The following is a 71,729-nucleotide window of genomic DNA, read 5'->3' as shown; positions in this document are numbered from 1 at the left end:
TAGAGAGGAGGAGGAGAGAAGGGATGAGGGAGGAGGAGGAGAGAAGGGACGAGGGAGGAGGAGGAGAGAGGCACGAGGGAGGAGGAGGAGAGAGGGAAGAGGTAGGAGGAGGAGAGAAGGAATTAGGGAGGAGGAGAGAAGGTGCGAGGGAAGAGAGGGGCATGAAGAGGGGGAAAGGGAGGGAGGTGGAGGAATGGAAAGGAGGAGAGTAGGAGAGGTGGAACAGAACCCATTAGTGCCAGACTAGACGTGTCAAGCAAACACTCTGGCTTCTGTTTATCATCCTACCCAAACTCCCTTAAACTCCCTAGAGTCAATATTTGTCTTAATAGTAATCCTTAAGAGTCTATTGACTCAACTGTGCATCAACCTAACTAACATAATAATCCATCGCATCTGCCGATGTAGGCCTTCTGCATCTGAGTTGGAAAGTGACAGAGCAACAGCGATGTTTGTCAGACCAGGAGACATCCCGAAAATTGGTGTTCTCGCTAAAATGTCTGTAGCGACCGAACGGTTTGTGCTACAAACTAATATGACCCCACTATGGAAAGCTGAGACTCTCACAAACACAATGTTGTTTAGTGCTACGACCCCAACAAGTGTCACAGGACTCATTTGAAGGTAACCCGATACCGAGACAAAAAATGTATTGAAGTGAATAGGGCATTTCCACTTAAAGCTATACAAGTCATTCCAAAGTTTTAAAAATATATAAAAATCCAGATCTTTCTTGTATCTCTTAGATAGGACAGACACTTCAAAACATACTTCCTTTTGATTAATTTTTTGTCCATCTGTTTTCCATCAATGAATCTGTTATTCAATGTGGTAATATCTAGAACTTAAAACCCTTTGAAGAACCCTTTTTGGTTCCAGGTAGAACCCTTTTGGATCCAGGTAGAACTCTTTTGGGTTCCATGTAGAACCCTTTTCTGAGCGGGTTTTACATGGAACTCAAAAGGGTTCTACCTGGAACCTAAAGGGTTCTACCTGGAACAAAAAAGGGTTCTCCTATAGGGACAGCCGAAGAACCCTTTTGGAACCCTTTTTTTCTAAAAGTGTGGACTCTACATGGTTTAAACATACACACATCTTACCCAAACTCCCTTAAACACACACACATTGACACAAACTCCTTTAATTAAACATACACACATTGACCCAAACTCCCTTCAACATTGCACGTAGGCATACATTGCAGCACACACACACACAAAGCAGATTCCTCCTCATGAGACAAACTATTGCCAAATATTTCATTGCCAGGGTATTATAGTATGTATAAATAACTGAAAAATGTCTGCCTGCCTGCCTACCTGCCTGCTTATGTGTCACTGTCCGTGTCCGTGTGTTTGTGTGTTAATACATAATGTTTGTGTGCACGTGTGTGCATGCACGCTTATCCTTGTGCTCATGCTTGGCCTAAGACCAGAGTTGACCAGCAGATACATTTATTGATCTTGTAAGAGTTTCATGTTTCCATTTCCGATGCGTAGCGTTGCTTGAAATCTGATCTGAAAACAGAGTAGCATGTTCTACATCAAGAGTAAAATTTACAAGATTATATATCAGCAATACTAGATTGATGATTCAAACATCTACCCCGTTGATTAATTTATGGGCAACTTAGGACCTCACAAAGATTGGAGGAGAGGAGAGTTGATGTTCCTGACTGCGGCATCTCCACCAGCTGTTTCCCTGCACCCCTATCCACACTTCCCTCCCCTCATCTCCTCATCCCCTCATCCCCTCATCCCCTCATCTCCTCATCCCCTCATTCCCTCATCTCCTCATCCCCTCATCCCCTCATCTCCTCATCCCCTCATCCCCTCATCTCCTCATCTCCTCATCCCCTCATCTCCTCATCCCCTCATCCCCTCATCTCCTCATCTCCTCATCTCCTCATTACATTTACATTTACGTCATTTAGCAGACGCTCTTATCCAGTGCGACTTACAAAATTGGTGCATTCACCTTATCATCCCCTCATCTCCTCATCTCCTCATCCCCTCATCTCCTCATCTCCTCATCTCGCCCATCTCCTCACAATGAAACCAATACCAAACAATAGGAAGTGCCTCTCGTTTACTAGACTCCAATCAAAGCCGTCATTATTCCCATGTCATAATTTTTACAGGAAATAGAAACTCAAAATATGCCAGCTGTGTGCAGTCGACAGGTGACAGGCGGCAGGCGACAGGAGGCAGGCGACAGGCAGCAGGAGACAGGCGACAGGAGACAGGCGGCAGGAGACAGGAGACAGGCAGCAGGTGACAGGCGACAGGAGACAGGCGGCAGGAGACAGGAGACAGGCAGCAGGAGACAGGCGACAGGAGACAAGCGACAGGAGACAGTAGACAGGCGGCAGGAGACAGGCGAGACAGGAGACAGGCAGCAGGAGACAGGCGACAGGAGACAGGCGGCAGGAGACAGGTGGCAGGAGACAGGCGGCAGGAGACAGGCGACAGGCGGCAGGAGACAGGCAGCAGGAGACAGGCGACTGGAGACAGAAGACAGAAGACAGGCAGCAGGAGACAGGCGACTGGAGACAGGAGGCAGGCGACAGGAGACAGGTCGACAGGCGACAGGCGGCAGGAGACAGGCGACAGGAGACAGGCAGCAGGAGACAGGCGGCAGGAGACAGGCGACAGGAGACAGGCGGCAGGAGACAGGCGGCAGGAGACAGGCGACAGGAGACAGGCGGCAGTAGACAGGCAGCAGGAGACAGGCGACTGGAAACAGGCGGCAGGAGACAGGAGACAGGCGATAGGAGACAGGAGACAGGCGGCAGGAGACAGGAGAGAGGCGGCAGGAGACAGGAGACCAGCGGCAGGAGACAGGCGGCAGAAGACAGGAGACAGGCGGCAGGAGACAGGCGACAGGAGACAGGTGGCAGGAGACAGGAGACAGGGGGCAGGAGACAGGCGACAGTAGACAGGAGACAGTAGACAGGAGACAGTAGACAGGCAACAGTAGACAGTAGACAGGTGAAAGGAGACAGTCGACAGGAGACAGGTGGCAGGAGACAGGAGACAGGCGGCAGGAGACAGGCGGCAGGAGACAGGCGACAGTAGACAGGAGACAGTAGACAGGCAACAGTAGACAGTAGACAGGCAAAAGGAGACAGGCGACAGGAGACAGGTGGCAGGAGACAGGAGACAGGTGGCAGGAGACAGGAGACAGGCGACAGGAGACAGGCGACAGGAGACAGGAGACAGTAGACAGTTGACAGGCGACAGGAAACAGGAGACAGTAGACAGGAGACAGGCGACAGGAGACAGGCGACAGGAGACAGGAGACAGTAGACAGTTGACAGGCGACAGGAAACAGGCGACAGGAGACAGGCGGCAGGAGACAGGCGACAGGAGACAGGCGACAGTAGACAGGAGACAGGCGGCAGGAGACAGGCGGCAGGAGACAGGCGACAGTAGACAGGAGACAGAAGACAGTAGACAGGAGAGAGTAGACAGGAGACAGTAGACAGGCGGCAGGAGACAGGCGGCAGGAGACAGGCGGCAGGAGACAGGCGGCAGGAGACAGGCGACAGTAGACAGGAGACAGGCGACAGGAGACAGGCGACAGTAGACAGGAGACAGTAGACAGGAGACAGTAGACAGGAGACAGGCGACAGGAGACAGGCGACAGTAGACAGGAGACAGGAGACAGTAGACAGGAGACAGGCGACAGGAGACAGGCGACAATAGACAGGAGACAGTAGACAGGCGACAGGAGACAGGCGACAGTAGACAGGCAAAAGGAGTCGGCGACAGGAAACAGGCGACAGGAGACAGTCTGCAGGAGACAGGCGACAGGAGACAGGCGATAGTAGACAGGAGACAGGCGGCAGGAGACAGGCGGCAGGAGACAGGCAACAGTAGACAGGAGACAGGCGACAGGAGACAGGCGACAGGAGACAGGCGACAGTAGACAGGAGACAGTAGACATGAGACAGTAGACAGGCGACAGTAGACAGGCGACAGTAGACAGTAGACAGTAGACAGGCGACAGGAGACAGGCGACAAGAGAGAGTAGACAGGAGACAGTAGACAGGCGGCAGGAGACAGGCAACAGGAGACAGGCAGCAGGAGACAGGAGAGAGGCGGCAGGAGACAGGCGGCAGGAGACAGGCGGCAGGAGACAGGCGACAGTAGACAGTAGACAGGAGACAGTAGACAGGAGACAGGCGACAGTAGACAGGCGACAGTAGACAGGCGACAGTAGAAAGGAGACAGGTGGCAGGAGACAGGCGGCAGGAGACAGGCGGCAGGAGACAGGCGGCAGGAGACAGGTGACAGTAGACAGGCGACAGTAGACAGGAGACAGGCGGCAGGAGACAGGCGGCAGGAGACAGGCGGCAGGGGACAGGCAGCAGGAGACAGAAGACAGGCAGCAGGAGACAGGCGACTGGAGGCAGGCGACAGGCAACAGGAGACAGGTCAACAGGCGGCAGGAGACAGGCAACAGGAGACAGGCGGCAGGAGACAGGCGACAGGATACAGGCGGTAGGAGACAGGCGGCAAGAGACAGGCGACAGGAGACAGGCGGCAGGAGACAGGCGGCAGGAGACGGGCAGCAGGAGACAGGCGACTGGAAACAGGCGGCAGGAGACAGGAGACAGGCAATAGAAGACAGGAGCCAGGCGACAGGAGACAGGCGGCAGAAGACAGGAGACAGGCGGCAGGAGACAGGCAGCAGGAGACAGGTGGCAGGAGACAGGAGGCAGTAGACAGGAGACAGTAGACAGGCGACAGTAGACAGGCGACAAAAGACAGGAGACAGTAGACAGGAGACAGTAGACAGTAGACAGGCGAAAGGAGACAGGCGACAGTAGACAGGAGAGAGTAGACAGGAGCCAGTAGACAGGCGGCAGGAGACAGGCGACAGGTAAAAGGAGACAGGCGACAGGAGACAGGCGACAGGAGACAGCAGACAGGCGGCAGGAGACAGGTGGCAGGAGACAGGCGACAGTAGACAGGAGACAGGTGACAGTAGACAGGAGACAGTAAACAGGCGACAGGAGACAGGCGACAGGTAAAAGGAGACAGGCGACAGGAGACAGGCGACAGGAGACAGGAGACAGGCGGCAGGAGACAGGCGGCAGGAGACAGGCGACAGTAGACAGGAGACAGGTGACAGTAGACAGGAGACAGTAAACAGGCGACAGGAGACAGGCGACAGGTAAAAGGAGACAGGCGACAGGAGACAGGCGACAGGAGACAGTAGACAGGAGACAGGCGGCAGTAGATAGGAGACAGTAGACAGGAGACAGTAGACAGGCAACAGTAGACAGTAGACAGGTGAAAGGAGACAGTCGACAGGAGACAGGTGGCAGGAGACAGGAGACAGGCGGCAGGAGACAGGCGGCAGGAGACAGGCGACAGTAGACAGGAGACAGTAGACAGGCAACAGTAGACAGTAGACAGGCGAAAGGAGACAGGCGACAGGAGACAGGTGGCAGGAGACAGGAGACAGGTGGCAGGAGACAGGAGACAGGCGACAGGAGACAGGCGACAGGAGACACGAGACAGTAGACAGTTGACAGGCGACAGGAAACAGGAGACAGTAGACAGGAGACAGGCGACAGGAGACAGGCGACAGAGACAGGAGACAGTAGACAGTTGACAGGCGACAGGAAACAGGCGACAGGAGACAGGCGGCAGGAGACAGGCGACAGGAGACAGGCGACAGTAGACAGGAGACAGGCGGCAGGAGACAGGCGGCAGGAGACAGGCGACAGTAGACAGGAGACAGAAGACAGTAGACAGGAGAGAGTAGACAGGAGACAGTAGACAGGCGGCAGGAGACAGGCGACAGGAGACAGGCGGCAGGAGACAGGCGGCAGGAGACAGGCGGCAGGAGACAGGCGGCAGGAGACAGGCGACAGTAGACAGGAGACAGGCGACAGGAGACAGGCGACAGTAGACAGGAGACAGTAGACAGGAGACAGTAGACAGGAGACAGGCGACAGGAGACAGGCGACAGTAGACAGGAGACAGTAGACAGGCGACAGGAGACAGGCGACAGTAGACAGGCAAAAGGAGTCGGCGACAGGAAACAGGCAACAGGAGACAGTCGGCAGGAGACAGGCGACAGGAGACAGGCGATAGTAGACAGGAGACAGGCGGCAGGAGACAGGCGGCAGGAGACAGGCGACAGTAGACAGGAGACAGGCGACAGGAGACAGGCGACAGGAGACAGGCGACAGGAGACAGGAGACAGTAGACAGGAGACAGGCGACAGGAGACAGGCGACAGGAGACAGGAGACAGGCGACAGGAGACAGGCGACAGGAGACAGGAGACAGGAGACAGGAGACAGGAGATAGGAGACAGTAGACAGGAGAGTGTAGACAGGAGACAGGAGACAGTCGTGGGGGTATTCTTATTTTTATTTTCTCCAGTTTTCTAATAGAAGCACGTGTCAAAAGGAGAGTAGGAGGCATAGACCCAGCATCACCCATCGCCACAATGTTGCTGTCTGAGAGGAAAAAAAGACCCACATTCTCTCTGGGGTTATTATTGTGCGCGACGTGATAAAGGGACCCCCGTGGTTCGCAAGCCTGATTCCACGATGGTTCCCATCCTGAACTGGGTGCATTGTATCCTCCGCGAGCAGTTATTCACAGTGTAGCCCCTTCAGTTCTGCATCTGTAAGACCTCTGCTCGGATTACAGCATAAATGGGGATCCAGGTGAAGCCTAACGTTTTCCAGATGTTGCCATAATGTCACAGGGAGGTTAGCGCAACATTGAGTGTTGTTGTTCGTTCTAAAGGGCAACTAGAACACAGGGAGGGTTACACACACAGACCCTTTATTTACCACTCACTTGCCAAGCCGCAACATAACACAATGTCTGCTGATGAATAATAGTAATTATAGGCCACACATAAAAAGTTGGTGGGTGGTGGAGGCCATTAAAGCTTACCGTATGCTTCCCAGTCGAAACAGTCCGTGCATATATTATGACGACATTTTGTGACGTTTCTGTTTGTTTCTGTGTTCGACAGCATTCGGCTGTTTTTTTTTCGGCTGTTCGAATACACAAAAATTTTTCTTTAGGCTTGTCGAAGTTTAGTAACCAAAGTCTACGCCCCTTCGTCGGTAATTGGTCAACAGTAGAGATTCTTCATTTAAGTGTTTGTTGTCATTCAACAACAGACGACTAGTTTTCAGGCAAATGTTTTCACTTGAGAAATACTGCACCAAACATTTTAGTGAGATGTAAAATTGCGTGACTAAGACCTCCATCAAAATGAATTACAGATTTCTTGAGTTAGTTTTCTTGAGACTATTTCGCTGCAAGAAGGACAATATTGCCGCTTTTTTCTCATTTTTCAAGCGAAGGTATTTTAAGGGAGTATGCGAGCACTGACGTTCACTTCGCCTAGCCAAGTTCTGCTAGGAGCAAACTGAACCTACTGTATGTATGCGGATGCCTTTACACGAGGGATGCCATACACAAGGTACCTAGTTCGATTCCCAACCCTAAACTTAACCAACCATATTTCTTACCTAAACATAACCCAACCTTAACCAATCGCCCTCAAGGCAGAGCTGCCCATAGAACAAGGTGGAATAAGGAAAACTCAAATATGCTGTGTTGATTTCTGCTAGTTAATTTCAAACCTCTTTTATCTACTTTTTATGAAGATAATTTGAAAGACTGCAGCAAAGACAATATCATCCCAGCCTGTTCAGCGTTTGCCCTTTGACCTTTCCTTCACTAACCCACTAGCATTAACATGAGTTACGATGATGGATGAACATTCAGTGTAAATTAATAGTTGTAGTTAAGTGGTTGTGAGGAGGCCTATCTTGTCATGTCTTTATTTTCATTATTTCTCTTTCTCTCTCTCTCCTTTTGTCTCTCTGTCTGTCTCTTTCTCTCTCTCCTTTTGTCTCTCTGTCTCTGTCTCTTTGTTTCTCTCTCCTTTTGTCTCTCTGTCTCTGTCTCTTTGTCTCTCTCTGTCTCTAGTTGCTCTCTCTCTCTGTCTCTCTCTCTCTCTCCTTTTGTCTCTCTGTCTCTCTCTTTGTCTCTCTCTGTCTCTAGTTGCTCTCTCTCCTTTTGTCTCTCTGTCTCTTTGTCTCTCTCTGTCTCTAGTTGCTCTCTCTCTCTGTCTTTCTGTCTCTCTCTCTTTGTCTCTCTCTCTCTTTCTTTGTCTCGCTCTGTCTCGGGTCTCTCTCTCTTTGTCTCTCTGTCTCTCTTTCTTTGTCTCGCTCTGTCTCTGGTCTCTCTCTCTTTGTCTTTGGTCTCTCTCTTTTTCTTTCTCTGTCTCTCTCTCTTTGTCTCTCTCTCTTTGTCTCACTCTGTCGCTCTCTCTGGTCGCTCTCTCTCTCTCTTTTTGTCTCTCTTTCTCTGTCTGTCTCTGTCTCTCTCTCTCTTTGTTTCTCTCTCTCTTTGTCTCTCTGTCTCTCTTTCTTTGTCTCGCTCTGTCTCTGGTCTCTCTCTTTGTCTCGCTCTGTCTCTGGTCTCTCTCTCTTTGTCTTTGGTCTCTCTCTCTTTGTCTTTCTCTGTCTCTCTCTCTTTGTCTCTCTCTCTTTGTCTCACTCTGTCGCTCTCTCTGGTCGCTCTCTCTCTCTCTCTATCTTTGTTTCTCTCTCTCTTTGTCTCTCTCTTTGTCTCTCTCTGTCTTGGTCTATCTCTCTCTTTGTCTATCTCTGTCTCTCTCTCTCTCTCTTTGTCTCTCTCTCTCTCTCTCTCTCTTTGTCTCTCTCTGTCTCTCTCTCTTTGTCTCTCTTTGTCTCTCTGTCTAGCTCTCTTTGTCTCTCTTTGTCTCTCTCTGTCTCTCTCTCTTTGTCTCTCTCTCTTTGTCTCACTCTGTTGCTCTCTCTTTGTCTCACTCACTCTGTCTCTCTCTCTCTCTCTCTCTCTCTCTCTCTCTCTTGTCTCACTCTGTCTCTCTCTCTGTCTCTCTCCTGTCTCACTCTGTCTTTCTCTCTTTGTCTCACTCTGTCTCTCTCTCTTTGTCTCACGCTGTATCTCTCTCTTTGTCTCTCTCTGTCTTGGTCTCGCTCTGTCTCTGTCTCTCTCTCTTTGTCTCTCTCTGTCTCTCTCTCTCTTTGTCTCTCTTTGTCTCTCTCTCTTTGTCTCACCCTGTCTCTCTCTATTTGTCTCTCTCTGTCTCTCTCTTTGTCTCTCTTTGTTTCTCTCTCTTTGTCTCACTCTGTCTCTCTCTCTTTGTCTCACTTTGTCTCTCTCTCGCTTTGTCTCTCTCTGTCTCTCTCTCTTTGTCTTTCTTGGTCTCTCTCTCTTTGTCTCACTCTGTCTCTCTCTCTTTGTCTCTCTCTGTCTTGGTCTCTCTCTCTTTGTCTCGCTCTGTCTCTGTCTCTCTCTCTTTGTCTCTCTCTGTCTCTAGTTGCTCTCTCTCTCTCTGTCTTTCTCTCTCTCTCCTTTTGTCTCTCTGTCGCTGTCTCTTTGTCTCTCTCTGTCTCTAGTTGCTCTCTCTCTCTGTCTTTCTCTCTCTCTCCTTTTGTCTCTCTGTGTCTGTCTCTTTGTCTCTCTCTGTCTCTAGTTGCTCTCTCTCTCCTTTTGTCTCTCTGTCTCTGTCTCTTTGTCTCTCTCTGTCTCTCGTTGCTCTCTCTCTCTGTCTTTCTGTCTCTCACTCTTTGTCTCTCTCTCTCTTTCTTTGTCTCGCTCTGTCTCTGGTCTCTCTCTCTTTGTCTCTCGGTCTCTCTTTCTTTGTCTCGCTCTGTCTCTGGTCTCTCTCTCTTTGTCTTCGGTCTCTCTCTCTTTGTCGTTCTCTGTCTCTCTCTCTTTGTCTCTCTCTCTTTGTCTCACTCTGTCGCTCTCTCTGGTCGCTCTCTCTCTCTCTCTTTGTCTCTCTTTCTCTGTCTGTCTGTCTCTGTCTCTGTCTCTCTCTCTTTGTTTCTCTCTCTCTTTGTCTCTCTCTTTGTCTCTCTCTCTTTGTCTCTCTCTGTCTTGGTCTCTCTCTCTTTGTCTCTCTCTGTCTCTCTCTCTTTGTCTCTCTTTGTCTCTCTCTCTTTGTCTCTCTTTGTCTCTCTCTCTTTGTCTCTCTTTGTCTCTCTTTGTCTCTCTGTCTAGCTCTCTTTGTCTCTCTTTGTCTCTCTCTGTCGCTCTCTCTTTGTCTCACTCTGTCGCTCTCTCTTTGTCTCACTCTGTCTCTCTCTCTCTCTCTTTGTCTCACTCTGTCTCTCTCTCTGTCTCTCTCCTGTCTCACTCTGTCTCTCTCTCTTTGTCTCACTCTGTCTCTCTCTCTCTTTGTCTCTCTCTGTCTTGGTCTCGCTCTGTCTCTGTCTCTCTCTCTTTGTCTCTCTCTGTCTCTCTCTCTCTTTGTCTCTCTTTGTCTCTCTCTATTTGTCTCACTCTGTCTCTCTCTATTTGTCTCACTCTGTCTCTCTCTATTTGCCTCTATCTGTCTCTCTCTTTGTCTCTCTTTGTTTCTCTCTCTTTGTCTCACTCTGTCTCTCTCTCTTTGTCTCACTTTGTCTCTCTCTCTTTGTCTCTCTCGCTTTGTCTCTCTCTGTCTCTCTCTTTGTCTCTCTTGGTCTCTCTCTCTTTGTCTCACTCTGTCTCTCTCTCTTTGTCTCTCTCTGTCTTGGTCTCGCTCTGTCTCTGTCTCTCTCTCTTTGTCTCTCTCTGTCTCTCTCTCTCTTTGTCTCTCTTTGTCTCTCTCTCTTTGTCTCACTCTGTCTCTCTCTCTGTCTCTCTCTCTCTCTTTGTCTCTGTTTCTCTCTCTTTGTCTCACTCTGTCTCTCTCTCTTTGTCTCATTTTGTCTCTCTCTCTTTGTCCCTCTCGCTTTGTCTCTCTCTGTCTCTCTCTCTTTGTCTTTCTTGGTCTCTCTCTATTTGTCTCACTCTGTCTCTCTCTCTTTGTCTCTCTCTGTCTTGGTCTCTCTCTCTTTGTCTCGCTCTGTCTCTGTCTCTCTCTCTTTGTCTCTCTCTGTCTCTCTCTCTTTGTCTCTATCTCTTTGTCTCTCTGTCTCTCTCTGTCTCTCTCTCTTTGTCTCTCTTTGTCTCTCTCTGTCTCTCTTTCTTTGTCTCGCTCTGTCTCTGGTCTCTCTCTCTCTTTGTCTTTGTCTGTCTCTGGTCGCTCTCTCTCTCTCTCTTTGTCTCTCTTTCTCTGTCTGTCTGTCTGTCTCTGTCTCTCCCTCTTTGTCTTTCTCTGTCTCGGTCTCTCTCTCTTTGTCTCTCTCTCTCTCTTTGTCTCTGTCTTGGTCTTTCTTTCTTTATTTGTCTCACTCTGTCGCTCTATCTTTGTCTCTCTCTTTGTCTCTCTCTCTTTGTCTCTCTCTTTGTCTCTCTCTCTTTGTCTCTCTCTTTGTCTCTCTCTCTTTGTCTCTCTCTTTGTCTCTCTCTCTTTGTCTCTCTCTCTTTGTATCTCTCTGTCTCTCTCTCTTTGTCTCTCTCTGTCTCTCTTTCTTTGTCTCGCTCTGTCTCTGGTCTCTCTCTCTTTGTCTTTGTCTCTGGTCGCTCTCTCTCTCTCTCTTTGTCTCTCTTTCTCTGTCTGTCTGTCTGTCTCTGTCTCTCTCTCTTTGTCTCTCTCTGTCTCGATCTCTCTCTCTTTGTCTCTCTCTCTTTGTCTCTATCTTGGTCTTTCTTTCTTTCTTTGTCTCTCTCTGTCTCTCTCTCTCTTTGTCTCTCTGTCTCTGTCTCTCTCTCTTTGTCTCTCTCTGTCTCTCTCTTTGTCTCTCTTTGTCTCTCTCTCTTTGTCTCTCACTGTCTCTGTCTCTCTCTTTGTCTCTCTCTGTCTCTCTCTCTTTGTCTCACTCTGTCTCTCTCTTTGTCTCTCTCTGTCTTGGTCTCTCTCTCTTTGTCTCTCGCTTTCTCTGTCTCGCTCTCTTTGTCTCTCTATCTCAGTCTCTCTCACTTTGTCTCTCTCTGTCTCTGTCTCTCTCTCTTTGTCTCTCTCTGTCTCTCTCTCTTTGTATCTCTGTCTCTGTCTCTGTCTCTTTGTCTCTCTCTGTCTCTCTCTCTTTGTCTCTCTCTCTTTGTCTCACTTTGTCTCGCTGTCTTTGTCTCACTCTGTCGCTCTCTCTTTGTCTCTCTATGTCTCTCCCTTTGTCTCTCTCTCTTTGTCTCTCTCTCTCTGTCTCTCTCTTTGTCTCTCTGTCTCTCTCTGTCTCTCTCTCTTTCTCTCTCTTTGTCTCTCTGTCTCTCTCTCTTTGTCTCTCTCTCTTTGTCTCTCTCTGTCTCGGTCTCTCTTTGTCTCTCTCTGTCTCTGTCTTTCTCTCTTTGTCTCTCTCTGTCTCGGTCTCTCTTTGTCTCTCTCTGTCTCTCTCTCTTTGTCTCTCTCTGTCTCGGTCTCTCTCTTTCTCTGTCTCTCTCTCTTTGTCTCTCTCTGTCTCGGTCTCTCTTTGTCTCTCTCTGTCTCTGTCTCTCTCTGTCTCGGTCTCTCTCTCTTTGTCTCTCTCCGTCTCTCTCTCTTTGTCTCTCTCTGTCTCGGTCTCTCTCTCTCTTTGTCTCTCTCTGTCTCGGTCTCTCTCTCTTTGTCTCGCTCTGTCTCTCTCTCTTTGTCTCTCTCCGTCTCTCTCTCTTTGTCTCTCTCTGTCTCGGTCTCTCTCTCTTTGTTTCTCTCTCTTTGTCTCTCTCTGTCTCGGTCTCTCGCTCTGTCTCTCTCTCTTTGTCTCTCTCTCTCTCTCTCTGTCTCTCTCTCTTTGTCTCTCTCTCTGTCTCTCTCTCTGTCTCTCTCTTTGTCTCGTCTCTCTCTCTTTGTCTCGCTCTCTTTGTCTCTCTCTCTCTGTCTCTCTCTCTTTGTCTCTCTCTGTCTCTGGTCTCTCTCTCTTTTTCTCTCTACCTGATTGTCCGTCATTATCTCTCAAGCCAGTAGCCATTATGCAGACCATCATTAACTGGATGCGTTGACACAGGTGAGGTGAGCACCTCTGGAGTTATTTAACAGCCATTAGAGGGTCGTCGGGAGGGGGATAAACACACACAAGCAGATAGCCAGACACACACACAAACGCATGCACACACAGACACACACACAGATACACACACAATTGTTAACAACTCTCTCTTATATCTCGTTTATAACCATTGGCACATGGCACATGCCCAAGTGTCACTGCAAATTTAAATGTGTTTACAATGGACTCTGATTACACTTTTAGAAAAAAAGGTGCTATCTAGAACCTAAAATGGTTATTTGGCTGTCCCCAAAGGAGAACCGTTTGCAGAACCCTTTTTGGTACTACGTAGAACCCTTTTGGGTTCCATGTAGAACCCTCTGTGGAAAGGATTCTACATGGAACCAAAAAGGGTTCTACCTGGAACCAAAAAGGGTTCTCCTATGGGGACAGCCGAAGAACCCTTTTGGAACCCTTATTTCTAAGAGTGTAGGTATAGACACACCCAATTCACACTCATACACACTTCGATCACAAACAAACAGGGACGGCTTGTTCAATAGGGCGATATGGGCGACGCACTGCCAAACGGGAAAAGGAAGGGATTTTTTTTCTAATCAATTATATCACGGCAACAGCAGTTATCAGTGTTCACGTCTGATCTGCCAGCCACTAAATGTCAAATCAGGCTAAAGTCGTGCTTCAAATGGCCCCGCCCGTTTTTGGGGCGATTTCAGTCAAGTTGAAAATCGCCCAGAAGTCTCTCATAGCCTGTCATGTAAAATCTATTTTTTTCACATTTCAAAGCTTTCAATACATTCTCTATGGGTGTCTGTGGGCTTGCACTTACGCGCTTTCGTCATACGTGACGTAACGTTGAACGTAACTAAGACAATGGCGGCTAGAAGCGTCTCTGTTGCGACCTGCAGTGCGGCGTTATTTTATGTTTTTAATTTGTAGACTTAGTTTACAAACATTCTGCCAACCATGGATTTCCAGTGGTTGGTTTTGGACTGATCTTGTTGATCGTGTACATACCCGCTACGAACGGACTAAATAATGAAAACGCTGCTGGCAGCTGAATCCCAATACAGCTGGGAGACTTGGCTGGATGAGTCCCGGACAGAGAAGTGGAGCCGGCCACCTTCACCCTGGTCAGAGCGGACCGCGATCCTGGTAAGAGAGCGACTCTGTACCCGACATTGAACTGCTTTCTGTGTCATTGCGACCTTACTATCAATTCAATTCAATTTAAGGGCTTTATTGGCATGGGAAACGTGTGTTAACATTGCCAAAGCAAGGGAAGTAGATAGTAAACAAAAGTGAAATAAACAATAAATATTAACAGTAAACATTACACTCAGAAGTTTCAAAAGAATAAAGACATTTCAAATGTCATATTATGTATATATACAGTGTTGTTACAATGTGCAAATAGTTAAAGTACAAATGGGAAAATAAATAAACATAAATATGGGTTGTATTTACAATGGTGTTTGTTCTTCACTGGTTGCCCTTTTCTTGTGGCAACAGGTCACAAATCTTGCAGCTGTGATGGCACACTGTGGTTTTTCACCCAGTAGATAAGGGAGTTTATCAAAATTGGGTTTGTTTTCGAATTCTTTGTGGATCGCTGTAATCTGAGGGAAATATGTGTCTCTAATATGGTCATACATTTGGCAGGAGGTTAGGAAGTGCAGCTCAGTTTCCACCTCATTTTGTGGGCAGTGTGCACATAGCCTGTCTTCTCTTGAGAGCCAGGTCTGCCTACGGCGGCCTTTCTCAATAGCAAGGCTATGGTCACTGAGTCTGTACATAGTCAAAGCTTTCATTAAGTTTGGGTCAGTCACAGTGGTCAGGTATTCTGCCACTGTGTACTCTCTGTTTAGGGCCAAATAGCATTCTAGTTTGCTCTGTTTTTTTGTTTGTTCTTTCCAATGTGTCAAGTAATTCTCTTTTTGTTTTCTCATGATTTGGTTGGGTCTAATTGTGTTGTTGTTGTTGTTGTTGTTGTGTCCTGGGGCTGTGTGGGGTCTGTTTGTGTTTGTGAACAGAGGCCCAGGACAAGCTTACTTAGGGGACTCTTCTCCAAGTTCATCTCTCTGTAGGTGATGGCTTTGTTATGGAAGGTTTGGGAATCGCTTCCTTTTAAGTGGTTACTATCTGCCCCGTGAGTTCCCCCAATTGTTTGTTACCGTTGTGTACTGTTGATAATCACAAGTTTACTGGAGAACTGAGACCAAGTAGAGACTTTGGACAGGGTGGATATGGTATAATAAAGGCAGTTTATTCAGAGGTAAAGATATCTGGAATCGCGTGCACGGACTCGTGCACGTGTGTAGGTCACCTAAATCATCAGAAAAATTGCCCCTCCTGAGAATTTTTTCAGGAGCCGCCACTGCAAACAAACACACACTAACAAATACACACAGCCTAAAACAATGTACTATGAATACAATGCAGAGATATTATATTAACAACTCATGATTTGGGCCATCCTCTATGTAAACTAGCTGTGTATGTGAGGCTTTAGTCTACAGTTCTTTAGGGCCTGTCACTGTTTTTCTGACGTTCAAAGGAGCTGCCTCGTCCTTCACTGTGTGAATCTTATCTCTCCCCGTTTGACCAACTTGTCTTTATCCGAGCTCTCTGGATGTTAAGGTCGTCAGCCTAGCATCAGTTCTCTTTCTCTTTGTCTATACCTATATTCTCTCTTTCTCTATACCTCTAGATTGATTTAGTTCTCTCTCTATTTGTAGTTTCTCTCACCTTCTTTCTTTCTTCCTTTCTTTCTTTCCCCGTCTCTCTCTCTCTCTCTCTCTCTCTCTCTCTCTCTCTCTCTCTTTCTCTCTGTCTCTCAATTCAATTCAATTTCAATTTAAGGGCTTTATTGTTATATTATATATTATATATTATTTATTGGCATGGGAAACGTATGTTAACATTGCCAAAGCAAGTGAAGTAGATAGTAAACAAAAGTGAAATAAAAAATAAATATTAACAGTAAACATTACACTCAGAAGTTCCAAAAGAATAAAGACATTTCAAATGTCATATTATCTGTATATATAAAGTGTTGTAACAATGTGCAAATAGTTAAAGTACAAATGGGAAAATAAATAAACATAAATATGGGTTGTGTTTACAGTGGTGTTTGTTCTTCACTGGTTGCACACTGTGGTTTTTCACCCAGTAGATAAGGGTTTGTTTTCAAATTCTTTGTGGATCTCTGTAATCTGAGGGAAATATGTGTCTTTAATATGGTCATACATTTGGCAGGAGGTTAGGAAGTGCAGCTAAGTTTCCACCTCATTTTGTGGGCAGTGTGCACAGCCTGTCTTCCCTTGAGAGCCAGGTCTGCCTACGGCGGCCTTTCACAATAGCAAGACTATGCTCACTGAGTTTGTACATAGTCAAAGCTTTCCTTAAGTTTGAGTCAGTCACAGTGGTCAGGTATTCTGCCACTGTGTACTCTCTGTTTGGGGCCAAATAACATTCTAGTTTGCTCTGTTTTTTTGTTAATTCTTTCCAATGTGTCAAGTAATTCTCTTTTAGTTTTCTCATGATTTGGTTGGGTCTAATTGTGTTGTTGTTGTCCTGGGGCTCTGTGGGGTCTGTTTGTGTTTGTGAACAGAGCCCCATGACCAGCTTACTTAGGGGACTCTTCTCCAAGTTCATCTCTCTGTAGGTGATGGCTTTGTTATGGAAGGTTTGGGAATCGATTCCTTTTAAGTGGTTATAGAATTTTACGGCTCTTTTCTGGATTTTGATAATTAGCGGGTATCGGCCTAATTCTGCTCTGCATGCAATATTTGGTGTTTTTCGTTGTACAGGGAGGATATTTTTGCTGAATTCTGCATGCAGTCTCAATTTGGTGTTTGTCCCATTTTGTGAATTCTTGGTTGGTGAGCGGACCCCAGACCTCACAATCATAAAGGGCAATGGGTTCTATAACTGATTCAATCATTTTTAGCCAGATCCTAATTGGTATGTCGAATTTTATGTTCCTTTTGATGGCATAGAAGGCCTTGTCTCTCAGATCGTTCACAGCTTTGTGGAAGTTACCTGTGGCGCTGATGTTTAGGCCAAGGTATGTTTAGTTTTTTGTGTGCTCTAGGGCAACGGTGTCTAGATGGAATTTGTATTTGTGGTCCTGGCAACTGGACCTTTTTTGGAACACCATTATTTTTGTCTTACTGAGATTTGCTGTCAGGGCACAGGTCTGACAGAATCTGTGCAGAAGATCTAGGTGCTGCTGTAGGCCGTCCTTGGTTGGTGACAGAAGCACCAGATCATCAGCAAACAGTAGACATTTGACTTCAGATTCTAGTAGGGTGAGGCCGGGTGCTGCAGACTGTTCTAGTGCACTCGCCAATTCGTTGATATATACAGTTGAAGTCAGAAGTTTACATACACTTAGGTTGGAGTCATTAAAACTCGTTTTTAAACCACTCAACAAATTTCTTGTTAAAAAACTATAGTTTTGGCAAGTCGGTTAGGACATCTACTTTGTGCATGACACAAGTAATTTTTCCAACAATTGTTTACAGACAGATTATTTCACTTATAATTCACTGTATCACAATTCCAGTGGGTCAGAAGTTTACATACACTAAGTTGACTGTGCCTTTAAACAGCTTGGAAAATTCCAGAAAATGATGTCATGGCTTTAGAAGCTTCTGATAGGCTAATTGACATCATTTGAGTCAATTGGAGGTGTACCTGTGGATGTATTTCAAGGCCTACCTTAAAAATCAGTGCCTCTTTGCTTGACATCATGGGAAAATCTAAAGAAATCAGCCAAGACCTCAAAAGAAAATGTAAAAAAAAAAATGGTAGACCTCCACAAGTCTGGTTCATCCTTGGGAGCAATTTCACAACTCCTGAAGGTACCATGTTCATCTGTACAAACAATTGTACGCAAGTATAAACACCATGGGACCACGCAGCCGTCATACCGCTCAGGAAGGAGACGCGTTCTGTCTCCTAGAGATGAACGTACATTGGTGCGAAAAGTGCAAATCAATCCCAGAACAACAGCAAAGGACCTTGTGAAGATGCTGGAGGAAACAGGTACAAAAGTATCTATATCCACAGTAAAACGAGTCCTATATCGACATAACCTGAAAGGCCGCTCAGCAAGGAAGAAGCCACTGCTCCAAAACTGCCATAAAAAAGCCAGACTATGGTTTACAACTGCACATGGGGACAAAGATCGTACTTTTTGGAGAAATGTCCTCTGGTCTGATGAAACAAAAATAGAACTGTTTGGCCATAATGACCATCGTTATGTTTGGAGGAAAAAGGGGGCAGCTTGCAAGCCGAAGAACACCATCCCAACCGTGAAGCACGGGGGTGGCAGCATCATGCTGTGAGGGTGCTTTGCTGCAGGAGGGACTGGTGCACTTCACAAAATACAGTGGGGAAAAAAAGTATTTAGTCAGCCACCAATTGTGCAAGTTCTCACACTTAAAAAGATGAGAGAGGCCTGTAATTTTCATCATAGGTCCAGAAAATCACATTGTAGGATTTTTAATGAATTTATTTGCAAATTATGGTGGAAAATAAGTATTTGGTCACCTACAAACAAGCAAGATTTCTGGCTCTCACAGACCTGTAACTTCTTCTTTAAGAGGCTCCTCTGTCCTCCACTCGTTACCTGTATTAATGGCACCTGTTTGAACTTGTTATCAGTACAAAAGACACCTGTCCACAACCTCAAACAGCCACACTCCAAACTCCACTATGGCCAAGACCAAAGAGCTGTCAAAGGACACCAGAAACAAAATTGTAGACCTGCACCAGGCTGGGAAGACTGAACTGCAATTGGTAAGCAGCTTGGTTTGAAGAAATCAACTGTGGGAGCAATTATTAGGAAATGGAAGACATACAAGACCACTGATAATCTCCCTCGATCTGGGGCTCCACGCAAGATCTCACCCTGTGGGGTCAAAATGATCACAAGAACGGTGAGCAAAAATCCCAGAACCACACAGGGGGGACCTAGTGAATGTGAGCTGGGACCAAAGTAACAAAGCCTACCATCAGTAACACACTACGCCACCAGGGACTCAAATCCTGCAGTGCCAGACGTGTCCCCCTGCTTAAGCCAGTACATGTCCAGGCCCGTCTGAAGTTTGCTAGAGTGCATTTGGATGATCCAGAAGAGGATTGGAAGAATGTCATATGGTCAGATGAAACCAAAATAGAACTTTTTGGTAAAAACTCAACTCGTCGTGTTTGGAGGACAAAGAATGCTGAGTTGCATCCAAAGAACACCATACCTACTGTGAAGCATGGGGGTGGAAACATCATGCTTTGGGGCTGTTTTTCTGCAAAGGGACCAGGACGACTGATCCGTGTAAAGGAAAGAATGAATGGGGCCATGTATCGTGAGATTTTGAGTGAAAACCTCCTTCCATCAGCAAGGGCATTGAAGATGAAACGTGGCTGGGTCTTTCAGCATGACAATGATCCCAAACACACCGCCCGGGCAACGAAGGAGTGGCTTCGTAAGAAGCATTTCAAGGTCCTGGAGTGGCCTAGCCAGTCTCCAGATCTCAACCCCATAAAAAATCTTTGGAGGGAGTTGAAAGTCTGTGTTGCCCAGCGACAGCCCCAAAACATCACTGCTCTAGAGGAGATCTGCATGGAGGAATGGGCCAAAATACCAGCAACAGTGTGTGAAAACCTTGTGAAGACTTACAGAAAACGTTTGACCTGTGTCATTGCCAACAAAGGGTATATAACAAAGTATTGAGAAACTTTTGTTATTGACCAAATACTTATTTTCCACCATAATTTGCAAATAAATTCATAAAAAATCCTACAATGTGATTTTCTGGATTTTTTTCTCTCTTTTTGTCCGTCATAGTTGACGTGTACCTATGATGAAAATTACAGGCCTCTCTCATCTTTTTAAGTGGGAGAACTTGCACAATTGGTGGCTGACTAAATACTTTTTTCCCCCACTGTAGATGGCATCATGAGGAAGGAAAATTATGTGGATATATTGAAGCAACATCTCAAGACATCAGTCAGGAAGTTAAAGCTTGGTCACAAATGGGTCTTCCAAATGGACAATGACCCCAAGCATACTTCCAAAGTTGTGGCAAAATGGCTTAAGGACAACAAAGTCAAGGTATTGGAGTGGCCATCACAAAGCCCTGACCTCAATCCTATAGAAAATGTGTGGGCAGAACTGAAAAAGCGTGTGCGAGCAAGGAGGCCTACAAACCTGACTCAGTTACACCAGCTCTGTCAGGAGGAATGGGCCAAAATTCACCCAACTTATTGTGGGAAGCTTGTGGAAGGCTACCTGAAACGTTTGACCCAAGTTAAACAATTTAAAGGCAATGCTACCAAATACTAATTGAGTGTAACTTCTGACCCACCGGGAATGTGATGAAAGAAATAAAAGCTGAAATAAATCATTCTCTCTACTATTATTCTGACATTTCACATTCTTAAAATAAAGTGGTGATCCTAACTGATCTAAAACAGGAATTTTTTACTAGGATTAAATGTCAGGAATTGTGAAAAACTGAGTTTAAATGTATTTGGCTAAGGTGTATGTAAACTTCCGACTTCAACTGTAGGAGCACACAGGAGGACATTTTTCTCTGTTGAGATAATTTGTAAAATTTTCCTGTTTTGATTAATTTAATAGAGTGAGTTAGGTCTGCTCTATACCAAATTAGCATACCCACTGAGTCCCTTCCCTGTTTCACACCTGGTAGTTTGGTGGATGGGACTACCAGCTCTCTGTAACCTAGAGGGCAACCAGTGGGTCCGTCTCCTCTATACTATGTTTCTTGTAGGATGACAATGTCTGTATTTCCGATTTCTTTGGTGAAGTCCAGGTTCCTGCTCTTTAGGCCAAAGGCAGATGACCTCAGGTCTTGGATATTCCAGGATGAAATAGTGAAGGCTTTGTCTTCCATAAAGTGTCTAATGTTGTTGGTCTTGTGGTTTGGCCTCAGGCCAGTAATTGTGAGCAGAGCCTGCTGAGCATCTGGTACATGCCATTGGCTTGGGCTAGTGTAAGAGTGGGGGTTGGGCCTGTTTGCCTGCTCACGGCCTGGGCGTATGTGTGACTTTCATGTTGAGGCCCTCTTTGCGGGAGTGGGGGGCATGGGGTGGGTAGGAGGGGCATAGGTCTGATCTGAGGGGGCCTAAATGGGGTGTGGGCATGGTTGACTTTGGGGGTTGTTAATTGGTTGGGGTGGTGCTGTGGTCTGGATGGAGGTCCTTTCGGCGGGTGTCCTCTATGTGTAGACAGGGAGTGGGTTCATACACTGATGTCATTAATGGTCTTTACCGTTCTATTAACTTAAGTCCTATCTCAGCGCATTCTTCAAAGAGTCCAATGAAGATGGCTAGCTTACATCAAAAACACTCTAGCCATTTCAATGCTAAAGACTTCTTAACAATTACTGTACTTAGTTTTCCTATCAGAGATGTGAACATAATAGTTGCTTCAGTTAAATATCATGTACTCAGTTGATAAATGGGGCGGCAGGTCGCTTAGTGGGTAAGAGCGTTGTGCCAGTAACCGAAAGGTTGCTGGTTCTAATCCCCGAGCCGACTAGGTGAAAAATCTGTCGATGTGCCCTTAAGCAAGGCACTTAACCCTAATTGCTCCTGTAAGTCGCTCTGGATAAGAGCGTCTGCTAAATGACTAAAATGTAAAATGTAAAATAAACCCCCATTATATATTTAGAATTGCCCCTCTGGGATTAATAAAGTTATATTGAATTGAATACAGTAGTCTTGCGATGGCTAGTCCATAGTGAAAGTGTGCAGAGCCGTGAGACCAATTGAACAACACTCCTACGAATATATATTTTTATCATTATTAATGACAGTGTTATTTTAAGAATAAGAGCTATACTGGCTTGTGAGAACTATGTTTTCAGGGCCATTCCTCTTTTGGCCATGAGAAGAGATGAGAACATACCATTTGAGGAATCTTGAGAGCCAATGACCCTCAGCCACATTGAAAGGTCTAACTAAGCGGTGAGGAGATATTTTGAGCCAATTACAGAGTGAAGAAAGTATGCTAGGCTAGCAGGAAGTGAGCACATACAGGACAATACACAGACCTGAAACTAAGAATACGTTGCAAATGGCAGTCTATTCCCTATAAGTCCCTGGTCAAAAGTAGTGCACTATATAGGGAATATGGTGCCAATTGGGACACAGACTAGGTTAGGCATTTCCATGTAATGTCTACAGCTCTTACTCTAAGTCCTGACTGGTCGCCTTAGCCCAGCATTCAACACCAGAAACAATAGGCTTTTACTATAATAGTTGACATATTTTACACACAAGGCTTTTGAATTATATCTTACATCACCATCCACAATGCATCTGTTTCAATGACACTGATTTAAATATAGTCGGATTATGCTCCACCCTCATATACCTTCAGCTATATGTTATAAGATTAATACCATTCGTGCATGAATAATACAATGCGGGCAGAGAGAAAGATGGACAGAGAGACTGAAAAGAACGACCGAACGTCCGACTAGACAAGACAGACCGACAGACAGACAGACGAGAAGACAGACGGACAGACAAAACGACCAACCGACCTACAGACAGACAGACAAGCAGACAGATGAGAAGACAGACAGACAAGCAGACAGATGAGAAGACAGACAGACAGACAGAACGACCAACCGACCTACAGACAGACAGACAAGCAGACAGATGAGAAGACAGACAGACAGGCAGACAGATGAGAAGGCAAACAGACAGAAAGATGAGAAGACAGACAGACAGACAGACAGACAGACGAGAAGACAGACGGACAGAGAGAACGACCAACCAACCTACAGACAGACAGACAAGCAGACAGATGAGAAGACAGACAGACAGGCAGACAGATGAGAAGGCAAACAGACAGACAGAACGACCAACCGACCTACAGACAGACAGACAAGCAGACAGATGAGAAGACAGACAGACAGGCAGACAGATGAGAAGGCAAACAGACAGAAAGATGAGAAGACAGACAGACAGACAGAACGACCGACCTACAGACAGACAGACAGACAAGCAGACAGATGAGAAGACAGACAGACAGACAGACAGAACGACCAACCGACCTACAGACAGACAGAGAGACAAGAGGACAGACGGACAGACAGACGAGAAGACAGACGGACAGACAGAACAACCAACCGACCTACAGACAGACAGACAGACAGAGAGACAAGAAGACAGACAGACAGTTGAGAAGACAGACAGATGAAAAGACAGATGGACAGACAGACGAGAAGACAGACGGACGGACGGACAGAACAACCAACCGACAGACAGACAGACAGACAGACAGACAGACAGACAGGGTTTCTGTTCTGATTAGCTTAGTGGCACACTAGTCTGTGCAAGACCCCCACCTATAATCAGGTCACTGTGTGTTCTAGACCCCACCTATAATCAGGTCACTGTGTGTTCTAAACCCCTCTAGACCCCACCTATAATCAGGTTACTGTGTGTTCTAGACCCCACCTATAATCAGGTCACTGTGTGTTCTAGACCCCTCTAGACCCCACCTATAATCAGGTTACTGTGTGTTCTAGACCCCACCTATAATCAGGTCACTGTGTGTTCTAAACCCCTCTAGACCCCACCTATAATCAGGTCACTGTGTGTTCTAGACCCCACCTATAATCAGGTTACTGTGTGTTCTAGACCCCTCTAGACCCCACCTATAATCAGGTTACTGTGTGTTCTAGACCCCACCTATAATCAGGTCACTGTGTGTTCTAAACCCCTCTAGACCCCACCTATAATCAGGTTACTGTGTGTTCTAGACCCCACCTATAATCAGGTCACTGTGTGTTCTAGACCCCACCTATAATCAGGTCACTGTGTGTTCCAGACTCCTCTAGACCCCACCTATAATCAGGTCACAGTGTGTTCTAGACCCCACCTATAATCAGGTTACTGTGTGTTCTAGACCCCTCTAGACCCCACCTATAATCAGGTCACTGTGTGTTCTAAACCCCTCTAGACCCCACCTATAATCAGGTCACTGTGTGTTCTAAACCCCTCTAGACCCCACCTATAATCAGGTCACTGTGTGTTCTAGACCCCACCTATAATCAGGTTACTGTGTGTTCTAGACCCCTCTAGACCCCACCTATAATCAGGTTACTGTGTGTTCTAAACCCCTCTAGACCCCACCTATAATCAGGTCACTGTGTGTTCTAAACCCCTCTAGACCCCACCTATAATCAGGTCACTGTGTGTTCTAGACCCCACCTATAATCAGGTCACTGTGTGTTCTAGACCCCTCTAGACCCCACCTATAATCAGGTCACTGTGTGTTCTAAACCCCTCTAGACCCCACCTATAATCAGGTTACTGTGTGTTCTAGACCCCACCTATAATCAGGTTACTGTGTGTTCTAGACCCCTCTAGACCCCACCTATAATCAGGTCACTGTGTGTTCTAAACCCCTCTAGACCCCACCTATAATCAGGTCACTGTGTGTTCTAGACCCCACCTATAATCAGGTTACTGTGTGTTCTAGACCCCTCTAGACCCCACCTATAATCAGGTTACTGTGTGTTCTAAACCCCTCTAGACCCCACCTATAATCAGGTCACTGTGTGTTCTAGACCCCACCTATAATCAGGTTACTGTGTGTTCTAAACCCCTCTAGACCCCACCTATAATCAGGTTACTGTGTGTTCTAGACCCCACCTATAATCAGGTTACTGTGTGTTCTAGACCCCACCTATAATCAGGTTACTGTGTGTTCCAGACTCCTCTAGACCCCACCTATAATCAGGTCACAGTGTGTTCTAGACCCCTCTAGACCCCACCTATAATCAGGTCACAGTGTGTTCTAGACCCCACCTATAATCAGGTTACTGTGTGTTCTAGACCCCTCTAGACCCCACCTATAATCAGGTTACTGTGTGTTCTAGACCCCTCTAGACCCCACCTATAATCAGGTCACTGTGTGTTCTAGACCCCACCTATAATCAGGTCACTGTGTGTTCCAGACTCCTCTAGACCCCACCTATAATCAGGTTACTGTGTGTTCTAGACCCCTCTAGACCCCACCTATAATCAGGTTACTGTGTGTTCTAGACCCCACCTATAATCAGGTCACTGTGTGTTCTAAACCCCTCTAGACCCCACCTATAATCAGGTTACTGTGTGTTCTACTCTAGACCCCACCTATAATCAGGTCACTGTGTGTTCTAGACCCCACCTATAATCAGGTCACTGTGTGTTCTAAACCCCTCTAGACCCCACCTATAATCAGGTTACTGTGTGTTCTAAACCCCTCTAGACCCCACCTACAATCAGGTTACTGTGTGTTCTAGACCCCACCTATAATCAGGTTACTGTGTGTTCTAGACCCCTCTAGACCCCACCTATAATCAGGTTACTGTGTGTTCTAGACCCCTTTCTAGACCCCACCTATAATCAGGTCACTGTGTGTTCTAGACCCCCTAGACCCCACCTATAATCAGGTTACTGTGTGTTCTAGACCCCACCTATAATCTGGTCACTGTGTGTTCTAGACCCCACCTATAATCAGGTCACTGTGTGTTCTAGACCCCTCTAGACCCCACCTATAATCAGGTCACTTTGTGTTCCAGACCCCTCTAGACCCCACCTATAATCTGGTCACTGTGTGTTCTAGACCCCTCTAGACCCCACCTATAATCTGGTCACTGTGTGTTCTAGACCCTTCTAGACCCCACCTATAATCAGGTTACTGTGTGTTCTAGACCCCACCTATAATCAGGTTACTGTGTGTTCTAGACCCCACCTATAATCTGGTCACTGTGTGTTCTAGACCCCACCTATAATCAGGTTACTGTGTGTTCTAGACCCCTCTAGACCCCACCTATAATCAGGTCACTTTGTGTTCCAGACCCCACCTATAATCAGGTCACTGTGTGTTCTAGACCCCTCTAGACCCCACCTATAATCAGGTCACTGTGTGTTCTAGACCCCTCTAGACCCCACCTATAATCAGGTTACTGTGTGTTCTAGACCCCACCTATAATCAGGTTACTGTGTGTTCTAGACCCCTCTAGACCCCACCTATAATCAGGTTACTGTGTGTTCTAGACCCCACCTATAATCAGGTTACTGTGTGTTCTAGACCCCACCTATAATCAGGTTACTGTGTGTTCTAGACCCCACCTATAATCAGGTTACTGTGTGTTCTAGACCCCACCTATAATCAGGTTACTGTGTGTTCTAGACCCCACCTATAATCAGGTTACTGTGTGTTCTAAACCCCTCTAGACCCCACCTATAATCAGGTTACTGTGTGTTCTAGACCCCACCTATAATCAGGTTACTGTGTGTTCTAAACCCTCTAGACCCCACCTATAATCAGGTCACTGTGTGTTCTAAACCCCTCTAGACCCCACCTATAATCAGGTTACTGTGTGTTCTAGACCCCACCTATAATCAGGTCACTGTGTGTTCTAGACCCCTCTAGACCCCACCTATAATCAGGTCACTCTGTGTTCCAGACCCCTCTGCTCCTTGTTTGTGACCGTCTGGAAGGGGTAAGGGGGTGGCGAGGAGGGGAGGAAGGGGGGAGATCAGTGACCCAGATTGGAAGAGGGTGAGTGGAGGAGAAGAGGAGGGGGAAGAGGAGGGAGGAGAGGGGGATCAGCTATGTGTCACCTCTCAATCCCACCGTTTCACTTCATCAGCGGTGTGTGGAGGAGATGGAGTGATGAGGACAAGAGGGGGTGGGGGGAGAAGATGGAAGACGTGGAGCTGAAGATTGCTTAAGAAAGAGAGTGAGAGGAGGGAGAGGGGAAGAGAGGAGGGAAAAAGTAACTGCTGCGGCGGTCTTATTTCTCAGGCACCCCCTTGACCCAGAAACACACACACACACACACAGGTGCAGAGATACCCACCAGGAACCTCCTGTCCCCCGTCTTTGTGTCTCTCAGAGAACTGACCGGCTGAACCCTTGGCAGCAGCAGGGCCCTTTCCCTCATTATCTACCTTTCTGTCTTTCTTTCTGTCTCCCTCTTTCACCTCTCTGTCTATCTATCTCCCTCTTTCACCTCTATCTCTCTCTATCTATCTCCCTCTTTCACCTCTATCTCTCTGGCTATCTATCTCCCTCTTTCACCTCTCTCTCTTATTTTCCTTTGTCTTCACATCATTCATGTTGTTCCTGTATTTCAATACTTCTCTTTTCCTGAAGCTTGTCTCTTACTCAGGTGTTGTGAAAGCAGACACACACACAGGAAGTGGGTCCTTAGACGACCTCTGCCTGATGAAAGAAGACGACACACTATCTAATATGGCTGCCAGACTCTTTCCAGTTCTCTGTTCACCCAGGGCATGGCCATGTAACCTCCCTACATAGTAAATGTTGGTAGCAGGCGGTTGGAGGCGGTTGGAGGAGGTGGTTAGAACAAGGGGTTTGGAGGGACGCCCTGGCCAATAGGGACACAGACGTTCAGACGTGCTCCTCAGGCTGTGGTGGTCTGGACTGACAGACTGACTGACCTACCGACCGGCTGGTTGGTTGACTGACTGACCTACCGACCGGCTGGTTGGTTGACTGACTGACCTACCGACCGGCTGGTTGGTTGACTGACTGACCTACCGACCGGCTGGTTGGTTGACTGACTGACCTACCGACCGGCTGGTTGGTTGACTGACTGACCTACCGACCGGCTGGTTGGTTGACTGACTGGTTGAATCTGTTGCGCCCACTGTGATAGATGGGATCTGAACCCTCTGCCTGGCCCAGCCTGACCCAGTCTACCATGGTCCTATCCAAAGAGACTGACATAGAGTAGAGTTTTTCTATATGTTTTATGTTTCCATGTTAATCCAATATTCAAATTGCAGCCGGTCAATGGTTGTTCCAGATGGAGATGGATTAGCTTTACTTCAATTTACCTTGGCCCAAACAACATCACATTGATCTGATGGATGCCCAAAGAACATCACATTGATCTGATGGATCCCCAAAGAACATCACGTTGATCTGATGGATGCCCAAAGAACATCACATTGATCTGATGGATCCCCAAAGAACATCACGTTGATCTGATGGATGCCCAAACAACATCAAATTGATCTGATGGATGCCCAAACAACATCACATTGATCAGATGGATCCCCAAAGAACATCACGTTGATCTGATGGATGCCCAAAGAACATCACATTGATCTGATGGATGCCCAATGAACATCACATTGATCTGATGGATCCCCAAAGAACATCACATTGATCTGATGATCCCCAAAGAACATCACATTGATCTGATGGATGCCCAAAGAACATCACATTGATCTGATGGATGCTAGAACATCACATTGATATGATGGATGCTAGAACATCACATTGATCTGATGGATCCCCAAAGAACATCACAATGATCTGATGGATCCCCAAAGAACATCACATTGATCTGATGGATGCTAGAACATCACATTGATCTGATAGATGCTAGAACATCACATTGATCTGATGGATGCTAGAACATCACATTGATCTGATGGATGCTAGAACATCACATTGATCTGATAGATGCTAGAACATCACATTGATCTGATGGATGCTAGAACATCACATTGATCTGATGGATGCTAGAACATTTGTATGGGATTGGCATGCATTACATTTATCAGCTGAATCTAACTATCCTTTTCCGTATGTGATGGCAGAGACGCATTCCAACTATGCAAACTGAGGCATTGCGCATCGTAAACTGATTACCAGTAGACAATATCTGAGATGGGTCTAAATTTCTAACGTGTCTAGTCTACCACAGGACCGACTGTCTGTAGACCCAAAACGTGACTTTTCACATGACTATGACATAATACTGTCATTGACTTCATCTATAAGGTCCCTCCCTCCCTCTGAATGTGCCGCAGGTGCATCAGACAGTAGCCTAAGCGGTCTGTGACATTGGACCCAAACCTTCTTCTTCTTCTTCTTCTCTGTTTGCGCCAAGTAGAAGGTGCATGTCCATCTGTGTGAAGAACAAATGGCTAATCCGTCAGGTCTCTTCTTGGAAGGCACAAACGGTTTGTTCTCCGATAAAGAGATGAAAACACAAGGCGGCTGGGCGGCGATGGTCACATGACCAGCAGGATCAGTCACTGTAGCTTGTTTGTGCTCACCCCGAGGGTCACGTTTGGCCTTCTGTTAGCTTGCCTCCCTCCATTGTCGTTCCCAGTGCACATCCCAATACGGTATTTATGCAAAAAAAAGAAAGAGAAACTCCTGTGCATAGCACTGTGGCTATATCCAGGGGCTTGTTTTGGTATTTGTGTCCCGCCACAGATCCTGGGATCAACATCTCAAAAACATGGTGGTGATTATCATGGTTCCCATGGTGTGGAGGTCATTACATGGCTACTATAAACATATACACTCTATTAGGGTTGCAAAATTCTGGTAACTTTCCCAAAATTCCCTGGTTTTCCAGAAATTCTGCTTGTAGGACTCCGGATCTCCTGCTTATTCCCTTCTGATTCCGGAATCGTCTGTCAGAATTTCTGTAAAACTTGGGAATTTGGGGAAAGTTACCAGAATTTTGCAACCATAGGCTCTATAGAGGTTGTCCTGAAGAAAATTGTCTTAATGACGATATACTATAAATACTCACAAACTAAATAAAAATGAGTTATTGTGTGTTATTATTGTGTTACTACAGTTATTATGGCCTTAACCTATAGGACTTAGTAACTGTCCCGAGGAACATTATCTCAATCAGATTTATTGTACATATCATAGCCTATGTTAAAAAGCAAAACAAGATCTCAGTAATGCCAGTTATGCTGCATGGTCTATGTAATGCAGTTATACTATATATGACAGACATTTATTCATTTTGATGTGATCATGTGAAATTCTCAAATGTCATGAATGAATATAATACTAGTTATTATCAGATAGATATTATCAGTTAGATATTATTATCAGAGTTTCATATTATTATCAGAGTTTGCAACACAGGTCCCGTGTAGCTCAGTTGGTAGAGCATGGCGCTTGCAACGCCAGGGTTGTGGGTTCAATTCCCACGGTGGGCCAGTATGAAAAAAATGTATGCACTCACTAACTGTAAGTCGCTCTGGATAAGAGCGTCTGCTAAATGACTAAAATGTAGATCATTTGGAAGTTGGATTCAGAAGCATCAGAGAGAGAGAGAAGGTTGGAATTTCGGAACCCCTCAAAGCTGAAAAGAACCCTCAAGGGTCTTCTTTGATGACAGACAGACCCAGGAGAGAAGAGGGGTGGTCGGGTGGACGACACTACAGATAAAACGAATGAAGTGTCAGTAAATTACCCAGTGATACTTGTGGGGAAAAGCGCCCTTTTGTCTTCAATTGCCTGCCTTTCCAACTGAGTGTGTGTGAGTGTGCGGCTATCTCTCCACGTGATGACACTGGACTTCTAGCTACTCTCTCCTCTGTTGTTACGAGAAGAAGAAATAGAGAGTCTTTGTTGACGGCGGATTAAGAAGGAACGCCTTGAATGGTTTTCTTTGGGTAGAAGCGAGGGGGAGGCGACAGGGGTTAGGAAGGGGGAGGTGGGGTGGGGAGAGGAGAGGAGGGCGATGCTAATTATGCATGGCGATTGTTGATAGCTTGATTGTCTGCGTCCAGCTGCACGGAGAACCGGGGGAGAGGGAGAGGGCGGGGATGCGGAGCGAGGCAGACTCACTGACGCCAGTCTCGAAATTCTCCCATCCATTGAAAGAGAGCCTCGATTGTGTTGGGGCCTTTCCGACAGCGCGGCGCGAGGGCACCTGATCCCTGCCCAGACGCACCAGTGTCACACGGATTCAGAGCCCAGGAATCTGCAAATAGGCAATAAAAAGTCCCGGGTGGCGAGGGCACCCGCTGCTTATGCCATTGTTTTACATCCAGAAGTGTAACATTGTAGCGTGTAAAAAGTGTTTACAATCTTGTAGCATGATGTTACTCCTATAACGTCAATATAACTGTATTTCACTTTTTCCTATTCTTATCTTTTCATGTAGGCTAACTTTGTTTGCCACCACGTTCTTCCAATTTGTATATATTTTATTTTTACGCACATATAATAATATGCTGTTGCTTATACAGAACAAATTTATAAATAGTCATTTTCCCACCAGGCCAGCGATTTTAGGACAATATTTGTCCACCCTCCTCCCCTTGACATATTTAAGACAGATATTTGAGGTCGAAGTCTTGTTTGGACAACCAGTAACGTTCACAAATTTTAAAATAGCAATGGACCGAACTCTGGTCACACGGTATAAAATGAATAGTTCGCTCTTGAGTGAGGTCGTTGAATGACTTGTAGCCATTAGGGGTCAACGAGTGGGGGGTGGCAGCCTACACGCTGACATGAACATCTGTGCAACCGCTGGAAAGGGGCGGACCATTGGGCCAACTTCACTGGTGCGTATTTACGCACGAATGTATCTTAATCCACAGAAAACAATAAGGCTATACCTCTATTTGTTCAAAATATTAAAATAGCGAGGATGAAAACTCCCTACTAAATCTTTCTTTTTCTATGTGTGTGTCTTTTAAGTGAAGCATTACTACATCCTGGGTTTTCCCAATTGATAACAAATATTTATTTCCTCTTTCATCAGATTATGAGTAAGCCAACCCATTGGCCACAGTGTTATCTAATACTAGTATTGACTTTAACAAAGACATGGTTGGGCTTTCAGAGGAGAGGAAACAAATGGGTTATTTTTAGGGAGTCAGCTTATTCTCATTCTCATGCATTGGAGGTCGGAACAAAGCTCAGTGGGCTGCAACAACAGAGAAAAGTGGGCAGGTCCAGGACTTTGAGTGACGGGCCCAGTGAAATATCTCGGCGAGGAGGTTCTGGTCAGGGTGGGCCGTTTGCCAGAGGGGCGCGTTGGAGCGGGTGAATGGATGACGTCGGGAGACTGGCGCCAGGCTGTCTGGGACGGGCGCGTTAGATCAACACAGCTGGGGTGGAATAGGACACACAGCTGGCGCGAGGGTGCATTCCTCCACAAAACAGGATTGTGAGAAAAGGGAAAATAAGACCAAATAGGAACAGAGGGGACACGGTTAAAAACAAAGGGAACAATCTACAACTTATTTTGAGTTAGGGTTCAAGGAACATTAACTATATATATATATATATATGGTAAAGTCGTTGTCCCACTGGCTATCATAAGGTGAATGCACCAATTTGTAAGTCGCTCTGGATAAGAGCGTCTGCTAAATGACGAAAATGTAAATGTAAAAAATGTGGGGCGTTATAAACAATGTGGAGCTAGGCCTATACAACAGAGAGTTTCTTATAATCAAATAATGATAATAATATGATAGCTAATAATAACAAATTCAAAACTGTTATTCACAATGAAGAGAGTTTGAACTTTGAAGAACTCATGTAAGGCATTAAACTGTTTGGATAAGTTATCTAGGCTAATTTAATATATTGCTAATGAAAATGACTGTTGTATTCCTATTCTCCTAGCCTACATCTTTTGGATGAAGAAATGTGAAAACCATCACTTTTTATACGGCTTATAATTATAGGATTTTCAAGCTTATCTTCTCTGTCTGCCTGCCTGTCTGTCTCCTGATAACTCTTAAAATCATGTGATGCCAAAAGAGGTAGAAAAATGATTCCTGACGCCAGGATGTCTGCAAAGTCATGAGAGGAACACATTGGTGTTAAAGCCGTAACGGTAGCGTGTGGCTTCAATTTGATAAAGGAAGAAGATCCAGAGAGTAAGCCTATATTTGTCTTGGCACAGGCACAATCTATGTCAGTGAGCAGAACAGCCATATTTAGGTATATTAACCAAGTAGAATATGTTTTGTTGGATAGTTTATGTATTCAGTGTTTACCAAAATTATGTTTTGTAGATTGTAGCCTAATACCTGAAATTATGTGTCTAATTGCTGATAGGATTGACCAGCATCATTGCTTGACTTTCTCATTCCTCCTGTCACCCCCCAGTTTACGTTTGGACAGCCAATCATAAACCCCAAGCTCCTCAGAACAACCAGGAAGTCTACACACTGGCTAATCAGAGCACGAGGGTGTATTTATTTGTGATAAATGGGCGGCGACTGGCTGACGACGGTGCATAAAGCCATCCTCACACCAATACCGAAGTACTGTAGCTGGTTTTTGCTTAAACGGGAATACTGGACTCTTATCCGAATTGAAACACAACAGCAAGTCTCATTTTATTTCAAATTGAATTAACTATTTGTAGACTACTTTAAAAACATGAAAGCCATCAGTCCTATGAGATCTGTCAGGAGCTGCTACGCAGCTGTGTGCTGCATTTCGGAGCAGAGTCTCTCCATCACCCGGAATAAGCCATCTATGGAGGAACCCGTAGGCGCGCTGTGCGATATGAATGACTGCTACTCCAAACTGAAGGAGCTGGTACCGAGCATCCCACAAAACAAGTCCGTCAGCCAAGTGGAGATTCTGCAACACGTTATCGACTACATCTTCGACCTACAAATCGCGCTGGAAGACGAGTCTTCAGCGACAACCACGCCTGACTTGGTGCTGTCACTAAAGGTGAGGATGGTTACCCGCTCCCGCCCCCGTAAATGCTAGATTTATTGCATTGTCTCATCATTTTCCGTTGTATCAAATAGAGGAATAGACGCGCATGTAAAGGAAAACGTTTTTGTTGTTGTTGCTGTGTTAATATATGAACAATCGCCTATGTGATTTTGGAAAGCAATTATGTTAGCCGTTACATTGTTACATGATGCACGGTCAAAATATAACCAAATATCAGTGCATGCCTCGACTGTTATATCGTTGCATTACATGTAACCAAAATGAATCCACTGCATGCGTGTTTGTTTATGTCTTGCTGTCAGTGTGGATAAGAATTTCAGTGTTAGCGGCTATAATATTTATCCTTTTTCTTTTCCATGAAGAATGCAGACCTTGCACGCAATTTCTCCCAAGAAGATGGACGGTTGTGCCGTTAAAGAGAAAAAGGAGGAATAGGCCTATAACTTCCAGAAATGGTATGTAGCCAATCTATACACATTTATGCATGTGCTATTACTGTTGCATTACATGTATCCAATATAATATCCGACTTGCTGTGATGTGGCTGGCAATGGCAATGGACTGCTTCAAAGAAACTGTGAACAAACTGCATACCTCTAAACAATTATGTAGCATACTTTCTAAGACGATTAATAACAATAAATAGCAAAATCAGGCACTGTTATTGGAATTGAAGGGGGCATTGATATGCAGGGAAATAGTCTAGTCCCCTTTCCTCTCTATCCCCTCTCACCATGGTTACCAATTAGCCAAGCCAGTGAATTTGTGGTGGATTCATTGCTATCAGCCTTGGGGTTAGTGAATGTGTGGTGGATTCATTGCTATCAGCCTGTGGTTAGTGAATGTGTTGTGGATTCATTGCTCTCCCCTGTAGCTCAGTTGGTAGAGAATGGCGCTTGCAACGCCAGGGTTGTGGGTTCATATCCCACGGGGGGCCAGTATAAAAATTTATGCACTCACTAACTGTAAGTCGCTCTGGATAAGAGCGTCTGCTAAATGACTAAAATGTAAAATTGCTATCAGCCTGGAGTTAGTAAATGTGTGGTGGATTCATTGCTATCAGCCTGGTGTTAGTGAATGTGTGATGGATTCATTGCTATCAGCCTGGGGTTAGTGAATGTGTGGTGGATTAATTGCTATCAGCCTGGAGTTAGTGAAAGTTCCACACTAGGCGCCAGTCTGTCTGCTCCCCCTCTAGGGTGGAGGGAGAGAGGCAGAGAGAGAGCACTGTCCTGACTTAACTTCTTCCCTTTGTCTCTGTGTGCAGGTGCAGAGAAACACATCTCCACTTCACTCTGGGCAAGAGGACAAGAGGGCCAGAAAGAAGGTCTGGGATAGGTATTTAGAGTGGGGGAGAAGAGGACTCTTTCTTTAGTTCTCAGATGGATGGATGGATCAACCTCTTGTTTTCTGCCCTGTCCTCTTGTCACCAGACGTGGTGTAAACAACACACCAAAGCAGAAAACTATTTGAACGGACTCTCTCTCTCTCTACTTGTTCCTCTCAGTTGGGGTTTTGTATCCCTCTGAGTGTATCGATACATCAAGCATTGTTGATTTATCTTTTCGTGTTACATTCCAAACCAAACCTTTTGGATTGACCTCCCAATATTTTGTTACACCCCCCCCATCCTTCCTCCTTTCCCTCCTCTCCTAGCCAGTACTAAAACCCTATCACTCTCTACATTTCCTCTGTTATCTTATAATTGTACGTTTTTTCCAACTAGGTCAAATTGTGTACATATCTAATTTGGTCAATGTGAACGCTATGAGGGAGCTGGGTTAGATGAATGTGGTCTTGTGCGGGGGGTCCTTGGTTAGAATCACAACTCTGTAATGGAGTTGATTGTAAATGTTTGTAGGGATTGTGTATTTCTACGGACAATGTCAAATAATTGCTGAGTTTTATAAACTTTTTGTATGTATGTTCTTATGTAATAAAATGACAAAATGTTGTGAACGTTCTGTGAAGTACTGTAGCTTTTTTTCTTGGTTAGTTTAACTTTAGGGATCGTGTGTCCCAAATGGCACCCTATTCCCATAGTAGTCCTCGATATAGGGAATAGGGTGCCATTTGGGACCATAGAGTGCCTTGCAAAAGTATTCATCCCCCTTGGCGTTTTTCCTATTTTGTTGCATTACAACCTGTCATTTGAATTGATTTTTATTTGGATTTCATGTAATGGACATACACAAAATAGTCCAAATTGGTGAAGTGAAATGAAAAAAAATACCTTGTTTCAAAAAATTCGGAAAAATAAATAACGGAAAAGTGGTGCGTGCATATGTATTCACCCCCTTTGCTATGAAGCCCCTAAATAATATCTGGTGCAACCAATTACCTTCAGAAGTCACATAATTAGTTAAATAAAGTCCACCTGTGTGCAATCTAAGTGTCACATGATCTGTCACATGATCTCAGAATTCATGCACCTGTTCTGAAAGGCCCCAGAGTGCAACACCACTAAGCAAGGGGCACCACCAAGCAAGCACAACCATGAAGACCAAGGAGCTCTCCAAACAGGTCAGGGACAAAGTTGTGGAGAAGTACAGATCAGGGTTGGGTTCTAAAAAAATATCTGAAACTTTGAACATCCCACAGAGCACCATTAAATCCATTATTAAAATATTGAACGAATATTGCACCACAACAAACCTGCCAAGAGAGGGCCGCCCACCAAAACTCACAGACCAGGCAAGGAGGGCATTCATCAGAGAGGCAACAAAGAGACCAAAGATAACCATGAAGGAGCTGCAAAGCTCCACAGTGGAGATTGGAGTATCTGTCCATAGGACCACTTTAAGCCGTACACTCCACAGAGCTGGGCTTTACGGAAGAGTGGCCAGAAAAAAGCCATTGCTTAAAGAAAAAAATAAGCAAACACATTTGGTGTTCGCCAAAAGGCATGTGGGAGACTCCCCAAACATATGGAAGAAGGTACTCTGGTCAGATGAGACTAAAATTGAGCTTTTTGGCCATCAAGGAAAACGCTATGTCTGGCGCAAACCCAACACCTCTCATCACCCCGAGAACACCATCCCCACAGTGAAGCATGGTGGTGGCAGCATGCTTTTTCATCGGCAGGGACTGGGAAACTGGTCAGAATTGAAGGAATGATAGATGGCGCTAAATACAGGGAAATTCTTGAGGGAAACCTGTTTCAGTCTTCCAGAGATTTGAGACTGGGACGGAGGCTCACCTTCCAGCAGGACAATGACCCTAAGCATACTGCTAAAGCAACACTCGAGTGGTTCAAGGGGAAACATTTAAATGTCTTGGAATGGCCTAGTCAAAGCCCAGACCTCAAATCCAATTGAGAATCTGTGGTATGACTTAAAGATTGCTGTACACCAGCGGAACCCATCCAACTTGAAGGAGCTGGAGCAGTTTTGCCTTGAAGATTGGGCAAAAATCCCAGTGGCTAGATGTGCCAAGCTTGTAGAGACATACCCCAAGAGACTTGCAGCTGTAATTGCTGCAAAAGGTGGCTCTACAAAGTATTGACTTTGGGGGGGTGAATAGTTATGCACGCTCAAGTTGTATTTTTTTTGGTCTTATTTCTTGTTTGTTTCACAATAAAAAACATGTTGCATCTTCAAAGTGGTAGGCATGTTGTGTAAATCAAATGATACAAACCACCAAAATATCAATTTAAATTCCAGGTCATAAGGCAACAAAATAGGAAAAATGCCAAGGGGGTGAATACTTTCGCAAAGCCACTGTATTATTTATTTCTCAGAGAAGTATGGTGGATGATTGGCTTGAAGATCTCTTATGATTGAATTACATACTTTGATATGACAGGATGTACCTGTATTCAATAGAAGATTGAGGTCTTGTGGTTGGAAATCAAATGACGGGTGTTTCCTGTATCTCGCTCAGTTCTTCCATGAGCCATAACATAAGCAGCAGTCTCTCCACGTGGTAATGATGATGCTATTCAGAGGCGTTGACGCCTAGTTACAAATTACACTACTTGTATTATATAATATACTCTTATTATATCTAATCAGCCCAACTTAATACATCAAAACAGGTTAGACTGCCTATACCTGTGTTTGTAGCCTAACAATCTTCACCTATCCTGCCACAGTCAACAGCTTTGTCACAATGAATCTCAATGTCAGACCATGAGTCTTAGCATTTTTGGAGACTAGTATATCCATGATTTTTTTGATTTTTTGATATAGGTAAATGATTACTTCTAGCTAGTCAATCTAGCAAATTATCTATACAGCATGTGACCACCTGGTACAGAAACAGTACATAGATCCAGTCCAGACACAATACACTCTGATGCAGGGAACAAGTTCACCGAAAAATGTGACAATGCTGCCTCCTAGTGGTTCTCTCCAATTGTATAGCACCTTAGAGAGATCTGTCAAAATACAGTGAGGGAAAAAAGTATTTGATCCCCTGCTGATTTTGTACGTTTGCCCACTGACAAATAAATTATCAGTCTATCATTTTAATGGTAGGTTTATTTGAACAGTGAGAGACAGAATAACAACAAAAAAATCCAGAAAAACGCATGTCTAAAATGTTATAAATTGATTTACATTTTAATGAGGGAAATAAGTATTTGACCCCTCTACAAAACATGACTTAGTACTTGGTGGCAAAACCCTTGTTGGCAATCACAGAGGTCAGACGTTTCTTGTAGTTGGCCACCAGGTTTGCACACATCTCAGGAGGGATTTTGTCCCACTCCTCTTTGCAGATCTTCTCCAAGTCATTAAGGTTTTGAGCCTGACGTTTGGCAACTCAAACCTTCAGCTCCCTCCACAGATTTTCTATGGGATTAAGGTCTGGAGACTGGCTAGGCCACTCCAGGACCTTAATGTGCTTCTTCTTGAGCCACTCCTTTGTTGCCTTGGCCGTGTGTTTTGGATCATTGCCATGCTGGAATACCCATCCACGACCCATTTTCAATGCCCTGGCTGAGGGAAGGAGGTTCTCACCCAAGATTTGACGGTACATGGCCCCGTCCATCGTCCCTTTGACGCGGTGAAGTTGTCCTGTCCCCTTAGCAGAAAAACACCCCCAAAGCATAATGTTTCCACCTCCATGTTTGACGGTGGGGATGGTGTTCTTGGGGTCATAGGCAGCATTCCTCCTCCTCCAAACACGGCGAGTTGAGTTGATGCCAAAGAGCTCGATTTTGGTCTCATCTGACCACAACACTTTCACCCAGTTCTCCTCTGAATCATTCAGATGTTCATTGGCAAACTTCAGACGGGCCTGTATATGTGCTTTCTTGAGCAGGGGGACCTTGCAGGCGCTGCAGGATTTCAGTCCTTCACGGCGTAGTGTGTTACCAATTGTTTTCTTGGTGACTATGGTCCCAGCTGCCATGAGATCATTGACAAGATCCTCCTGTGTAGTTCTGGGCTGATTCCTCACCGTTCTCATGACCATTGCAACTCCACAAGGTGAGATCTTGCATGGAGCCCCAGGCCGAGGGAGATTGACAGTTATTTTGTGTTTTTTCCATTTGCGAATAATCGCACCAACTGTTTTGACATGCGTTTTTCTGGATTTTGTTGTTGTTATTCTGTCTCTCACTGTTCAAATAAGCCTACCATTACAATTATAGACTGATAATTTCTTTATCAGTGGGCAAATGTACAAAATCAGCAGGGGATCAAATACTTTTTTCCCTCACTGTAAGTTCCAGGTAGCGAAAAAGCCTTCTTGACCTTTTCACATCTTTATGCCTAGAGGTAGGGGATGTAGCTAACCCACCTTTATTTTGAAATGGGCAGTTATCTCGTTATTACACAAAACAATGGGAAATAAATAATATCATAAAAAAGCTATTTCTACTATTTCAAACTGCATGATGCATTTTGTGCCAAAAGTGTGTAATTGAGCTTTGATATGGATATGAACTGATTAAAAAATAAATAAATGGGCCACTGATTTGAAAGCATTGGGCCCCTCATTCGTATTTGACTTCAGTTGTGAATATGTGCTTACAACTAGTGGTTGAAGTCACATTATGGCACTTTTCAAAGACCATGCATAATGAATGTTATTGCAAGATTATTATAGTAGGGTACATTGATTTAAGTGCATTGCAAATTCGTGATTTTGTTTTTAATGATCAGGGAATCAGGGATGGATATGTCTTCCTTTGTCTAGCAGGGACCACCCTATGGTTAGTGCATGGGTCTCAAACTAAATTCCTGGAGGGCAGTATGTCTGCGGGTTCTCGCTCCTCCCTTGTACTTGATTGATCACTTAAGGGTCATTGATTAGTTAGGAGCTCCCCTCACCTGGTTGTCTAGGACTTTATTGATTAGTTAGGAGCCCCCCTCACCTGGTTGTCTAGGTCTTTATTGATTAGTTAGGAGCCCCCCTCACCTGGTTGTCTAGGTCTTTATTGATTAGTTAGGAGCCCCCCTCACCTGGTTGTCTAGGTCTTTATTGATTAGTTAGGAGCTCCCCTCACCTGGTTGTCTTTATTGATTAGTTAGGAGCCCCCTCACCTGGTTGTCTAGGTCTTTATTGATTAGTTAGGAGCTCCCCTCACCTGGTTGTCTTTATTGATTAGTTAGGAGCTCCCCTCACCTGGTTGTCTAGGACTTTATTGATTAGTTAGGAGCTCCCCTCAACTGGTTGTCTAGTTCTTTATTGATTAGTTAGGAGCTCCCCTCACCTGGTTGTCTAGGTCTTTATTGATTAGTTAGGAGCCCCCCTCACCTGGTTGTCTAGGTCTTTATTGATTAGTTAGGAGCTCCCCTCACCTGGTTGTCTAGGTCTTTATTGATTAGTTAGGAGCCCCCCTCACCTGGTTGTCTAGGTCTTTATTGATTAGTTAGGAGCTCCCCTCACCTGGTTGTCTAGGTCTTTATTGATTAGTTAGGAGCTCCCCTCACCTGGTTGTCTAGGTCTTTATTGATTAGTTAGGAGCTCCCCTCACCTGGTTGTCTTTATTGATTAGTTAGGAGCCCCCTCACCTGGTTGTCTAGGTCTTTATTGATTAGTTAGGAGCTCCCCTCATCTGGTTGTCTTTATTGATTAGTTAGGAGCTCCCCTCACCTGGTTGTCTAGGTCTTTATTGGACACCAATCGAAAGGAAATAACAAAAACCAGCAGACACACGGCCCTCCAGGAATGGAATTTGTCACCGCTGCGTTAGTGGTTACAGTAGTATCCACTGGGTTAGCGGTAACAGTAGCATCAGAGAGAACCATTTTTCTGTGAACTTGTTCGGTGCATCAGAGTGCATGGTGTCTGGACTGATATACCAGACCTCCAACTCCGAATAGAGTCCATACGATGTTGAGGTGTACTGGCCACGATTCCAGCTGCCTCAGGTATCTAACTTGCCTAAAAAGAATGATCTCCTGTTATCTCTGCAGGCCAGAGAGAGGTACATTCTGCAGCATGAGGCCAGGTACCTTCTTCAGCAGGAGGACAGGTACATTCTTCAGCAGGAGGCCAGGTACCTTCTTCAGCAGGAGGACAGGTACATTCTTCAGCATGAGGCCAGGTACCTTCTTCAGCAGGAGGACAGGTACATTCTTCAGCAGGAGGCCAGGTACCTTCTTCAGCAGGAGGACAGGTACATTCTGCAGCATGAGGCCAGGTACCATCTTCAGCAGGAGGCCAGTTACCTTCTTCAGCAGGAGGACAGGTACATTCTGCAGCATGAGGCCAGGTACCTTCTTCAGCAGGAGGCCAGGTACCTTCTTCAGCAGGAGGACAGGTAAATTCTGCAGCATGAGGACAGGTACATTCTGCAGTAGGAGGCCAGGTTAAAAAAGATGGCCTTGAAAGATAGGATGCACTGGATGGTCTCTTCCCTCAGTTTATCACCAATGATGTGTTTTCACACCTGTTCCAGGATAGTTGGTAAATTGCCTTGATGGAAAACATCCTGACAAGGTAATGGTCAAGCATGTTGGTGTGTTAGTCTGTGAAGAGGCAAAGGACTATATGCTATCTAGAATGTTTTATTGTCGCTTGAGGAGACTAGACGACCAGGAGAGGCGCCACAAGTTTGTCTGGGAGGTGGGTCAGGCTGATTAGAGAGTGGAGACAGGCCTTACTCAGTCCTGGCCTGTGGAATAGACAGGCAGGTAACCAGTACCTGAAGGGGGACTTAAACAGGGAGACTGCAAAGTCAAGGCCCAAAGTCCAGTCTATTTTAATAAAGTAAGTTGTTCCTTTTTTTTTCAGGATAGTGTTGAACCAAAGGTGAAGTCTGGGATTAGTGGATTTTTTAAACCTCTTCTTCTTCGTTCTTCTTCTTCGTTCCTTCTTCTTCTTCTTCGTTCTCCTTCTTCGTTCTTCTTCTTCGTTCTTCTTCTTCCTCTTCTTCGTTCTTCTTCTTTGTTCTTCTTCGTCTTCTTCTTCTTTTTGTTATGTCACTGGAAATATTTTGTCCTCAAGACAGACCTGGTATTTAGAAATTATAGCTGATATTGTCATTAACCTAGCCATGACCCCACTCTCCTAGGGTGTCTCAGGGGAATTTGGGATATGCAAAAAATACACATTAGGACAAATATAAGTATCCACCAAATTATTATGTGGTCCTCTGTAGCTCAATTGGTAGAGCATGGCGCTTGTAACGCCAGGGTAGTGGGTTCGATCCCCGGGACCACCCATACGAAAAAATGTATGCACACATGACTGTAAGTCGCTTTGGATAAAAGCGTCTGCTAAATGGCATATTATTATGATTAACATTAGGACAAATATAAGCATCCACCAAATTATTATTATGAATTGTATTATTATTATACTAGCATGAAGATGTAGTTCTGAGGACAGGGAGCGCCACAGTACATGCAGTACAGGTTAACTAGATTCGGGTAACAAAGTCACCCATCCTCTATATTTATGAAAGCGGCACTAATAGCCACATTCAATATTTTTCATGAATTGAGTGTAAAACAAATTGCTTCTAAAGTTTTACCCCACAAATGGAGAAGTCACAGCTACCATATGAATAATAAATAAATGCATAAATAATAGTAAAATAAATGAAAATAAATAGACAGTATATTAATTTGAACTACTTTAATAGTAAGTTACAGTGAGGGAAAAAAAAGTATTTAGTCAGCCACCAATTGTGCAAGTTCTCCCACTTAAAAAGATGAGAGAGGCCTGTAATTTTCATCATAGGTACACGTCCACTATGACAGACAAAATGAGATTTTTTTTCTCCAGAAAATCACATTGTAGGATTTTTAATGAATTTATTTGCAAATTATGGTGGAAAATAAGTATTTGGTCAATAACAAAAGTTTCTCAATACTTTGTTATACACCCTTTGTTGGCAATGACACAGGTCAAACCTTCACAAGATTTTCACACACTGTTGCTGGTATTTTGGCCCATTCCTCCATGCAGATCTTCTCTAGAGCAGTGATGTTTTGGTGCTGTCGCTGGGCAACACGGACTTTCAACTCCCTCCAAAGATTTTCTATGGGGTTGAGATCTGGAGACTGGCTAGGCCACTCCAGGACCTTGAAATGCTTCTTACGAAGCCACTCCTTCGTTGCCCGGGCGGTGTGTTTGGGATCATTGTCATGCTGAAAGACCCAGCCACGTTTCATCTTCAATGCCCTTGCTGATGGAAGGAGGTTTTCACTCAAAATCTCACGATAAATGGCCCCATTAATTCTTTCCTTTACACGGATCAGTCGTCCTGGTCCCTTTGCAGAAAAACAGCCCCAAAGCATGATGTTTCCACCTCCATGCTTCACAGTAGGTATGGTGTTCTTTGGATGCAACTCAGCATTCTTTGTCTCTGAGTTGAGTTTTTACCAAAAAGCTCAGGTTTCATCTGACCATATGACATTCTCCCAATCCTCTTCTGGATCATCCAAATGCACTCTAGCAAACTTCAGACGGGCCTGGACATGTACTGGCTTAAGCAGGGGGACACGTCTGGCACTGCAGGATTTGAGTCCCTGGCGGCGTAGTGTGTTACTGATGGTAGGCTTTGTTACTTTGGTCCCAGCTCTCTGCAGGTCATTCACTAGGTCCCCCCGTGTGGTTCTGGGATTTTTGCTCACCGTTCTTGTGATTCTTTTGACCCCACGGGGTGAGATCTTGCGTGGAGCCCCAGATCGAGGGAGATTATCAGTGGTCTTGTATGTCTTCCATTTCCTAATAATTGCTCCCACAGTTGATTTCTTCAAACCAAGCTGCTTACCTATTGCAGATTCAGTCTTCCCAGCCTGGTGCAGGTCTACAATTTTGTTTCTGGTGTCCTTTGACAGCTCTTTGGTCTTGGCCATAGTGGAGTTTGGAGTGTGACTGTTTGAGGTTGTGGACAGGTGTCTTTTATACTGATAACAAGTTCAAACAGGTGCCATTAATACAGGTAACGAGTAGAGGACAGAGGAGCCTCTTAAAGAAGAAGTTACAGGTCTGTGAGAGCCAGAAATCTTGCTTGTTTGTAGGTGACCAAATACTTATTTTCCACCATAATTTGCAAATAAATTCATTAAAAAATCCTACAATGTGATTTTCTGGATTTTTCTTTCTCAATTTGTCTGTCATAGTTGACGTGTACCAATGATGAAAATTACAGGCCTCTCTCATCTTTTTAAGTGGGAGAACTTGCACAATTGGTGGCTGACTAAATACTTTTTTTCCCCACTGTAATGATCTATTTTTACTGAGGGATACTCATTGGAAGAGAACGTATTGCATCAGAGTCAGTGTGATAGCTGGGGAGAGTTAATGTTTGGTCTAGTGTTGAGTTTTTGGTTCAGTATCTGAACTTTTACCCTAATACATATCTAGATTTGACATGATCTCATGGAATCCTGGGTGTGTTCTCCTCAAAACTGCACAGCTGATGTTTTGAACTGATGAAAGGGATTTATGTTATGGTAATTCAACTGCTATTTCTTTCAAGTGTATCAATTAAGCCTTATAACAAACTGCAACATTGCAGCACAGGCCTACTTGACGTGATTAGAGAGTATTTATTATTTATTTATCCTTGTGACTCCCATTGAGATAGGACTCTCTTTTTCAAGGGAGCCCTGGCCAAGAGGAAACAGCAGTCGATCATACAGAGTAAATTACAATACAACAACAACACAATCAAAAACATTTTTAAAAATCTTTTCGAGCAACTATATTTCAGTTTTATAAAGCCAGGCTTCAGTTTAAATATATATATATATATATATAATGGTTACTTTTGTCTGGTTTACACAGGTAGAAACATGACAGAAGCAAATATTTGTACATTTCAGCTTTCAGGTTTGCATTTTACATTTACATTTTAGTCATTTAGCAGACGCTCTTAACCAGAGCGACTTACAGGAGCAATTAGGGTTAAGTGCCTTGCTCAAGGGCACATTAACGTCATTTAGCAGACGCTCTTAGCCAGAGCGACTCACAAATTGGTGCGTTCACCCCTATAGCCAGTGGGATAACCACTTTACAATTTGGGGGGTTAGAAGGAATACTTTAGCCTATCCCAGGTATTCCTTAAAGAGGTGGGGTTTCAAATGTCTCCGGAAGGTGGTGAGTGACTCCGCTGTCCTGGCGTCGTGAGGGAGCTTGTTCCACCATTGGGGTGCCAGAGCAGCGAACAGTTTTGACTGGGCTGAGCCCGGGAGCTGTGCTTCCGCAGAGGAAGGGAGCCAGCAGGCCAGAGGTGGATGAACGCAATGTCCTCGTTTGGGTGTAGGGACTGATCAGAGCCTGAAGGTACAGGGTGCCGTTCCCCTCACTGCTCCAAAGGCAAGCACCATGGTCTTGTAGCGGATGCGAGCTTCAATTGGAAGCCAGTGGAGTGTGCGGAGGAGGGGGTGACGTGAGAGAACTTGGGAAGGTTGAACACCAGACGGGCTGCGGCATTCTGGATGAGTTGTAGGGGTTTAATGGCACAGGCAGGGAGCCCAGCCAACAGCGAGTTGCAGTAGTCCAGACGGGAGATGACAAGTGCCTGGACCAGGACCTGCGCCGCTTCCTGTGTAAGGCAGGGTCGCACTCTCCGAATGTTGCAACATGACAGTGATGGGCTAGGGATTTGCAGTAGTTGTAAGACGTAAACACACTGTTCAACAGTGTCTGTGGCCTGTCATGGTAGTAAACGAGACCAATATGTAAGCTACAGAACATCTCCAATCCTCTTCCATTTACAATGGAATTCTTACATTTTGTGGGATGCCCAATCCCAAATCATCTCCATGCCCCAACCCCCTTGTGTAGTATTGAATATGGTGGAAATTCCATCTAGCAAGCTGATACCGTCCCACTGGACACAGACGGCAGTTCAACATCTTGTTTTGATTTACATTTGGTTGAGTTGTCAACTAATCATGAATTCAACGTGAAATCAACTAAACATTTCACCAAGTCATTGGATTTAGGTTAAACGTTGGGTGAAAAAAAGATCAAATTCGATTACTTTTTGCAAATCCAATCTGTTTTCCACGTTGATTGAAATGATGTGGAAACAACATTGATTCACCAGTTTTTGCCCAGTGGGATATTGCTAATACCTGTCCAATTCAGATCCATGTCCCACAGTTTCTGTGCAATGTCTAGAACAGATGTAACCCAATGTATGATGTTACCTCAGAGGAAGTCCTATTCTGCGGTCCTTAGACCTGGTGATGCGCTTCCCGTGTCAACTGAGTTATGTTGGTTTCTTCTCAGTGACTAAGACAGGAAGTGTCTCAGGAGGACGCTATGGTTCTGGAGTTGTAAGCACTTGGACAATGACCTGCTTAGAGATAAAACATTAAATATTACAATAACATTTGTATTCTTCTTTTTTTTTGTAGTTATAATGTATTCATAAATGAATGAAAGAGAAAGTACCTTTTCTAGTGAATGTTCTTTAGGAGTCGCCATTGTTCTGGCATGTTTGATGTATCTAACCCATAACACAGCTATCACAGCTAACACATCAACTAAGATGAATCCACCAATAACAGCATCCACAATGGCGCCTGGTATTGCTGAAGCTTTTCCATCCTTCTCACCACTACCTGAGGTCACACACAGAGAACAGACAGTTTAATCCTTATAGAATTACTTAAATAACAATAGATTCGGTCAAATAATCATCATAGACCAATAGTTTGACATAGACAGAATTATTACCATGTTTTCGCTGGAGAGGAATTATAACTGCATTTATGTAAAAACTGTTTATATTTATTATTCATACCAATGAATGTAACTTTTATTCATATTATATTATTAGTAGGTTATTAAACAGTGATAGAGGTATACAGTGAAGGTGACGGCTAAATGGTACTTACAGTCCTCCATGGGTTTAGAGATGGTCTGTGTGCTGACGTGGTTGCTGGTGGTGCATTGGATAGTCCCGTTGCCATTGGAGATGATGATGTTGACCCCAGACAGAGACAGTAACTGTTGTGACCGTGTACACTGACCCCCGCCACAGACAGACAACATCCAGCCATCTTTAACTGAACAGTTCACTGTGACATCACAGAGTCCCACACTCTTGTTATTAAAGTAGAGGGGTGTGACATCCATGACTGGTTTGGTAACGTTATCTATAAGAGAACCAAAGAAGAGTTGAGAAATATTAGGCCTACATGCATTACTGATCTGGAGATTTTTAAGGTGTCCACCATATTGCATTCACCCATAATGCAACTCTAGAACCTGATGCAACTTCAAAATCAGTGTAAATGAAGGAGAGGAGAAAAGGAAAGGTCACTGACTATTGAGATGGACCCAATGTCAAATGTATCAATCAACATACATGTTGATGGCTGAAGCTGCAATGCTACGTTGAATCTTCTAGAATACAGCAAATTACCAGAACTGAAACCTTAGAAAACTCACCCTGCACTAATAGTCTATATGTAGTAGTTGATTCTTTCCAACTTTTCCGGTAGTTTACCATATCAATTCCACTGTCTGTGTTCATTATGTATGAAGGGAAGAGCGTGGGAGAGGGAGGTAACCAGCACCGTACACATCTGAAATGAATGGTGAAACACAGTCTCTATGGGGACATGGGCATAGTGCTTTCCCAGGCTGCCACACATGGCATTCATACAAACATTCACAGATTATTTATTAATAATATTTATTTCTTATTATTATTATTATTATTATTATTTCAATAGCTCATAAAGAGATGAACAGTTTGACATGTGTTGTTGTATTGTATGTGTAATGGAATTCCCTTTTTAGAGTGACTGCGTCGAATCTGTCTGTTGAGCTGGCCGCTTATCAGATGGGAAAAATCCTGTCTTGTCCTCAAACTGAAATGTAAGAATTTGATAATTAGATTACAGAATGTGTGTGTGATGTTCCGGCAGAGACGCATAGGTTCTATTGCATTTAGTCACATGATAATGGAGTCAGATTGATAAATACATGTAATTATTAAACATAATTCTAAATAACTACAGTATTTCAGATGTTAACATATTGAACAATGCTCAGTACAGTGTATCTACCGATACCACATCACTATGGACTTCCTTCCATCAAACCTCCACAGCAGAAACCACATTGTTTTTCTGAAATATAGAAAATGCTTTGAGGGGGAAGGGGATTTTACTAAGCCACGGTCTACATCCTACTTTGACTGAGCGAGCACCTAGTTACATCCTGAACTGCATACTTCTTGTAGTTTACCACCACAGGGTCTCAACATTTCGACATAGACAGGAAGTCAAACTTAATCTATCAATATTTGGAAATGAAATCTCTGTTTTTGCTACACATCTGTTGGCTGGAAATCATCGCAGGTATCTAAACTCTTCATACCTTTTACATGTAATGAATTCTAGAGTTAAAGGAGGTATACCCTCTGGGACTTGGAGGTAGCTATTGGGTATCCTGCTGTAGGCCTAATTATTCATCCTTTTGGAACACATGCCATAGATTGGTATAGATGAGATACTTTGAACATGAGTGATCTGAACACATGCTATAGATTGGTATAGATGAGATACTTTAAACCATGAGTGATCTGAACACATGCCATAGATTGGCATAGATGAGATGCTTTGAACATGAGTGATCTGAACACATGCCATGGATTGGTATAGATGAGATACTTTGAACATGAGTGATCTGAACACATGCCATAGATTGGTATAGATGAGATACTTTGAACATGAGTGATCTGAACACATGCCATAGATTGGTATAGATGAGATACTTTAAACCATGAGTAATCTGAACACATGCCATATATTGGTATAGATGAGATACTTTGAACATGAGTGATCTGAACACATGCCATATATTGGTATAGATGAGATACTTTGAACATGAGTGATCTGAACACATGCCATAGATTGGCATAGATGAGATGCTTTGAACATGAGTGATCTGAACACATGCCATAGATTGGTATAGATGAGATACTTTGAACATGAGTGATCTGAACACATGCCATAGATTGGTATAGATGAGATACTTTGAACATGAGTGATCTGAACAAATGCCATAGATTGGTATATATGAGATACTTTAAACCATGAGTGATCTGAACACATGCCATAGATTGGTATAGATGAGATACTTTAAACCATGAGTGATCTGAACACATGCCATAGATTGGTATAGATTAGATACTTTAAACCATGAGTGATCTGAACACATGCCATAGATTGGTATAGATTAGATACTTTAAACCATGAGTGATCTGAACACATGCCATAGATTGGTATAGATGAGATACTTTGAACATGAGTGATCTGAACACATGCCATAGATTGGTATATATGAGATACTTTAAACCATGAGTGATCTAAACACATGCCATAGACTGGCATAGATGAGATGCTTTGAACATGAGTGATCTGAACACATGCCATAGATTGGTATATATGAGATACTTTAAACCATGAGTGATCTAAACACATGCCATAGACTGGCATAGATGAGATGCTTTTAACATGAGTTATCTGAACACATGCCATAGATTGGTATAGATGAGATACTTTAAACCATGAGTGATCTGAACACATGCCATAGATTGGCATAGATGAGATGCTTTGAACATGAGTGATCTGAACACATGCCATAGATTGGTATAGATGAGATACTTTGAACATGAGTGATCTGAACACATGCCATAGATTGGTATAGATGAGATACTTTAAACCATGAGTGATCTGAACACATGCCATAGATTGGTATAGATGAGATACTTTAAACCATGAGTGATCTGAACACATGCCATAGATTGGTATAGATGAGATACTTTAAACCATGAGTGATCTGAACACATGCCATAGATTGGCATAGATGAGATGCTTTGAACATGAGTGATCTGAACACATGCCATAGATTGGCATAGATGAGATGCTTTGAACATGAGTGATCTGAACACATGCCATAGATTGGTATAGATGAGATACTTTGAACATGAGTGATCTGAACACATGCCATAGATTGGTATAGATGAGATACTTTGAACATGAGTGATCTGAACAAATGCCATAGATTGGTATATATGAGATACTTTAAACCATGAGTGATCTGAACACATGCCATAGATTGGTATAGATGATATACTTTAAACCATGAGTGATCTGAACACATGCCATAGATTGGTATAGATGAGATACTTTGAACATGAGTGATCTGAACACATTCCATAGATTGGTATGGATTAGATACTTTGAACATGAGTGATCTGAACACATGCCATAGATTGGTATAGATGAGATACTTTGAACATGAGTGATCTGAACACATGCCATAGATTGGTATATATGAGATACTTTAAACCATGAGTGATCTGAACACATGCCATAGATTGGCATAGATGAGATACTTTGAACATGAGTGATCTGAACACATGCCATAGATTGGTATATATGAGATACTTTAAACCATGAGTGATCTAAACACATGCCATAGATTGGCATAGATGAGATGCTTTGAACATGAGTGATCTGAACACATGCCATAGATTGGTATAGATGAGATACTTTGAACATGAGTGATCTGAACACATGCCATAGATTGGTATAGATGAGATACTTTGAACATGAGTGATCTGAACACATGCCATAGATTGGTATAGATGAGATACTTTGAACATGAGTGATCTGAACACATGCCATAGATTGGTATAGATGAGATACTTTGAAGATGAGTGATCTGATCACATGCCATAGATTGGTATAGATGAGATACTTTAAACCATGAGTGATCTGAACACATGCCATAGATTGGTATAGATTAGATACTTTAAACCATGAGTGATCTGAACACATGCCATAGATTGGTATAGATTAGATACTTTAAACCATGAGTGATCTGAACACATGCCATAGATTGGTATAGATGAGATACTTTGAACATGAGTGATCTGAACACATGCCATAGATTGGTATAGATGAGATACTTTAAAACATATTTGAGTAATCCCAGCAGCCCAGCTAACAATGTTTGGTTTAAATGTGACCCCGTTCCTCTGTCATTAGGAATCAGGGTGGAACCTTCAGTGGACCAGTATGGGTTGAAGGGGGGTTCAATATGTCTGGCTGTTCCAGAACCTGAGATTCTCAAAGGACTTCAATGGAAGACGGGCAGTGATGTAATAGTTAGTGATAAAGAGATTTCTCCTAAATATAAGGAGAAAGTGGATTATAACTCTGTCAACCATTCTCTGTGTATTAAGAATCTGCTGAACACAGACAGTAGAATTTACATGGGAAGTGCAATTAATCAGAGAGACTGGACTGATTCAACTACCACATACAGACTAAAGGTGCTTGGTGAGTTTTGTGAAGTTTTTGTGCTGGTAGTCGTCTTTTTGTTTATTCATTACAATTAAAGTATCTAGACCACTCATAGATGTATGGATCTCTTTCCCAACTCCATTGGTTCTTGTAGATCATGTTCCCAAACCAGTTATGGATGTCACGTCTCTCTTCAACACAAGTGTGGGACTCTGTGACGTCACAGTGAACTGTTCAATTAAAGATGGCTGGATGTTGTCTGTCTGTGGCGGGGGTCAGTGTACACGGTCACAACAGTTACTGTCTCTGTCTGGGGTCAACATCATCATCTCCAATGGCAACGGGACTATCCAATGCACCGGCAGCAACCACGTCAGCACACAGACCATCTCTCAACCCATGGAGGACATATGTAAGGTCCATTCTAGCATTCATTTGGAGATCTACCCGTGAGGTTAGAAGCTGAACCTCATGTTGATATTGTGTAGTCATTCTGTAATATCTCTGTCATTGTTTAATACTAAATGATGCGATATCATACATTGTAAAAAATATATCCACAGGGAAAAGCACACACAGGATATCAAAGTTATATGTTTAGTATTTTTATTTATTTAGAGCCAACACATAAACACCCAATATTTTGACTAGGTCTTTTTTTAAATGAATTTCTCAATTTGACAAAAGCTCTGACGAAGGCCTTGAGGCCGATACGTAAAGCTTATTAAAGAGCAGTGACACAATCAGGAGCAGTGATACTATCAGGAGCAGTGTGCAGGTTTCTTCTTTTTTCTCCCATTTTTTGGAATTAGCACTGCAAACATCTACTTGGAACAGTTGATTTAATCTTGGCTGCAAGGACTTTTGTTTGAACGATATGATACATAAACGGTACCTACCATAAAGTAATGTTGACTGTTGGAAACAATTAACATCACATTAGACCAAACGTGTTAGTGAAATATTGTATTTTTGGCTCTGAGAGGGTAACCCAGATTGTGTGTCCCAGGTATTGGTGAGAAGGACGGCAAAGCTTCAGCATTATCAGTCAGGACCATTGTGGCCAATACTGTTCGATCAGTGTTTGTTTATGTTGGATTGGCAGTCACCATAATGGCCATCATAAAGGTCAAAAGATGGATATCCTCAAAAGAAGTTGACTCAACTCAGGTACTTCCTGTGAAATGCATTTGACTTTTTATAAATATATTATTTTAATTTAATTTTAAATTGTTTTACTTTGTAAGCTTTGTTGAATGAAGATTTGATGTAATTGTAATGTCTCATCTTTAGGAAGTCATCGTTGACACCTCAGTGAATGATTCAGCAGAGGTGAGGCCAGAACCACTTGGCCCTCCTGAGGTAGAAACACTTTACAGAAATATGCAGAAACCAGGACAGCAACAATAAATGGACTTCACCCAACTGACCAGCATTTTTTATTACAGACTGTAATATCATGGGACAAATATTGAACCCATATTTCATTTAGTATTATCTGCAGTGTTTCGCTTAAAGGGAGAGCCGTGTCGGGTCGACTTCCACAACAACTAAGAGCATTGAAGCATGAGGCTAAACTCTGCATGTTCTGATGTGAAGCACACCCTACACATGAACATATACTCTGTGAGTACAACGTCTTGCTTCTGTGGTTCATTCTGTTTTTGGAATGTTGAATGTCCCACTTTTGTTGTGTTTTTGGAATGTTGAATGTCCCACTTTTGTTGTGTTTTTGGAATGTTGAATGTCCCACTTTTGTTGTGTTTTTGGAATGTTGAATGTCCCACTTTTGTTGTGTTTTTGGAATGTTGAATGTCAAACTTTTTATGTTGTTGTTTTCACACACAAAAAATGAATACATGATTAATTGAATCAATGAATTGAAATAAATGATTAATTGAGCCATTACTGTTCAGCCTCAAGTTTACACAGTCAATACAGTGCGCTGTGGAATTGCTCCACATCCTGTCTAAATAAAAATAGTATCTTTGTTTCTGAACTTGGCCTTGTGGTTAAGGCCGCTGCCTTGGCACATGTACATTTTCCCTGCCTGCGTTGGTACGAGTCCTGGCACCTACCAGGCCTCCTCTGTACCTCCTTCTCTCCGTCTCCCCTTCATTTGATATGTATCTCTGTCTTTGAAAAACAATCAAATACTCTGTAAAATACAGAAGGAGAGTCCAATAAAATAATATTGCCTACAGTAAAAGCTAAATAACTTGATCACTTTCAATGTACTTCTGCTACATAACATTCACAAAATATAAATATAGATGTGTCATTTCTCACTACTTATACAATAGTTTACAGAAACGTGAACACACACAAACATATTTACACAATGCAATTGATGTTATTCTCTATCTATTACTTAATTTTAAAACTACATCTGCATCACAGTCTGGATGTGAACAGTAAGCCACAAGCTGCTCTCCCTCTGAAAAAATTTAAATGACTCAGAGGGTATTGCAACCCAGTATCACAGATTATTGTGAAATAGACACAAATTGCTTATTGGAAATTTGTGACAAGCACACGAAAAAGTATATTTTTCATGTGCAGTACACAATTTTGTGTACAGTGCATTTCAATCACAGATAAAGACAGTAGGTTACTTCAGACAGAAACGATAGGAGGGTGGATGGTGTAACGCGAACATCTAGCAACCCAAAGGTTATGTGTTCGAATCTCATCATGGATCATTTTAGCTAATTAGCTACTTTGCAACTACTTACTACCTTTGAGCTACAGTACTAGTCAAAAGTTTGGACACACCTACTCATTCCTGTTTTTTTTTTAACTTGTTTTTTTAAACTATTTTCAACATTGTAGAATAATAGTGAAAACATCAAAACTATGAAATAACACATACGGAATCATGTTGTAAACAAAAAAGTGTTAAACAAATCAAAATATATTTTATATTTGAGATTCTTCAAATAGCCACCCTTTGCGTTGATGACAGCTTTGCACACTCTTGGCATTCTCTCAACCAGCTTCATGAGGTAGTCACCTGAAATGCATTTCAATTAACAGGTGTGCGTTCTTAAAAGTTAATTTGTGGAATTTATTTGTTATGGAACATTTCAAGAACTTTGAACGTTTCTTCAAGTTCAGTCGCAAAAACCATCAAGCGCTGTCATGAAACTGGCTCTCATGAGGACCGCCACAGGAATAGAAGACCAAGAGTTACCTCTGCTGCAGAGGATAAGTTCATTAGAGGTACCAGCCTCAGAAATTGCAGCCCAAATAAATGCTTCACAGAGTTCAAGTCACAGACACATCTCAACATCAACTGTTCAGAGGAGACTGCGTGAATCAGGCCTTCATGGTCGAATTGCTGCAAAGAAACCATTACTAAAGGACACCAATAAGAAGAAGAGACTTGCTTGGGCCAAGAAACACGAGCAATGGACATTAGACCGGTGGAAATATGTCCTTTGCTCTGGAGTCCAAATTGTCTTTGTGAGACGCGGTGTGGGTGAACGGATGATCTCCGCATGTGTATTTCCCACCGTAAAGCATGGAGGAGGAGGTATTATGGTGTGGGGGTGCTTTGCTGGTGACACTGTCTGTGATTTATTTAGAATTCAAGATACACCTAACCAGCATGGCTACCACCGCATTCTGCAGCGATACACCATCCCATCTGGTTTGGGCTTAGTGGGACTATCATTTGTTTTTCAACAGGACAATGACCCAACACACCTCCAGGCTGTGTAAGGGCTATTTTACCAAGAAGGAGAGTGATGGAGTGCTGCATCAGATGACCTGATCTCCACAATCCCCCGACCTCAACCCAATTTAGATGGTTTGGGATGAGTCGGACCGCAGAGTGAAGGAAAAACAGCCAGCAAGTGCTCAGAATATGTGGGAACTCCTTCAAGACTGTTGGAAAAGCATTCCAGGTGAAGCTGGTTGAGAGAATACCAAGAGTGTGCAAAGCTTCAAGACATGGCATTAAATAACAATGGTGCCTTGAGGCTTGTCCCATAGAATTGCATTGCATGGGGTGTCTTGAGACATCTTGAGCCACAAGACATGTCACAAAACATGTCTTCAAAATGTTTCTCGAGTCATCTTAAGATGTCTTAAGACATGTCTTCAGAACAGCCGTGTCTTAAGACGTCTCAAGACACAGGTGAATGCTGGGTATGTACAGTCTGCATGACAACTTATGTAACGTGTTACTACATGCTACATAAGAGTCTACGTTCCAGATGTTATAACAAGGTGTTATGTCATTTACTAAGCTCTGTGCCACATTATTACATTTAATGGAATGATGGGTGGCATAACCATGTCATATGCCGTTATAGAGTGTGCACAGAAACCTTAAAGGTCGACTTCCGGCTTAAACACAAAAATAACGTATTTAAACTGTACAACTGATCAATGCACCATCATACTAGGTCATTTAATGCTTAAAAACAAAACATTGATTAATAAGATACTTGGCCACAGAAGTGTGATTTCTTACTGAGCTCTACAGCTTCTGCCCAAAAACAAATCCTGTGAAATGATGTCAACACATACTGGAGGAGTTACTGTCTAGCTTCGCTAACAAACTAGCTACGTCGGTTGTGGCGCACAAGACCAGAATGACAGGTCGATGAACCACTAAAGGCACACTCCATTTCTGTTGGACCCCTTTTTTTTGCTGTACATGCTTCCTTCTTTTTACTCTGTAATTTAGGTTAGTATTGTGGAGTAACTACAATGTTGTTGATCCATCGTCCGTTTTCTCCTATCATAGCCATTTAACTCTGTAGCTGTTTAAAAGTCACCACTGGCCTCTTGAGGAAATTCCTGAGCGGTTTCCTTCCTCTCCGGCAACTGAGTTAGGAAGGACGCCTGTATCTTTGTAGTGACAGGGTGTATACACCAGCCAAAGTGAAATTAATAACTTCACCATGCTAAAAGGGATATTTAATGTCAGCTTTTCTTTACCCATCTTCCAATAGGTGCCCTTCTTTGCAAGGTATTGGAAAACCTCCCTGGTCTTTGTGGTTGAATCTGTGTTTGAAATTCACTGCGTGACTGAGGGACGTTAAAGATTATTGTATGTTTGGGGTACAGAGATGAGGTAGTCATAAAAACATTATGTTAAACACTATTATTGCACACAGAGTCCATGCAATTTATTATGTGACTTGTTGAGCACATTTTTACTCCTGGATTGATTTAGGCTTGCCATAAAAAAGGATTGAATACTTATTGACTCAAGACATTTCAGCTTTTCATTTTTTATTAATTTGTACATTTTCAAAATACAAAATTCCACTTTGACGTTATGGATTGCTATGAATTGCAGCTTTAAATTACAGAGCATTTCTGTTCAAAACAATATTTTTGGGGAATACAATAAACATTTTGTTGAAAACTGGATCCTTGATGGAGTAGTGTGGATCCCTGTTAGCCAACCAGGCCCTGTTGTGCATCTAAGGGTATATTGTAGATGAATAATATGACATTGTATTGTATTGTACCCTCTAAACTTCTTCCACAGATCCCTCGGTCAAATTTGTTTCATCTGTTGTTGCTAGCAATATAATTTTTCGATCTGGCCACGGACCCCAGTTTGGGAACCACTGATCTAAAGCACTGGACCCCTCTTAGCCTACTGACATGTTTTTGAACATGTGCTGACATCTAGTGGTTCAATCTGACTTTTTAAAGATTCATATTTATTTATTTTTACCGTTTTCACATAGATTCAATCACAACACAGTTCAGTGGTGGATGTATCACATAGTTATTTTAAACTTACATTTCATCACGATAAAAGGTTCAAAGGTCAGGTAAATTCATAGTCAACAGATACATTGAAATAGCAAGGTATGTTTACATCATTCACACTTCTTACAGGTTCTTTCAAGGCTGCACATTCAACAGGTCAACAGGTCATCAGGTCAACAGGTCAGCAGGTCATCAAAAGGAGAAAAATCAAGAAGGCCGAGATACAAAAATGATCTTACAAAAAAGAGCAAGTTCAGGTTAATGCCTCATGAGCTTAGTGTAATTATCCCATCCCAACCCACAATATAAGATGGTTTACTCCATTGTTGGTAAACTATGTAATTGCAAACAAACACTGATTAAATATAGTTCAAACTATCATTTCATCTCATGGATGTTCAGTCTTTGCATCCAGAAGTCTATACATTTTAGTGGTTACATTTCTCGAGCCCTATTCCTCATTTGTTTACCAAACAAGTGACGGGGTGACCGCCATAGAGATCCTATTCAGGATCCTCATCAGGGTGGAGGATTGAGCTGCCTGCCCTTGGACCTGACCAGCACCTCCGACCAGCACCTCTGCTGACCATCTAGCTATGAGCTTCCAGATCCTCTAATGACCGCGACTGTCCATCTGCTGGAGGTTTCAGGAAACACTCAAATACACTTGATTTGGATGACCTAGCTACTGTTGTAGCCTATATTTATTTTTAAATGACTTCTTGTTGTTTATTTTGCTTAACAAGCGCTTTGAGATTCTGTCTAATGAAAAGCACTATAAAAGTGTAATACATTATTATTATTATTATTATTATTATTATTATTAAATAGAACAATATCCTATCGTTCTAATCCTAATGCTATGGTGACTGCTTTGTTGTTTTATGATTCCTAGATTGCCCCTTTCAAGTCCCAAAGAAGAATGAAGTATACGTTTATCATCTCTATGTAGCATGTTCCATAACTTGCTACATTTGCACACACTGTATATATATTTTCTGTTGTATTTTTGACTTTATGTTTTGTTTTACCCCACATGTAACTCTGTGTTGTTGTTTTTATCGCACTGCTTTGCTTTATCTTGGCCAGGTCGCAGTTGTAAATGAGAACTTGTTCTCAACTGGCTTACCTGGTTAAATAAAGGTGAAATAAAATAAAAAAATAAAAAATGTTCCAACAATACAGGGCATGGTAACTAATACACTATATATACAAAAGTATATGGACACCCCTTCAAATTAGTGGATTCAGCTATTTCAGCAACACCGTGACAGGTGTATAAAATTGAGCACACAGCCATGCAATCTTCATAGACAAACATTGGCAGTGGAATGGCCTTACTGAAGAGCTCAGTGACTTTCAACGTGGCACCGTCATAGGATACCAACTTTCCAACGAGTCAGTTCGTCAAATGTTTTGCCCTACTAGATCTGCCCCAGTCAACTGTAAGTGCTGTTATTGTGAAATGGAAATATCTAGGAGCAACAACTGCTCAGCAGCGAAGTGGTAGGTCACACAAGCTCACAGAACAAGGGCTGCAGCGTGTAGCACATAAAAATCATCTGTCCTCGGTTGCAACACTCACTACCGAGTTCCAAACTGCCTCTGGAAGCAACGTCAGCACAATAACTGTTGGTCAGGGGCTTCATTAAATGGATTTCCATGGCCGAGCAGCCACACACAAGCCTAAAATCACCATGCGCAATGCCAAGCATCAGCTGGAGTAGTGTAAAGCTTGCCGCCATTGGACTCTGGAGCAGTGGAAACGTGTTCTCTGGAGTGATGAATCACCCTTCACCATCTGGCAGTCCGACAGACAAATCTAGGTTTGGCGGTTGCCAAGTTATTATTATTTGAACATATTACTTCAACTTCCTCAACTAGCCGGCGCCCCCGCACATTGACTCTGCACCGGTACCCCCCTGTATATATAGCCTCCCTACTGTTATTTTATTTTACTTCTGCTCTTTTTTTCTCAACACTTTTTTGTTGTTGTTTTATTTTACTTTTTTATTAAAAATAAATGCACTGTTGGTTAAGGGCTGTAAGTAAGCATTTCACTGTAATGTCTGCACCTGTTGTATTCGGCGCATGTGGCCAATAAAATTTGATTTGATTTGATTGTTTGATTATTGTCCACTGGGTGGTGCAACAGTCCCACAGTTTCTATGTAATGTTTTGAACTGTATGATGTCACCTCAGAGGTCCACCTGGTGGAGAGTGCTGTGGTTCTGGTCAGGAGAGTGCTGTGGTTCTGGACAGGAGAGTGCTGTGGTTCTGGCCAGGAGAGTGCTGTGGTTCTGGCCAGGAGAGTGCTGTGGTTCTGGCCAGGAGAGTGCTGTGGTTCTGGCCTGGAGAGTGCTGTGGTTCTGGCCAGGAGAGTGCTGTGGTTCTGGCCAGGAGAGTGCTGTGGTTCTGGCCAGGAGAGTGCTGTGGTTCTGGACAGGAGAGTGCTGTGGTTCTGGCCAGGAGAGTGCTGTGGTTCTGGCCTCTCTCCCTGGTGAAGTGTTCACTGAGTTGTAAACTCTTGGAACAATGTCCTGTTTGGAGATGAAACATTAGAACATTTAAATTATTCAAATGATCGTTCTTTAAAACTATTGACTTATATAATGCATAGATTATTTAATGAAAGAGCAGGTACCTCTTCTAGTGAATGTTGTTCTTTAGGGATTTGCCATTTTCTGGCATGTATGATGTATCCAACACATAGTACAGCAACTAAGCTTAATAATACACCAATAACACTACCCACAATGGTGATAACTGGTAACACTGAGGCTTTCCCATCCTCACCACTACCTGTTCACACACACACACACACACACACACACACACACACACACACACACACACACACACACACACACACACACACACAGATGAAGAAAGATGTTCATAAGATAATAGTTTCATACAGGCAGAATTATTCCAATCTTAACTAGAGAAGAATTACAATCATGATATCAAACCTTTGGTCATATTTTATTTTTAATGCCGATAAATGTAACTTTTATTAATATTATATTATTAGTAGGTTATTAAACAGTGTTAGAGGTATGCAGTGAAGGTGACGGCTAAATGGTACTTACAGTCCTCCATGGGTTGAGAGATGGTCTGTGTGCTGACGTGGTTGCTGGTGGTGCATTGGATAGTCCCGTTGCCATTGGAGATGATGATGTTGACCCCAGACAGAGACAGTAACTGTTGTGACCGTGTACACTGACCCCCGCCACAGACAGACAACATCCAGCCATCTTTAACTGAACAGTTCACTGTGACGTCACAGAGTCCCACACTTGTGTTGAAGAGAGACGTGACATCCATAACTGGTTTGGGAACATGATCTACAAGAACCAATGGAGTTGGGAAAGAGATCCCTACATCCATGAGTGGTCTAGAGACTATAATTGTATTAAATATACAAAAAGACAACTACCAGCACAAAAACTTGATTAGGCCTACATGCATTATTGAACCTAATCAGACACATTAAATGTACGGCAAATTACCAGAACTGAAACCTTACAAAACTCACCCTGCACTGATAGTCTATATGTAGTAGTTGATTCATTCCATTTTTTCCGGTAGTTTGCCTTGTAAATTCCACTGTCTGTGTTCAACAGATTCTTAATGCACAGAGAATGGTTTGCGTTGTTATAGTCCACCTTCTCCTTGTATTTAGGAGAGATCTCTTTGACTCCAACTATTACATCACTGTTCCTCATCCATTTAAGTCCTTTGATCATCTCAGGAGGTTCTGGAACAGCCAGACATATTGAACCCCCCTTCAACCCATACTGGTCCACTGAAGGTTCCCCCCTGATTCCTAATGAGAGAGGACAAAGATCACATTTAGCATTTCACTGACAGTCATTTGACATTAATGTACAAATTGAGTCAGTAAGTCATTTGCTGCCTAAACTCAAAACTTTTCCAATTACCCGTGTTATGTGCACAAAGTATTATTTCTAGAGTAAATGTCCAAAATCAAAAGTGATTCCTCCACACAATATAATTAATATAATGAATAGGTTACCTGTGGTGATACCTGGCCATAGAAGAAGAAACCCAAGTATTTTCATATTTCTTTTGAAATTGAGAGACTAACTCTGCCTTCTTCTGTCAAAGTTCAGTCGCCTAATGATGCAATTTTAAACTCCTACTCAGTGGAAGTGGAAGTTTTTCACCAGATCTTTTCGGTAGGCTCCACCTCTACAGCTGGGCATAGATTTCATTGGATGGTGCCTACCCATGGGGCGGCGCACAATTTTCCCAGCGTCGTCCAGGGTAGGGGAGGGAATGGCCGGCAGGGGATGTAGCTCAGTTGGTAGAGCATGTGCAACGCCATGGTTGTGGGTTCGATAAAATAATGTATGTACTAACTGTAAGTCGCGCTGGATAAGAGTGTCTGCTAAATGACTAAAATGTAAATGTAAATACACTGCATAACGCCACGCCCTGCAATGAATACTCCAATCATCAGCCTGAATACTCCAATCATCAGCCTCATGTGTCATGTAAAAAATCTTCCCAACCTGAAATAGTCCCCAGTCGTATTGTATTGTGACGTCATATCGTGTACAATTTCTCACAGCGTGAAACTGTTCCCAGTTCAATAATTCATTGCACGTTTTACACCGCGAACGCCGGGCTAGCTAGTTGGTGGCTGAAGGTGGAGGAAAAACGATGTCTAACAGACAGCTGTGGGATAAGGAGACGTATACTTGGATGGCGGAGGAGGAATGGAAGGAAGAAGAGCGGCAGAGGAGGTCTAAGAGAGAGAGGAAGGAAGATTGTAAGCTTGAGTCGGGGGGGAAATGGCGGGGAAAAGCGATAAGGTTTGGTAAAGAAGAATGGTAGGAAATGTAAGCAAAGTGAGCTGAAGACAGGAGGAGAAATGGAAGTGAATGAGGGTGAAGTATCGGAGGTGGTAGGTGTGGTGAAGTGCTCGGAGCCAGAGGCTGGCACAGAGGGTCAGGATAAAAATGAGTCTGTGACAGTAGGAGTGACGTTTTTGGAAAAAGTGGACCCTTGCCTTTTGTGGTTTCAAGATAGGTGAAAAAAGCGTTGGATATAGTGGAATCGGCGAGGGTAACCAAAAGTTGTCTAGTGATAATTGTTTGTGTTTCTGTTGGTCAGAGGGAGAAGGAGCTCAGAGTTAAACAAATGGGGGAGAGTAGTAGATTTGTACCAGTACAGAGGGATAGGCCAACAAGTGATATATGTTTCAGTAAGATTGGATTTTTAGCGTTTATAGCAATGGTTATTAATTGTACTGCAGTGATGGAACGTAAGTCGAAGAAAATTGAGGTTGTGGTGGCAGCTGCAGAGAGGTATTTGGGTGTGCGAGACTTCACATCAGAAGAGTTACAGGGAGTGTTAAGTGGTGATGTCCCATCATTTCAGGTTGAGGGCATGAGGTAGGAATGAATATATTTAAATAGTGAAGAAGGGTGGTGTTAATTATTAATAATACTTTTGAATTTGTGAGTGTATTGTTAGATGGTAGGGTATTTCTTTATTTTATTTTTCAAGCAAAATATAAGGGAGTTGTACTCCAGTCTAGTAGGTGGCGGTAATGCAACAAATTGGATGCCAACCGCCATTAAACCTAATTGAAGCACGCAACTCTTTTTGTGGATGGCTGAGCTCGTCTCTATTTTTACCCTCCTTTGGCGTGAACTTGAAAAAACTGTTCAGCGTCGCTAGCAGCATACAGCAGCACGTTCGATTGTGCGTCAAGATTTCAGCATAGCGAATTTGTATGAATATTAAATGAGCAAAGCAAATTGTATGAATATTAAATGAGCAAATGGTGTAATCCATTCTCCATTTCATGAATTTATTTACACGTAAATAGTAATATGCTCTAAACCAGGGTTCTTCAATTCCGGTCCTGGAGGGCCGAAACACCTCTGTTTTTCATCCTCTCCTTCTAACCAGGGGCTAATTCAGACATGGGACACCAGGTGAGTGATATTAACTACCAGGTAGAAATGAAAAACAAAAGTGTTTCGGCCCTCCAGGACCGGAATTGAAGAACCCTGCTCTAAACCGCTCCGGGGACAAACAAACTCTGCTGCCTTGTTTACAATCGTCCACATGGCTGGGAGAACCTATTCAAGTAAAGTTAAGTAAATGCATTTCGAAAATGGAAAAAACCGATATATTATTAGCTAACTAGCTACAGTGCAGGCTAACTCAAATGAGCTGCTAACGTAACGTTAGCTAGCTAGCTATCTAGCCAACTTGACATACTATATAGCTAGCTAGCTAAGTGAATTAAATACCACCAGCTACCTAACTTTATTAGCTAGCTATCTTGATGTAATTATCATTGTAAAAAACAAACTCCAAATGCATTTGTAGGTAACGTTAGCTAGCTAACTGCCATGGAGGAGGGTGAACGGATAGCAGCCGCAACTGTCAAAGTGAGAGAGTAGGGTGTTCTGGATAGGGCAGGTACTTTTGTATAGTTCCAGTCCATAGAAGTGAGGACGGAGATAATAGTAACATAATATTCAGTGCTGTGTAATTTGAGTATAATGAAGTCAGTTTCTTGTGAGGTTTTCTGTCCTCAGATACAGAGAGCTGTGAAAGCCTGTCTGCAGATGAAGAGGTCCCAATGAAGAGCAGTGGTTCTCAGTCCTGGTCCTGGGGACTCAAAGGGGTGCACATTGTTGTTTTTTGCCTTAGTGCTACACAGCTGTTTTAAAATGATCAACTCATCATCAAGCTTCAAGTTATATTTATGTATTCATTTGTGATGCTATCCTTGATATGATCCTGCTGTTGTCACATGCTACACATGTTATCATGATTTGTTATTAGGGATATTATACTTTAGTAATCCACAATGACCTGGTAATGTAAAAGTCTAATAATGACATTATCTTCCATATTCCTACAGATACCTTGTAACTGGAGATTCCTCTAAAACTATTGCCTACCGTTACTGTGTAGGGCACTGCAAGGTTGGGTGACCAGGGCCATCTGGGACTGCCTCCTGGGGGGAATTCAGGCGTGTGAAGGCTACCTGTGTCCTCCATAACTTCATGGACCAGGAGGGAACCTGCAGCTCGCCGCCATGTGCCAGAGGAGAGGTCTGCTGCTCTGCAGGATGTTTCAAGGATGGGGGCCAACAACGCAGCGCGGGAGGTAATCCGTGTGCGGGAGATCTTTCCCTCCTACTTCTTTCGAAGAGGGTGCTGTTCCCTGACAACACCATAGACTACACTATGCACAACCAAAGGCTCTTTTAAGAGCCATCCACATGGCAATAAGAGTATTATTCCATTTACTTAGCTATGTCAACTGTAGTTATTCAATTCCCAGTTTCTTTCCCTTTGATTTCTACTTCTCAGGTGAGGGTGCTGTCCACACCTACACACTCGTGTATCAATCTGGTTGATGGATTGTCATGTGCAGTAAGCAGGCTCAGGTGTATAACTGTGGCTCCTTCCACCTTCAAAGAATAGGCAAGAGGACCAACCATGGCGAATAGTAAGACACTTCATTATTTCTATTTATAGAACTTACGCTATATTGTTTGTCCTCGTGTGTCTGCATGTTTTTCAGTATAAAGTACTCTGCAGCCACTTAGTGTGGACACCAGGTGAGGCACAGAGATTCCTGTTGAACACTGTCTCTTTAACTACCTTAATTTCTCCATAAGTCTCTCTCCTTCACTTCATCCGTCTTCTCCCTAAATCCTCTAGATTATATCAGCTGTGTCGGGTGAACCCCTCCCGCATCTGAACTGGCTACATATAGGGCACAGCATGATCAGAGGTGAGAGATCACTTGTTCGGGTCAACAGGAAGTATTATTAAAGAGATGCTTTACATTGAAATACAGATAGATGTAGTAGTCCCAGAGTTAATGATCCAGGGTGAATTTTGCATTTCACCTCCTGATGATTATGATGACAGACAGTGTTAGAATAAAAGAACACAAGGCTTAATCATGCTGTCTCTCGTCTGCAGGTGTGTTTTGATGTGAAAGAGGATGCCCCAGTCCTGTCATCGCCACCTCAATCGCTCTTGGGCCAACTGGGGGTCCAAGGCTGGTTAAGATACATTTATTTAATTGTGATGAATTGACAGAATATTAAGTTTAGTAGCACTGTAATTCATTAATCATATGCTGTCTTCCCTGCTCCTCCATTCTTACCGCTTTCCCTTTCTGTCTTTTACACTCGTTCTCACACCAATCTACCCACCTCCTCTTTCTTCCTCTGTTTTTATAATGCACACCAGATGTGCACTGAAGTACAGATTGAACTTGTATTTAAAGTATAATATTTATAATGCATGTATTATATATTTATAACACTTGGATAATTAAGTTATATCAATAAAGCGGTTCACATTCTCTACTGGTTGAAAATAAGTCTCTCATTTGATGAAATACTACACATCCTGTGTCCTCAGATCAATGCAGATGAAGGAAATTAGATATTGAGATAAACCGGTTTTAGAGTATTTACATGATGCATAAGAAGTGTAGTGTACTGTTTTTCTAAATTCTGTTTCTGTATATATGAATTACAAATCAGCCTTTTAAACTAGTTAAATCATGTTTCTAGTCTATTGCATAATTGCACCATCGAGAGCATCCTGACTGGTTGCATCACCGCCTGGTATGGCAACTGCTTGGCCTCCGACCGCAAGGCACTACAGAGGGTAGTGCGTACGGTCCAGTACATCACTGGGGCCAAGCTTCCTGCCATCCAGGACCTCTATACCAGGCGGTGTCAGAGGAAGGCCCTCAAAATTGTCAAAGACTCCAGCCACCCTAGTCATAGACTGTTCTCTCTGCTACCGCACGGCAAGCGGTCCCGGAGTGCCAAGTCTAGGTCCAAAATACTTCTCAACAGCTTCTACCCCCAAGCCATAAGACTCCTGAACAGCTAATCATGGCTACCTGGACTATTTGCACTGCCCCCCACCCCATATTTTTACGCTGCTGCTACTCTGTTAATTATTATTTATGCAGTCACTTTAACTCTACCTACATGTACATATTACTTCAACTACCTCCACTAGCCGGTGCCCCCGCACATTGACTCTGCACCGGTACCCCCCTGTGTATATATAGCCTCCCTACTGTTATTTTATTGTACTTCTGCTCTTTTTTTCTCAACACTTTTTTGTTTTACTTTTTTATAAAAAATAAATGCACTGTTGGTTAAGGGCTCAAAGTAAGCATTTCACTGTAATGTCTGCACCTGTTGTATTTGGCGCATGTGGCCAATAACATCTGATTTAACCATTGATGTCCCAGGACCAGGATTGGTAAACATTTTACATTTTAGTCATTTAGCAGACACTCTTATCCAGAGCGACTTACAGTTAGTGAGTGCATACTTTTTCATACTGGCCCCCCGTGGGAAACGAACCCACAACTCTGGCGTTGCAAGCGTCATGCTCTACCAACTGAGCTACACGGGGCCCACAGTAAACACTGTTGAAGTGTATAATTGTAACACATACATGCAGACACAGCATCATTCAAAGACTGGAGTTTGATACTCCTGGTATTGGATATGACTAAATGTCTCACAGACATTAATACCTGAACTGCACCTTTATTTGCCAAGGTAGAGTACATGACTAGTGGTTGAAGTCACATTATGGCACTTTTCAAAGACCATGCATAATGAATGTTATTGCAAGATTATTATAGTAGGGTACATTGATTTAAGTGCATTGCAAATTCGTGATTTTGTTTTTAATGATCAGGGAATCAGGGATGGATATGTCTTCCTTTGTCTAGCAGGGACCACCCTATGGTTAGTGCATGGGTCTCAAACTAAATTCCTGGAGGGCAGTATGTCTGCGGATCTCGCTCCTCCCTTGTACTTGATTGATCACTTAAGGGTCATTGATTAGTTAGGAGCTCCCCTCACCTGGTTGTCTAGGTCTTTATTGATTAGTTAGGAGCCCCCCTCACCTGGTTGTCTAGGTCTTTATTCATTAGTTAGGAGCTCCCCTCACCTGGTTGTCTAGGTCTTTATTGATTAGTTAGGAGCCCCTCTCACCTGGTTGTCTAGGTATTTATTGATTAGTTAGGAGCTCCCCTCACCTGGTTGTCTTTATTGATTAGTTAGGAGCTCCCCTCACCTGGTTGTCTTTATTGATTAGTTAGGAGCTCCCCTCACCTGGTTGTCTTTATTGATTAGTTACGGGCTCCTCTCACCTGGTTGTCTAGGTCTTTATTGATTAGTTAGGAGCCTCCCTCACCTGGTTGTCTTTATTGATTAGTTAGGAGCTTCCCTCACCTGGTTGTCTAGGTCTTTATTGATTAGTTAGGAGCTCCCCTCATCTGGTTGTCTTTATTGATTAGTTAGGAGCTCCCCTCACCTAGTTGTCTAGGTCTTTATTGGACACCAATCGAAAGGAAATAACAAAAACCAGCAGACACAGCCCTCCAGGAATGGAATTTGTCACCGCTGCGTTAGTGGTTACAGTAGTATCCACTGGGTTAGCGGTAACAGTAGCATCAGAGAGAACCATTTTTCGGTGAACTTGTTCGGTGCATCAGAGTGCATGGTGTCTGGACTGATATACCAGACCTCCAACTCCGAATAGAGTCCATACGATGTTGAGGTGTACTGGCCACGATTCCAGCTGCCTCAGGTATCTAACTTGCCTAAAAAGAATGATCTCCTGTTATCTCTGCAGGCCAGAGAGAGGTACATTATGCAGCATGAGGCCAGGTACCTTCTTCAGCAGGAGGACAGGTACCTTCTTCAGCAGGAGGCCAGGTACCTTCTTCAGCAGGAGGACAGGTACATTCTGCAGCATGAGGCCAGGTACCTTCTTCAGCAGGAGGACAGGTACATTCTGCAGCATGAGGCCAGGTACCTTCTTCAGCAGGAGGACAGGTACATTCTGCAGCATGAGGCCAGGTACCTTCTTCAGCAGGAGGCCAGGTACCTTCTTCAGCAGGAGGACAGGTACATTCTGCAGCATGAGGACAGGTACATTCTGCAGTAGGAGGCCAGGTTAAAAAAGATGGCCTTGAAAGATAGGATGCACTGGATGGTCTCTTCCCTCAGTTTATCACCAATGATGTGTTTTCACACCTGTTCCAGGATAGTTGGTAATTTGCCTTGATGGAAAACATCCTGACAAGGTAATGGTCAAGCATGTTGGTGTGTTAGTCTGTGAAGAGGCAAAGGACTATATGCTATCTAGAATGTTTTATTGTCGCTTGAGGAGACTAGACGACCAGGAGAGGCGCCACAAGTTTGTCTGGGAGGTGGGTCAGGCTGATTAGAGAGTGGAGACAGGCCTTACTCAGTCCTGGCCTGTGGAATAGACAGGCAGGTAACCAGTACCTGAAGGGGGACTTAAACAGGGAGACTGCAACGTCAAGGCCCAAAGTCCAGTCTATTTTAATAAAGTAAGTTGTTCCTTTTTTTTTCAGGATAGTGTTGAACCAAAGGTGAAGTCTGGGATTAGGGGATTTTTTAAACCTCTTCGTTCTTCGTTCTTCTTCTTCGTTCTTCTTCTTCCTCTTCTTCGTTCTTCTTCTTTGTTCTTCTTTGTTCTTCTTCGTCTTCTTCTTCTTTTTGTTATGTCACTGGAAATATTTTGTCCTCAAGACAGACCTGGTAATTAGAAATGATAGCTGATAATGTCATTTACCTAGCCATGACCCACTCTCCTAGGGTGTCTCAGGGGAATTTGGGATATGCAAAAAATACACATTAGGACAAATATAGGTATCCACCAAATTATTATGTGGTCCTCTGTAGCTCAATTGGTAGAGCATGGCGCTTGTAACGCCAGGGTAGTGGGTTCGATCCCCGGGACCACCCATACGAAAAAATGTATGCACACATGACTCTAAGTCGCTTTGGATAAAAGCGTCTGCTAAATGGCATATTATTATTATTATGATTAACATTAGGACAAATATAAGCATCCACCAAATTATTATTATGAATTGTATTATTATTATACTAGCATGAAGATGTAGTTCTGAGGACAGGGAGCGCCACAGTACATGCAGTACAGGTTAACTAGATTCGGGTAACAAAGTCACCCATCCTCTATATTTATGAAAGCGGCACTAATAGCCACATTCAATATTTTTCCTGAATTGAGTGTAAAACAAATTGCTTCTAAAGTTTTACCCCACAAATGGAGAAGTCACAGCTACCATATGAATAATAAATAAATGCGTAAAATAAATGAAAATAAATAGACAGTATATTAATTTGAACTACTTTAATAGTAAGTTACAGTGGGGAAAAAATCATGTCAAATCTAGATATGTATTAGGGTAAAAGTTCAGATACTGAACCAAAAACTCAACACTAGACCAAACATTAACTCTCCCCAGCTATCACACTGACTCTGATGCAAAACGTTCTCTTCCAATGAGTATCCCTCAGTAAAAATAGATCATTACAGTGGGGAAAAAAAGTATTTAGTCAGCCACCAATTGTGCAAGTTCTCCCACTTAAAAAGATGAGAGAGGCCTGTAATTTTCATCATAGGTACACGTCCACTATGACATACAAAATGAGATTTTTTTTCTCCAGAAAATCACATTGTAGGATTTTTAATGAATTTATTTGCAAATTATGGTGGAAAATAAGTATTTGGTCAATAACAAAAGTTTCTCAATACTTTGTTATACACCCTTTGTTGGCAATGACACAGAGTCTAGTCTTCACAAGGTTTTCACACACTGTTGCTGGTATTTTGGCCCATTCCTCCATGCAGATCTTCTCTAGAGCAGTGATGTTTTGGTGCTGTCGCTGGGCAACACGGACTTTCAACTCCCTCCAAAGATTTTCTATGGGGTTGAGATCTGGAGACTGGCTAGGCCACTCCAGGACCTTGAAATGCTTCTTACGAAGCCACTCCTTCGTTGCCCGGGCGGTGTGTTTGGGATCATTGTCATGCTGAAAGACCCAGCCACGTTTCATCTTCAATGCCCTTGCTGATGGAAGGAGGTTTTCACTCAAAATCTCACGATAAATGGCCCCATTAATTCTTTCCTTTACACGGATCAGTCGTCCTGGTCCCTTTGCAGAAAAACAGCCCCAAAGCATGATGTTTCCACCTCCATGCTTCACAGTAGGTATGGTGTTCTTTGGATGCAACTCAGCATTCTTTGTCCTCCACACGAGTTGAGTTTTTACCAAAAAGCTCAGGTTTCATCTGACCATATGACATTCTCCCAATCCTCTTCTGGATCATCCAAATGCACTCTAGCAAACTTCAGACGGGCCTGGACATGTACTGGCTTAAGCAGGGGGACACGTCTGGCACTGCAGGATTTGAGTCCTTGGCGGCGTAGTGTGTTACTGATGGTAGGCTTTGTTACTTTGGTCCCAGCTCTCTGCAGGTCATTCACTAGGTCCCCCCGTGTGGTTCTGGGATTTTTGCTCACCGTTCTTGTGATCATTTTGACCCCACGGGGTGAGATCTTGCGTGGAGCCCCAGATCGAGGGAGATTTTCTGTGGTCTTGTATGTCTTCCATTTCCTAATAATTGCTCCCACAGTTGATTTCGTCAAACCAAGCTGCTTACCTATTGCAGATTCAGTCTTCCCAGCCTGGTGCAGGTCTACAATTTTGTTTCTGGTGTCCTTTGACAGCTCTTTGGTCTTGGCCATAGTGGAGTTTGGAGTGTGACTGTTTGAGGTTGTGGACAGGTGTCTTTTATACTGATAACAAGTTCAAACAGGTGCCATTAATACAGGTAACGAGTAGAGGACAGAGGAGCCTCTTAAAGAAGAAGTTACAGGTCTGTGAGAGCCAGAAATCTTGCTTGTTTGTAGGTGACCAAATACTTATTTTCCACCATAATTTGCAAATAAATTCATAAAAAATCCTACAATGTGATTTTCTGGATTTTTCTTTCTCAATTTGTCTGTCATAGTTGACGTGTACCAATGATGAAAATTACAGGCCTCTCTTATCTTTTTAAGTGGGAGAATTTGCACAAGAACGTATTGCATCAGAGTCAGTGTGATAGCTGGGGAGAGTTAATGTTTGGTCTAGTGTTGAGTTTTTGGTTCAGTATCTGAACTTTTACCCTAATACATATCTAGATTTGACATGATCTCATGGAATCCTGGGTGTGTTCTCCTCAAAACTGCACAGCTGATGTTTTGAACTAATGAAAGGGATTTATGTTATGGTAATTCAACTGCTATTTCTTTCAAGTGTATCAATTAAGCCTTATAACAAACTGCAACATTGCAGCACAGGCCTACTTGACGTGATTAGAGAGTATTTATTATTTATTTATCCTTGTGACTCCCATTGAGATAGGACTCTCTTTTTCAAGGGAGCCCTGGCCAAGAGGAAACAGCAGTCGATCATACAGAGTAAAATACAATACAACAACAACACAATCAAAAACATTTTTAAAAATATTTTCGAGCAACTATATTTCAGTTTTATAAAGCCAGGTTTCAGTTTAAATATATATATATATAATGGTTACTTTTGTCTGGTTTACACAGGTATAAACATGACAGAAGCAAATATTTGTACATTTCAGTTTTCAGGTTTGCAACATGACAGTGATGGGCTAGGGATTTTGCAGTAGTTGTAAGACGTAAACACACTGTTCAACAGTGTCTGTGGCCTGTCATGGTAGTAAACGAGACCAATATGTAAGCTACAGAACATCTCCATTCCTCTTCCATTTACAATGGAATTCTTACATTTTGTGGGATGCCCAATCCCAAATCATCTCCATGCCCCAACCCCCTTGTGTAGTATTGAATATGGTGGGAATTCCATCTAGCAAGCTGATACCGTCCCACTGGGCACAGACGGCAGTTCAACATCTTGTTTTGATTTACATTTGGTTGAGTTGTCAACTAATCATGAATTCAACGTGAAATCAACAAAACATTTCACCAAGTCATTGGATTTAGGTTAAA

The 71,729-nt window shown here is 43.5% G+C and overlaps 3 protein-coding genes and 1 long non-coding RNA gene across 5 annotated transcripts; 3 read left to right on the top strand and 1 right to left on the bottom strand.

Annotated features, from left to right (window-relative positions):
- The first annotated feature begins 33,072 nt into the window (after positions 1 to 33,072).
- LOC123483011 (DNA-binding protein inhibitor ID-3-A-like) lies at positions 33,073 to 34,828 on the top strand. Its single transcript, XM_045212331.1, has 3 exons — positions 33,073 to 33,403; positions 34,652 to 34,711; positions 34,818 to 34,828. The coding sequence occupies exons 1-3, from the start codon at positions 33,073 to 33,075 to the stop codon at positions 34,826 to 34,828; spliced, it is 402 nt and encodes a 133-aa protein (XP_045068266.1).
- Positions 34,829 to 47,973: 13,145 nt separating this feature from the next.
- Positions 47,974 to 52,813, top strand: LOC121538991. Of its 2 annotated transcripts, XM_041847158.2 has the most exons (5): positions 47,974 to 48,113; positions 50,811 to 51,104; positions 51,223 to 51,480; positions 52,078 to 52,238; positions 52,362 to 52,813. In XM_041847158.2, the coding sequence occupies exons 1-5, from the start codon at positions 48,065 to 48,067 to the stop codon at positions 52,476 to 52,478; spliced, it is 879 nt and encodes a 292-aa protein (XP_041703092.1). In that variant the 5' UTR covers positions 47,974 to 48,064; the 3' UTR covers positions 52,479 to 52,813. The 2 variants fall into 2 exon arrangements, with proteins under 2 accessions (XP_041703092.1, XP_041703091.1); XM_041847157.2 differs by lacking the exon at positions 47,974 to 48,113 and having other exon boundaries at positions 50,510 to 51,104.
- A 6,044-nt stretch (positions 52,814 to 58,857) lies between these two features.
- On the bottom strand, positions 58,858 to 60,983 carry LOC121538989. The gene is made up of 5 exons (XM_045212333.1): positions 60,847 to 60,983; positions 60,346 to 60,636; positions 59,900 to 60,154; positions 59,452 to 59,609; positions 58,858 to 59,347 (listed from the first exon to the last, which is right to left on the bottom strand). The coding sequence occupies exons 1-5, from the start codon at positions 60,890 to 60,892 to the stop codon at positions 59,006 to 59,008; spliced, it is 1,092 nt and encodes a 363-aa protein (XP_045068268.1). The 5' UTR covers positions 60,893 to 60,983; the 3' UTR covers positions 58,858 to 59,005.
- Positions 60,984 to 63,414: 2,431 nt separating this feature from the next.
- LOC123483013 lies at positions 63,415 to 65,187 on the top strand. Its single transcript, XR_006658033.1, has 3 exons — positions 63,415 to 63,968; positions 64,175 to 64,601; positions 64,796 to 65,187. It is a non-coding gene; the product is annotated as an uncharacterized LOC123483013 (long non-coding RNA).
- Positions 65,188 to 71,729: the final 6,542 nt, after the last annotated feature.

Source organism: Coregonus clupeaformis, unplaced genomic scaffold, assembly GCF_020615455.1.
Source record: "Coregonus clupeaformis isolate EN_2021a unplaced genomic scaffold, ASM2061545v1 scaf0007, whole genome shotgun sequence".
NCBI lineage: Eukaryota > Metazoa > Chordata > Actinopteri > Salmoniformes > Salmonidae > Coregonus > Coregonus clupeaformis.
The sequence above is the reverse complement of the archived record's forward strand: the minus strand, read 5'-3'. Positions and strand labels throughout refer to the sequence as shown.

Excerpts from the sequence above, each read along its gene's own strand:
- LOC121538989 (XM_045212333.1), bottom strand. The coding sequence starts at position 60,892 with ATGAAAATACTTGGGTTTCTTCTTCTATGGCCAGGTATCACCACAG. Across the intron at positions 60,155-60,345 it reads ATATAGACTATCAGTGCAGG|ATCATGTTCCCAAACCAGTT; the intron begins GTGAGTTTTGTA and ends TGGTTCTTGTAG. Across the intron at positions 59,348-59,451 it reads AACAACATTCACTAGAAGAG|GACATTGTTCCAAGAGTTTA; the intron begins GTACCTGCTCTT and ends ATCTCCAAACAG.
- LOC123483011 (XM_045212331.1), top strand. The coding sequence starts at position 33,073 with ATGAAAGCCATCAGTCCTATGAGATCTGTCAGGAGCTGCTACGCAGCT. Across the intron at positions 33,404-34,651 it reads GGTTACCCGCTCCCGCCCCC|GTGCAGAGAAACACATCTCC; the intron begins GTAAATGCTAGA and ends CTCTGTGTGCAG.
- LOC121538991 (XM_041847157.2), top strand. The coding sequence starts at position 50,723 with ATGAGATACTTTAAAACATATTTGAGTAATCCCAGCAGCCCAGCTAAC. Across the intron at positions 51,481-52,077 it reads TCAACCCATGGAGGACATAT|GTATTGGTGAGAAGGACGGC; the intron begins GTAAGGTCCATT and ends TGTGTGTCCCAG. Across the intron at positions 52,239-52,361 it reads AAGAAGTTGACTCAACTCAG|GAAGTCATCGTTGACACCTC; the intron begins GTACTTCCTGTG and ends TCTCATCTTTAG.